Source organism: Oryctolagus cuniculus, chromosome 5 (genome assembly GCF_051225735.1).
Source record: "Oryctolagus cuniculus isolate XC-2025 breed Fujian yellow rabbit chromosome 5, ASM5122573v1, whole genome shotgun sequence".
Classification (NCBI taxonomy): Eukaryota; Metazoa; Chordata; class Mammalia; order Lagomorpha; family Leporidae; genus Oryctolagus; species Oryctolagus cuniculus.
The window spans coordinates 169880937-169949507 of NC_142871.1; the positions used below are offsets into that span (position 1 = coordinate 169880937).

At 48.9% G+C, this 68571-nt stretch overlaps 9 protein-coding genes and 4 non-coding genes across 16 annotated transcripts in view; 8 read left to right on the plus strand and 5 right to left on the minus strand.

Annotated features, from left to right (window-relative positions):
- Positions 1-11494: 11494 nt before the first annotated feature.
- Positions 11495-12454, minus strand: LOC100353380 (putative olfactory receptor 2W6). The gene has a single exon (XM_002721641.4). The coding sequence runs from the start codon at positions 12452-12454 to the stop codon at positions 11495-11497; it is 960 nt and encodes a 319-aa protein (XP_002721687.1).
- Positions 12455-29238: 16784 nt separating this feature from the next.
- Positions 29239-32138, plus strand: LOC103345141 (olfactory receptor 2B2). Its single transcript, XM_017337680.4, has one exon. It carries the CDS (start codon positions 30486-30488, stop codon positions 31422-31424), a length of 939 nt encoding a protein of 312 aa, XP_017193169.3. The 5' UTR covers positions 29239-30485; the 3' UTR covers positions 31425-32138.
- Positions 32139-37411: 5273 nt separating this feature from the next.
- TRNAG-GCC (transfer RNA glycine (anticodon GCC)) lies at positions 37412-37482 on the plus strand. Its single transcript has one exon. It is a non-coding gene; the product is annotated as a tRNA-Gly (tRNA).
- Positions 37483-37828: 346 nt separating this feature from the next.
- Positions 37829-37900, plus strand: TRNAM-CAU (transfer RNA methionine (anticodon CAU)). The gene has a single exon. It is a non-coding gene; the product is annotated as a tRNA-Met (tRNA).
- A 2696-nt stretch (positions 37901-40596) lies between these two features.
- On the minus strand, positions 40597-43417 carry LOC138849850 (uncharacterized). 2 transcript variants are annotated; one of them, XR_016234405.1, is made up of 2 exons: positions 42968-43286; positions 40597-42592 (listed from the first exon to the last, which is right to left on the minus strand). It is a non-coding gene; the product is annotated as an uncharacterized LOC138849850 (transcript). The 2 variants fall into 2 exon arrangements; XR_016234406.1 differs by having other exon boundaries at positions 41012-42592; positions 43280-43417.
- Positions 43418-43652: 235 nt separating this feature from the next.
- LOC149126863 (histone H2B type 1-C/E/F/G/I) lies at positions 43653-44121 on the minus strand. The gene has a single exon (XM_089333514.1). The coding sequence runs from the start codon at positions 44058-44060 to the stop codon at positions 43680-43682; it is 381 nt and encodes a 126-aa protein (XP_089189640.1). The 5' UTR covers positions 44061-44121; the 3' UTR covers positions 43653-43679.
- Positions 44122-44320: 199 nt separating this feature from the next.
- LOC100347535 (histone H2A type 1) lies at positions 44321-44905 on the plus strand. The gene has a single exon (XM_002721624.6). The coding sequence runs from the start codon at positions 44451-44453 to the stop codon at positions 44841-44843; it is 393 nt and encodes a 130-aa protein (XP_002721670.1). The 5' UTR covers positions 44321-44450; the 3' UTR covers positions 44844-44905.
- A 1340-nt stretch (positions 44906-46245) lies between these two features.
- LOC138849849 (histone H3.1) lies at positions 46246-46818 on the plus strand. Its single transcript, XM_089333513.1, has one exon. The coding sequence runs from the start codon at positions 46372-46374 to the stop codon at positions 46780-46782; it is 411 nt and encodes a 136-aa protein (XP_089189639.1). The 5' UTR covers positions 46246-46371; the 3' UTR covers positions 46783-46818.
- A 2754-nt stretch (positions 46819-49572) lies between these two features.
- On the minus strand, positions 49573-50044 carry LOC100347019 (histone H2A type 1-H). Its single transcript, XM_002721622.6, has one exon. It carries the CDS (start codon positions 49992-49994, stop codon positions 49608-49610), a length of 387 nt encoding a protein of 128 aa, XP_002721668.1. The 5' UTR covers positions 49995-50044; the 3' UTR covers positions 49573-49607.
- A 9361-nt stretch (positions 50045-59405) lies between these two features.
- On the plus strand, positions 59406-60614 carry H4C11 (H4 clustered histone 11). The gene has a single exon (XM_070074893.2). The coding sequence runs from the start codon at positions 59452-59454 to the stop codon at positions 59761-59763; it is 312 nt and encodes a 103-aa protein (XP_069930994.1). The 5' UTR covers positions 59406-59451; the 3' UTR covers positions 59764-60614.
- A 2569-nt stretch (positions 60615-63183) lies between these two features.
- LOC100346499 (histone H2A type 1) lies at positions 63184-63679 on the minus strand. Its single transcript, XM_002721620.6, has one exon. The coding sequence runs from the start codon at positions 63626-63628 to the stop codon at positions 63236-63238; it is 393 nt and encodes a 130-aa protein (XP_002721666.1). The 5' UTR covers positions 63629-63679; the 3' UTR covers positions 63184-63235.
- Positions 63680-63851: 172 nt separating this feature from the next.
- LOC149126864 (histone H2B type 1-C/E/F/G/I) lies at positions 63852-64445 on the plus strand. Its single transcript, XM_089333515.1, has one exon. The coding sequence runs from the start codon at positions 64019-64021 to the stop codon at positions 64397-64399; it is 381 nt and encodes a 126-aa protein (XP_089189641.1). The 5' UTR covers positions 63852-64018; the 3' UTR covers positions 64400-64445.
- A 79-nt stretch (positions 64446-64524) lies between these two features.
- The window catches only part of LOC100344952 (uncharacterized), a 10770-nt gene continuing 6723 nt past the window's right edge, over positions 64525-68571 (plus strand). For 2 of the 3 annotated variants that reach the window (XR_016234408.1, XR_016234407.1), the window contains exons 1-2: positions 64525-64758; positions 67357-67409. This is a non-coding gene — a transcript (uncharacterized LOC100344952). Of the gene's footprint in view, positions 64764-67356; positions 67410-68571 lie in introns of all 3 variants that reach the window. The other variant, XR_016234409.1, reaches the window with a different exon arrangement.

Here is a 68571-nt window from a genome sequence, read left to right on the forward strand (position 1 = left end):
GGAGCCAGGTACTTCTCCTGGTCTCCCATGGGGTGCAGGGCCCAAGTACTTGGGCCATCCTCCACTGCACTCCCGGGCCACAGCAGAGAGCTGGCCTGGAAGAGAAGCAACCGGGACAGAATCCGGCGCCCTGACCCGGACTAGAACCCGGTGTGCCGGCGCCACAAGGCGGAGGATTAGCCTAGTGAGCCGTGGCGCCGGCCTACAAATGAATTTTTAAAAATTGGGTAACTTTTTGTGCAATTATACCTTGATATAAACATTTTCATCATAGTTATATATTCTCACTTGCTGTAATATTTAACATATTGTAATTATTGATGTTTCTAAAATAAAACTTTATGTTACTCTTTTAAGAAAACTGCTTCTAAGTTTTATGGAAAAAGTTTTTGAACACGTTGTTGGACTGCTTTCTGAGAATAACTAATAGGAGTAATTTATTCATACCACCTGCAATTTGGCTTAAAATAAGGTGAAAGTTTGTCAATGTATATTTTTCATCCCATGAAAAATTAACTTTTCAGGTGGAAATATGAATTCAGAAGTTCAGAGAGATTATTTTCAGATAGACTAGTGCACAGCAAATGGCAGTTGACAGCCCTGACCTGCTCTGTTCTAACGTTTTAATTTCCTGTAGAGATTGCAAGTACAAAATGCAGCTATAAGACCAATACATGAAATCAAAAACTGAGGCAGAGTCAGGTTTTTCTAAGTGAAAAACAAATGATAGGGGCTGGCATTGTGGCACAGTGGGTTCAAGTCCTGTCTGCTCCACTTCTGATCCAGCCCCTGCTAATGCATGTGGGAAGATAGGAAGGTGGCCCAAGTGCTTGGGCCCCTCCCTGCCACCCACATGGCAGATCTGGGTGCAGTTCCAAGCTCCTGGCTTTTGGCCTGCCCTAGCCCCAGCTGTTGCAGCGTTTGGGAAGTGAACCACAGATGGAAGGTCTACCCCCACCCCCTGTAATTCAGCCTTTCAAATAAATCTTTTTTTTTTTTTTTAAAGAAAGAAGAAAATGATAATGGTCAATAGATGAGTACTTGAAACACTCACATCTTGGTACGTTTCGCCTGCTGATTTTCGGAGAGCCTACATACCTCCATTGTAAGCACTGTGATAGGATGCCGTGTGTGTCTGTCCACGGAGATCTGAATCCAGGACTGTGTGAAGCACGCAGTCAACAAGCCCTTCACTTGCTCCTCAGCTGTTCCGTGGATACAGTGAAGTCTGTGGCTCCTTAGTGGCAGCTATGAGCTCTCCATTCCGATTCACTCAGAAAACAATGGGGATGAAGTCCAGACCAGAGGGTGTTTTCCTGGCATTCCGTTGTAGAGTGGGACGGTACTTGCTGCTCTTTCCAGAATTCTCCTCACCAGAATTAACGAGAAGGAAAGGGAACTCTGTCTATTAATATTGGCGTCTGCTCTGGCTTATAGGAGAAAGGAGCCCTCCCCATGTGGTTTGTAGTAATTGACCCTGGTATCTAAGGGGACGGGAAGGAGGCGATCTGTGAGACCAGATTGCATTTTTACTCAGATTTCGCCAGGATACTCTGGGGACGGTCTCCTCAGCCTTTTCCAAGACAAAAGGCAATGACACGGGGGACTGAAGGTATCGCCTAGTTAGACTTCCGTGCTAGCCAGCTCAGAATCACGTCCTTTTGTAAGTCAGCTGAGTTCTGCGGAGCTTCGGGAAACTTCATTAGCTCTGATCTCCTGTCCGAAGCCAACATCCAGTATGACAGACTTCGATTTCATTTGCTAGAGACATAGTTTTATTGCCTTGGTTTACATAAAGCAATTCTACTTAGTATGCAAAGGGGCTTCAAAAGGTTCATGGGAAATGTGTATTAGAAAAAAAAGAATTAAGCATGGTTTTCAGGTTTTTGTATGTGCCCAAGTAAACTTATCTTGTAATTCCATTTGTACATCTTTCTGAAGTCCTCTCATGTAGCTAAATCGTTTTTTCTTTCATATAGTTTGCATTTCTAGGCTTAGTTAAGAAGCTTGCCATCATTACAATGTAGTTCCCTAGATGTTTTTCTGTAGTTTCTTCTATCCATTTTATATTTTTATGTGTTATAATATGTAGTACCACATCTAGCTTTCTTTTTTAAAAATGTATTTTATTTATTTGAAAGACAGAGTTATAGAGGGAGTTAGAGACACACACAGAGAGGTCTTCCATCTGCAGGTTCACTCCCCAAATGGCCACAACAGCCAGAGCTGATGTGATCCAAAGCCAGGAGTCAGAAGCTTCTTCTTGGTCTCCCACGTGGGTGCAGGGCCCCAAGGACTTGGGCCATCCTCCACTGCTTTCCCAGGCACACTAATGGGGAGCTGGATCAGAAGTAGAGCAGCGGGGACTTGAACCGGCACCCATATGGGATGCCAGTGCTGCAGGCTGAGACTTTAACTTACTGTGCCACAGCGCCAGCCCCCCATATCTACTTTTCTAATTGTAAAAAAGTTTAATTTCTACTACATACAAAGTTTTTGCAAAATCCAAGAAAAGACTACAAATAATACAATAGAAAAAATGCCAAATAATATTAATATAAAACTCAGAATAGCCAATCTATATGAGAAGATTTAAAATTGCCCAATGTCCAGGGAAACACACTGAAGGAATGGTGATAAGCCTCTTACAAGATTCAAAGAGGATAGAAGCCAGCAGTAACTGCTGTGCCTGATGTTACAAGGGAAAATCTGTGCCCCTCAACGACAAGTGGAAATTCAGAGTGTCACTGGCCTTTTAGAACTGAAATACAACAGTTAAGCTTGCAAAAGCACTTTATCCACAACCTGGCAATGCCGTTCCTGGAAATGTGTCCTGTGGAATGAAATTGCCAGCACATTAAGAAAGGAACAGAGTTTCTGCTGTGGCAATGTGTGCAGAGGCCGAAGACGGAGAGAAACATCTTAGTCTTGTAGGATCCCTACCCCCCCCCCCCCCCGCCCTGGAATAAAAGGGAGATCCTTCTTCCTCGACTGCTCTCCACTCTCACCTCAGAAGTAAGTCCTGGTCTTCTCCCCGAGGCATCAGCCTCTGCCCGTGCAGCCTCCATACTAATTCACGCTTACGTAATCCCATAAAGGCACACAGAGCATTTTAGTCGTTGTCTGATCCAATTAAGGTCTTGCTTATTTTCCCTTGCCTTTTTATTTTCTCACACAGTAATATCAGAGACCAGTGTTTCTGGCTTAGACTAACTATTAATTGGTCGATCTATTGAGAAAGTCAGTTTTTCCCTCAATCTTTGGCCACGACAGCATTGCTACCATGCGAATTCTTGCTCTGTTGCCTTTGTGTGCTGGTGATTTCATTCCACAGGACAGATATCCATGAATGGCATAGCCAGGTTAGTGGATATAAGTGGTTGTTTTTGAGACTGACTCTTCTATTTATTTCTGAAAAGCCAGTGATGCTTTGAATTTCATATAGTCAGGTACTTTAAATAAAGAAAATAGTATTTTTTCAAAAGTAGAGGGCTAAAAAGTAAGCAAATATAAGTAAAAGCAATGAGTTAGTTTGCAGAATGAACCAAGGTAAGTAAACTAAAACATTTCAGTAGTACTGGAAGAGAAAAATTAATAAATAATGTCCAGTTATTAAGGGTCTGGAAATTGGAGAGAATTTCCAATGTTTGACAATAGTAATAATACTATCATAGAATAATTATAATTAAAATATAAAAATATTATAATAATAACAGAAGTGTTCTCTTTCCTCCAAATGCCTTGTAAAATAGCCACACGTTTATTTTCATTTTGTTGATGTGGAACAGGAGGTTGAGAGAGGTGATGCTTTCTCACTCCCCACATGGCCGCAACAGCCAGAGCTGATCTGATCTGAAGTCAGGAGCCAGGAGCTTCTTCCAGGTCTCCCACGCGGGTGCAGGGGCCCAAGGACTTGGACCATCTTTTACTGCTTTCCCAGGCCATAGCAAAGAGCTGGAGAGGAGCAGCCAGGACTAGAACTGGCACCATGTGGGATGCCGGCACTGCAGGCAGTTTTGGCTTTTACCTGCTACACCACAGCGCCAGCCCGGTGATGCTTTCTTAAATTGACAGAATTTGTTAGGAAATCAGAGACATACTAAGAAAACCAGAACTTTACTTAAGTTTATTTCTCCTCCTTGATGGATGTTTGAGGAAAATTCTTGCCAAACCCAGCTGCCCTCCTGGACATCAATTTCCAGACTACTTGCTCTGCTTCCTGCATAGCTCTTTCCCTTTGCAGGGCTTGCTCTGCTGGGACAGGACACTTTGGCTTATTAACTCCTGATCATATAATCAACTATCTCCCCTCACCTCAGAATAGAACAGGCCTGGCCACAGTGATATTTTTGTTGGATGTGTCAGGGTTAGATCTTAGAACAAACTTCTTACTGAGAGTGATTGAACATAGAGAGACAAACTTGTAACAGTCCATTAAGGAGTACCACGTGTTAAATGTCTGGGAGACTAGAAATTGGCAGGCTCAAAACCCACTTTCCGGGGGCTGGCACTGTGGCGCAGTAGGTTATTCCTCTGCCTGTGGTGCCAGCATCCCATATGGACGCTGGTTCTAATCCTGCTGCTTCTTTTCCAATCCAGCTCTCTGCCATGGCCTGGGACAGCAGTGGAAGATGGCCCAAGTCCCTGGGCTCCTGCACACATGGGAAGAAGCTCCTGGCTCCTGGTTTCATTCAGATCAGCACAGCCATTGTGGCCATTTGGGAAGTGAATCAGCAGATGGAAGACCTTTTCTGTTTCTCCCTCTGTCTGTAACTCTACCTCTCAAAATAAATAAAATCTAAAAACAAACAAACAAAAACAAACAAACAAACAAAAAACCACCTCACTCACTCCCTGGTGGGTGTGGAGTCCAAAAAATAGCATTAAGGGAGAGTTTGGGGCTACTATTCATGGCTGTTTGATTTGATGATGCTGAGAACATGGCATATGGAAGGCAAGGACTGGTTGAAAGTGGGATGCCCAAACCTGTTTTATAATTACCATTTCCCCTTTTACGATGGGGACATCTGGGAAATCGTTACATGCAACATGTAGAGTTTCAGGAACTCAGATATCTATTGGACCTGATATCATGACCCATATGAATCTAATTCGCTGCCCCAGGAATTAGTCTGCACGGTCTGGCAGGACTTTGGCCTGGCCATAAATGTATTCTTGGTGTCTATCTCAGCGTATTAAATGTATGTGGGACTCAGGGCTGGATCTGGCCAGGCCTCCTGAAAAGTGAGGATTCCTAAGGGAAGGCTAAACACCAACGCACAGGAAAGCATGATATTGAGAACCTTGGGAAAAGTATTCCAGTTTGTGAGGGCACAGGAATGTGGGGATGTTTTGCGGGCTTAGCAGTGCTTACCTCTTTCTGATACCTGCATTTCTCTCCACTGGATGATCAGCAGACATGTGTGCGTGGAAAGCCCTTTGTTGTGTGTAATGATGAATGCTCTGTGGACAGGAAAATGTAATGAGTAAGAAAATCTGTATTTTATATCAAATTCTGGGATTTTTGAGAAATTTGCTGAAAAGGAGGAGCAAGATCCGTAGTTATAAGGCAGGTAAACTGGTTGTATTATGTGTAACAGAAATTCTGTAACAACAAGAAAGACTGGAGGTGGTTGCCCATGTCTAAAGAAGTACAGTGAGGGCAAGCTGAACTTCTTCTACAATTGTAAGGAATTCTCCATACTGGAACCTGTAAGAGCCATGATTTTGAGACAGTGAATAGTAAATCATTTGGTATGGATGGTGCCTTAACCAAAGGCAACAATAGTCAGTTTACACTGTGTGTGTGTGTGTGTGTGTGTGTGTGTGTTGAAGTATTGCATGGTGCCCCATTAAGATGTACAGTAGTGGGGCCAACATTGTGGTGCTGTAGGTTAAGCTGATGCTTCTGACGCTGGCATCCCATAGTGGAGTGCCGACTGGAGCTCTGGCTGCTCCATTTCTGATACAGCTTCCTGCTCATACGCCCGGGAAGGCAGCAGAAGATGGCCTGATTGTTTGGGCCCCTGCTGCCCGTGTGAGAGGTTCTTCACTCCTGGCTTCAGCTTGAACCAGTCCTGGCTGTTGCACCCATTAGAGGAGTGAATCAGTGGATAGGAGACCTCTCCCTCCCCACCTTTCCCCCTTTCTCTGCTGCTTACATATAAATGAATAAATAAATCTTTTCATAAAAAATGGTATACAGTACTACATGATAATAAAGTATTTTTAAACAAAAATAAATTAAAAAGTGATTCACTTAATTTCATGATGTTGCAATTAACTAAAAATTCATTCTGGTACAAAGAGGAAAGTTTTGTGGGTTTTATTTATTTATTTATTTATTTTGAGGTTTTCTTTCAAGACTATTTCCAGTAGTAAAACCTGTCATTTTTATTACCACAAAACCTTTATAAACCATCTCCCAGCTTCATTTTACTGTTTGTTTGATGCTACTATAAATACAATTGATTTTTGTACATTGATTTTTTTCCAATAACCTTGATGAACTTCTTTACTTATACTAGTAGTTTATAGGTAGACTCTGTATTTTCTGCTTTTTTAAAAAATTATTTATTTATTTATTTTAAGAAGCATTTCCACTGAGATCTGGTACCAGACAGGGATGCCCACTCTCACCACTGCTATTCAATATAGTTCTGGAAGTTTTAGCCAGAGCCATTAGGCAAGAAAAAGAAATCAAAGGCATACAAATTGATAAGGAAGAAGTCAAACTATCCTTCTTTGCAGATGATATGATTCTTTATTTAGGGGATCCAAAGAACTCTACTAAGAGACTATTGGTACTCATAGAAGAGTTTGGCAAAGTAGCAGGATATAAAATCAATGCACAAAAATCAACAGCCTTTGTATACACAGGCAATGCCACGGCTGAGAAAGAATTTTTTTTTTTTTTTTTTGGACAGGCAGAGTGGACAGTGAGACAGAGAGACAGAGAGAAAGGTCTTCCTTTGCCGTTGGTTCACCCTCCAATGGCCGCCGCGGCCGGCGCGCTGTGGCCGGCGCGCCACGCTGATCTGATGGCAGGAGCCAGGTGCTTCTCCTGGTCTCCCATGGGGTGCAGGGCCCAAGCACTTGGGCCATCCTCCACTGCACTCCCTGGCCACAGCAGAGAGCTGGCCTGGAAGAGGGGCAACTGGGACAGAACCGGCGCCCCGACCGGGACTAGAACCCGGTGTGCTGGCGCCGCAAGGCGGAGGACTAGCCTAGTGAGCTGCGGCACCAGCCTAAGAACTTTTAAATCAATCCCATTCACAATAGCTACAAAAACAATCAAATACCTTGGAATAAACTTAACCAAGGACGTTAAAGATCGCTACGATGAGAATTACAAAGTTTTAAAGAAAGAAATAGAAGAGGATACCAAAAAATGGAAAAATCTTCCATGCTCATGGATTGGAAGAATCAATATCATCAAAATGTCCATTCTCCCAAAAGCAATTTATAGATTCAATGCAATACCAATCAAAATACCAAAGACATTCTTCTCAGATCTAGAAAAAATGATGCTGAAATTCATATGGAGACACAGGAGACCTCAAATAGCTAAAGCAATCTTGTACAACAAAAACAAAAAATCACAATACCAGATTTCAGGATATACTACAGGGCAGTTGTTATCAAAACAGCATGGTACTGGTACAGAAACAGATGGATAGACCAATGGAACAGAATTGAAACACCAGAAATCAACCCAAACATCTACAGCCAACTCATATTTGATCAAGGATCTAAAACCAATTCCTGGAGCAAGGACAGTCTATTCAATAAAAGGTGCTGGGAAAACTGGATTTCCACGTGCAGAAGCATGAAGCAAGACCCCTACCTTACACCTTACACAAAAATCCATTCAACATGGATTAAAGACTTAAATCTACGACCCGACACCATGAAATTATTAGAGAACATTGGAGAAACCCTGCAAGATATAGGCACAGGCAAAGACTCTTTGGAAAAGACCCCAGAAGCACAGGCAGTCAAAGCCAAAATTAACAATTGGGATCACATCAAATTGAGAAGTTTCTGTACTTCAAAAGAAACAGGAAAGTGAAGAGGCAACCGACAGAATGGGAAAATATATTTGCAAACTATGCATCAGATAAAGGGTTGAGAATCTACAAAGAAATCAAGAAACTCCACAACATCAAAACAACCAACCCACTTAAGAGATGGGCTAAGGACTTCAATAGACATTTTTTGAAAGAGGAAATCCAAATGGCCAACAGACACATGAAAAAATGTTCAAGATCACTAGCAATCAGGGAAATGCAAATCAAAACCACAATGAGGTTTCACCTCACCCCAGTGAGAATGGCTCACTTTCAGAAATCTACCAACAATAGATGCTGGAGAGGATGTGGGGGAAAAGGGACACTAACGCACTGTTGGTGGGAATGCAAACTGGTTAAGCCACTATGGAAGACAGTCTGGAGATTCCTCAGAAACCTGAAGATAACCCTACCATACAACCCAGCCATCCCACTCCTTGGAATTTACCCAAAGGAAATTAAATTGGCAAACAAAAAAGCAGTCTGCACATTAATGTTTATTGCAGCTCAATTCACAATAGCTAAGACCTGGAATCAACCTAAATGCCCATCAGCAGTAAACTGGATAAAGAAATTATGGGATATGTACTCTATAGAATACTATACAGCAGTCAAAAACAATGAGATCTCTCTCTCTCTAAGTCTGCCTTTCAAATAAATAAATCTTTTATTTTTTAAGAAAAGAGCAACTCATACTCAAGTGGTCAGGAAATAGATTTTATGTTTTGATAGGAGGAACTACAAAGTCCTATTGTAAGTGGGACGAACACAGAAAGGGTACAGAATTGGAGCAGTTTTTGCAGTTGATTACAGTGTTTTCATCTGAGAAATAGATGTAGTTTCTTCCAAGACCCCCAGAAGTCTGCCAGATCATGACCTCGTGCTCCAGGTCTTGGATCCCTTCTCAGACATCAGGTCCAGAGGCAGCTGCTCTTGATCTGCAGGCCTGTTATAGTGGATGCTGTGGCTCACCCCCCCACCCCAGCCTCGAGATGACTCCTTCCAGGCCAGTCCATTCATCCCCAAAGTTCTGGGAATACTGATGGCTGGGTAAGGAGCCCTGGGGAGCCACAGCCCCTGAAACACAGCGAGGGTTAGAAGTAATACTTCTGACATGCAAGTGATCCACTCAGGCAACTCTTGCCAAATCCCAGCCCCAATTTGTCTCTAAGTGAGGCAAGACCGGTTTTAAAGGGCTTGGAGACTGAAGGTTGAATGCCACCAGGAATCAAGTTCTGAGTGACAGCATGAGTCTGAGTCACCAAGACCAGCTGAAGGTGAGGGCCGTCTGGAATAGACAGCTGGGAAGGGCTGAGAAGCAGCAGCTGTGGCTGCTACCCCAGCTCCAAGGACTGAAGCTACAGTTTGTCCCACAACTCCCTTCTGCAGGAAGAGGAGCCCCATGGGATCTTAGAGAAGTTCTTCTAAGAACATAGAAGAGGGCATGCATTCAAGCGGCATGGACGGTGGACGTCGTGGACACTGAGATGTGCCACCTGCTCCACCAGGGAACAGAGATGCATTTCCCAGCTGCCGACTCTGTTTGGGGCCTGCCGTGGCCATCGGCAACTCACCAGCTCTGGGCCTCCCTCGCCTCCCACGTCTGGGTCCCTGCTCTGAGAAGGCTCAGTTTCATTCACTGCATTTCAGGTTCTCGCCTGCTCTCTCAGACACACTCCAACCCAGGCTGCAGCCTGCCACTCCGCAGTCACCGCAGCTCGCTGGTGGCACCGACAGCACGACATCTGTCACTCTAGCCCTGTCTTGCATGTCAGGCAGTTTCTCATTCCTCCCTCCTCCTCCACCTCCTCCCTACCTGAACTGTGTGCTCACTCCTCCCTCTGCTGGCGCCACCCCTCTTTGCTTCCTTATCTCCCAGGGGTTTGAGCTTCTCCCTGGGGTCCTTACTGACTCCCTGCCTTTCTGTTTTTCCTACCACACATCTCTTCAAAAACACTTACAAAGATATTACAGAAAAAAGATTTTTTTTAAAAAAAGTCAATTATCGCTCTTGTCCACAGGAAAGCAAGTTCACTGCAGGGATGATCTGGTTTGTGTCTATTTGTCTTGTGTATATCCTGTTCCAGTACCTAGGACACAGCAGGCACTCAGTATGTATTTGTTTAATTAATGAATTAGGAGGGAAAATGTGAAAGAAAAAATATCAAATAGGTGGAAATTGTCTTCAGAGTCCTTTAACCACCCATCAGAACACAGAATGGAAAAATAACCTGATCATCTGACCAATGGACACTTGTTGAGCTATCCTCACTTAGCTCTTCATTTAAAATCACAGTGGGCGAAGCACAACACAGAGGCATACGCATGACATTTGTTTCCCTGGGATGCAATTATGCATCCTGCAGTCGTGCACAGTGGGTGGATCACTTCTGCCTAAGCCTTCATGTTCTCAATGTAAAGATCAGTCTGTATTTTTTATGTGAGTCATGGGTTAGTGAAAGGAAGAATCTGTGTAGAATAAGGACAGAATATTTCTGTTTTATTGTTTAATTTGCAGTATTCTGCAAGTCCCAGGAACAGTAGAACAATTAGAATACATTTGATTCATCCAGCTTTATAGCTAAGAGGGTGAACTAACTATACTTTCTAAACGGCTTTTTTATTGAGTAATTGAAAGGTGATATTAGGTCATGATTAAGTGTCCATGGGCAGTGTCTCCCTGACCTCTCCATGACATTCATTATTCTCAGTTCTAAAATTTTTAGAGAAAAAAGCAGTGAAACAAATATTCTACAGAAAAAATCATATTTTGAAGAGAAATGGCCAGGAACTCCATAGGAGCTTCCAAAATCCATATATCAGTAGAAATTTTACTCAGTCTCTTGATCTCCTGTTTCCACTCTAAAATATTAATTAAACAGTAATGCACATACAAATAGCAAAACAAGAAAGGGATAAAAATCTGCAGAATCTGCAAGCCACTTCTGAAGTGGGAGGTACTAGAGCTGGTTAACTGAGCAAGTTATTTTTTCTCTCATTCAGGCTTTTGGCACTATAAAGGGACATCTGATTTTCTAGAAAAAATAAGTGCTTTTCTGGCACTACTTCTAAGATCTCCTTGTGTGTGTGTGTGTGTGTGTGTGTGTATTTGTTGAGGACATACTAAGTGCAAAGGATCGTGACAGAACTTGGCAGGGAGCAATGACACCTGGTGTCCGCATTCGTGGCTGGTGTTTTGAAAGCTTAGATCACTGCTCTGGCCTGCATTGGAGCTCTACGGGGCAAGAATGCTCGACTTGGAGGGACCTAAGAGAGCAGCAGTGATTGTCACTCAGGAATATTGCGTCTTCTTCACCTGCCCAAACCCCTGAATTCCACATCTGTCCTGGCGCCTCTCCGGCTCACGCTGCCAGAACATCCCTTCGTCTGCTGGGTCTGACGAGGGCAGGCCCGCACCTGGACACTCACGACTCCGCTTTTGCACTCCCCTTCCCCAGCACCTTCTTCACGGCCTCTTTGACATCTTTGTTCCTCAGTGTATAAATCAGGGGGTTAACACTGGGCGTGACGATCGTGTAGAAAAGCGTGAGGAATTTGCCCTGGTCCTGGGAATATGTATTTGCTGGTTGGAGGTACATGTATATGATTGTTCCGTAGAAGAGAGAGACAACAATGAGGTGGGAACTACAGGTGTTGAAGGCTTTCTTTCGCCCAGCGGCTGATTTGATCCTGAGCACGGCTCGCGCAATGTAACTGTAAGAGATGAGGATGAGGATGAGCGGCACCAGGATGATGAAGATTGCCAAGGCGAAGGCCAGTGCCTCAAGGGCCATTGTATCCACACAGGCCATGCCAATTAGTGCTGGCATCTCACAGAGAAAGTGCTCCACACGCCTGTGCCCGCAGCGAGGTAGCATCAGTGTCTGGGGTGCCATGATGAGGGAGTTGCCAAAGCCACTCAACCAGGCCACGGAAGCCAGCTGCCCGCAGAGACGTGGGTGCATGATGACGGCATAGTGCAGGGGCTTGCAGACGGCAGCGTAGCGGTCATAGGCCATGACAGCCAGCAGGACACACTCCACACCGCCCAGGGCCAGCACGAAGTAGAGCTGGATGGCACAGCCCACGTAGCTGATGGTCTTGTCGGGGCCCCACAGGTTGTAGAGCATCTGAGGGACGGAGCCTGTGGTGAAGCACATGTCCAGGAATGAGAGATTGGCCAGAAAGAAGTACATGGGCGTGTGCAGCCGGGAGTCCAAGGCGGAAAGCAGGATGATGGTCACGTTGCCCAGAAGGGTCAGCAGGTAGAAGGTGAGGACCACTAGGAAGAGGGTCAGCTCTAGGCGGGGCCGGTCAGAGAAGCCCACCAGGATGAAGCCTTCGAAGGAGCTGGTGTTGCCGTTCCCCATCACCTGTGGCCACATGGTAGCTGCTGGGAGAGATGAGTGTTTGTGAAGCTCGGAACTGACTCCTTCAGAGTAAAGGGCCTGGCAAAATGGCAGGACAGACGCTTCCTTGGAAATGTTGGCTGCTTTAGCCAACTTCCAATAGACATGGATTAAGTCATTTTTGGTCTGAGAAACAGTATTTGGGAGGTTTTCAGGTTCCTGGACGTGTTTACCATCATTTTTGCATCAGTCTTTTCAATTAGGCAGCATGTGAAAAACATCTTCCAAAAGTGAATAGTTTACAGGGCGTGAACCCTCGGCATTTTCCACTTCTTAAAGGAGGAGCCTAAATGTTCCTCGCTACGTGGGACCTGTGGATCAAGATCCTTGCTGGTATCTCTGGAGCAGAGAGCCAGGTGGGCTGGGAGGTAAAATCTCGTTCTAGAAGACTGTCTGTCAACACTGGGAGCCTAGAGTCAAATCCAAACTCAACTGGTGGCTAGTGATCAAGCAACGTGTGAGGAAGCTGATTACCTCACAGTGTTAGATCCACACCTCTGATCCCACCATTTCTAGTCCCTGGAGGTTGGCCCTGGCGTGCAGCTGTCAGGGGAGACAATAACAGAATCTCCTCTGCCCAGCCCAGGCTAAACCTCCATCATAAAGTCACGCCCCGAGGGGTACCTGAACCCTGGAACTGGGTGACTTTTCCATGTTGGGAATGCTTTCACAGGAAGATGGAGAAGACAGGAATAAAGCAAGTCCCAGCTAGATCCCATGGACTAATGCCCAGGGCTCTTCTAACAGCCTTTCCTTTAATCCAGCTTCATTCTTAAAGAGAACTCTACTTCTAGAAAGCCTCTGGTGACTATTTTATTTATTTGTCTTTTAGGATCCCATAGAACTAAAAGTCTCTTACTCATCTCCAGTTGTACTCAACGTTGTCAGTTATTTGGGAGTGGTTATGGCTGAGTGTACTAAACTGACCCAAGGCTGAGCTACACTTATCCATGCTTTTAAAATATTTTTCTAAGCAATATGAGGAATGTTTAAATATCAGTAATTAGTAACAAGTAATAGGGTTGTGACTCGTATTGCATCTGTCAGGTAGGTTACAGAAAATAGGGTCAAATACACTGCTGTACGAACTCTGTACCACAAGTAAATCACGTGGCACACATTCCCCAGAACGGCTTTCAGATTTTGAACGCTGAAACTTTGACATGTTTGGAAACTAAAGGATTGTCAAGGTCAGCACTCTAGAGGCTGCAGTAAGTTTCGTGTGTGGGGGTGTGTGGGGGTGTGTGTGATGGCATCTGGGTGATAGCTGGGCACCGATACCATCATGCCAGCCTTGTTAAGGGCTCTCCCACAGCCTCTTGTTAAATGGAAACTGAGAAACACGCAGTTATACAGCGCTGAAGAACATGTAGATTATACACACGAACTAGGAGGGCAGATGGCAAACTGATGGTAGCAGGTATCTTTGGTGTGGAAGATGGATCAGAGGCCTGGGCTTTCTCTGCATTTATAGTGCTTTGTTTCTTTGAAAATACCTGAAAGGAAGTATGGCCATAAACGAATAGGTGTTTTTGAATGGTAGCATATATGTGTTTTTCTATCATCTTTATGAATCTCTATACATTTTAAATACCTCAAACTAGAAAACAAAAAATAAAATCATGAATTATGGTTAATTAATTAATTAATATTCTGTTCTTGTGAGCAGAGCACTAATGGTAGCTGTTTGCTGCATGTACCTCACTTCAGCATCAAAGTAGCCCCAAGAGGCCAGCAGTTTCATTCCTGAACGTTGCACACCAAGCCACGGAGGCCAGAAGAGTGAGGAAATCACACAGCATATACGGAACCCACTGGATCCCCTGTGGTTTCACTGCAAAGATCCCTCCCAGCCACCAGGACTCTGGGCAGCACAGAAACCGCACCAGGTCTGCACACAGAGAAGCTGAGACTATGACTGTTTTTGATTCGTTGCATAAGGCTTACTAGGCAGAGGCTTCTTGCTAAACTCTGAATTAATCAAGTAGGTAGCTGTCTCTGTGTTGTAGGCAAAGATGTAGACAAACAAATCACATTTTTAAAGCAGAAAATGAGAAATACAGGGAGAAGCTGCCTGCTAAGAGGTTAGTGCTGAGAAGAGTGGGCACACGGACTGCCGGAAGGAGCCACGCTGGGGCCATCTGACCTCTGGGATGGAATTGCAGAAGGCTGTGGTCCACAGTGGCTGTCTCAGGCCACAGCTGCCACACCCAGAATTCTCCCTGACACATGACACACATGTGACTCTCAGCCACCACAAAGCAGAACACGAACCCAAGTTCTTTTCCTTTCTCTTAGTTCTTCAGCTAACCAGGGACTGCCCAGTGAGCATTCTCCTCATGACCTTTTGCTCTGTTTTGGGTCTTTCAAGTGTCAGATCACCTGTTCACTGCCTCCCTCCTCACCGTGTCACATCAGTTCAGTCACCATTTCTCTTCACAAGGGCTTCCCTTTGTGATGAGTGCATTTCTTGTTTCTTGACTTTAGGTCACTAACAGCTACTTCCTCTGTTTGCCAAGAATATTATCTGAGGTGTGTGAGTGCGTCTATCCTTATTTGAACCCGACAGAATGGCTGTAACCACAATGCCACGACAGTTTCTCACAAGAGCCACATTTAACCATAGCATTCAGACTGTGGAGTCTTGGCATAGGAAAATGAATTGTCCGTGCTCTGGCCATAGCCTAAGATTCTAAGGAAATAGATCACTGGTTAGTTTGCATACCTCTGCCACATTTCTTGGTACACGAGAGCATCAACTTACCAAAGCTGACCGCAACCTCAGAAGTGCCATGTCCATGGCTCCTTCTCTTTCTTGGAACTTCACATGGAAGTCCAGGTGGGCTGACCTGAATAAAGACAAGGGGAGGAGAAAGAGGGCATTTACATTACATTTATGAGAAAGGAAAAGACCAAGGGGCAGCAGGACCTCATAGATCAGAATCTGGAGGAGTGAAGAGTGGGTGGTGAAGACGGCTCAGCAGTTACACACTCTGGGGTACGACCCTTAGGTCCATCCGTAAAGCCCACCTCCGCCCCCAGAGGAGGAGCAGAGGAGGGCAGCGCGCGGAGGCTGCGGTGTCAGGTGCACTGAGCACAGGGACCACTGAGGAGGAGGAACTACTTATGGGGCTCAGTCGACGTAGGATTGGACGCTTCCTTGTCTGTGTCACCCTGTGGAATAAAACTTCCATTTCCAAAATTCCCTTAACTAATTATCGATAATAAGGGTTGGAAGAGTGTGTGGTCTCAGAGGAAATGTCACTGCTCCCAAAACGCACGTGCACACGCGCACACACACTCTGCAGATTTCGTCGAGGCAGATGGAGAGAGCGCTGAACCATCTTCACTGCGTCCGTTTGCACCACCAAGTCCAGCAGTTAGCAGTGAGCCCTGGCGTGGCAGGTGGCCACTTCATGCTCAGTTCAGAATGGAGCCTAGAGTCAAAGAGGAGTTGTATGAGCCCAGAGAGGTGCCTCAGTTTCCTTCTGTGACACACATCCTCCACCATCTACCTTGTGAATGCATTGCAAACATGAGCTATCAGCAGCTTGCTCCCTTATGATTAATTTTCTATGCAATTTTAATCCATTACAATAAGGCTTAACTTGAATGTTTTCTACTTAAGGTAGGTGTATCAAGAGGAGGAGGGCAAATTAAACAGGAAAAAGATTGATTTTGACACTGACACTCCTTGAAAATTAACCTAGAAATAAATATAGCCTGAAATATTAAAATAATTTTATTTCAACTGCCTACTTTGGTGTAAAACTTTTAAATCTCAAGAAACTTACTAACCATTTGACTGACAGTTAAGTCATTAATATAAATTAACAGGTTTGGGTTTTATAAAAAATAATAACAGTATGCATGTAATGTTTCAGATCACTTTGCCATCTATTGAGGTCACAGGATAGATCATATGCAAACAACTACATATCAAAAACATGCCAACTATATTTAGCTTCCAGAGACTTCTAAGTGAGATAAACATCTCCTCTGTGTAGTAAGAGATTTAATTGCTGCACATGAGACACAAATCACATATAAATGTTCTTTGGACATTTAAATTTTTCATAATCGTTATTATTAACAATACCTTAAGGTGTGCTAACTTCAATGACACTTCCAGGCAATTTTTCAAGTAGAAACAGGTAATATTTGGTCATTATTGTGTCACATATTACATCATAAATACAAACATTACTAAAGCCATATAATATGACCTTAGTCCAACTTATTGTCCTGGTGGGCATGGACTATATTGGCTAGAAACAGTGATAATATCATCTCCATTAATTTATAACCAAATGGTGTACAAAGATATTTTTCTATTAGCAGAAATATTATAATATGTAGATGAGCAGTCAAAACTGATCAATATTAATGCTGTATTTTCGCTTCTTCCTGGCGTAGTTGGGTGAGCCACTCCACTGAGAGTGGGTGCTTGCACTTAGACTGAGTTATTAGCTTGTCTGCCATCTCTTAGGCTAATGTTTGCTCTTGGAAACTGCGGAGAAATACCTAGTGAGTGTGATGCTCCCAAGAATTTCCTATCTGAGATAATGAGTCCCGCTGAGAAATGAAAGAGTTGAGATACCCATGGGACAGGTAACAGTGCTACTTCTACTCTTTATTCACACTTGACCCATCACAACCCCTTACTCAGTAGAAATACATTTATGGTTGTAACTGACGGAGATGCTATGGTTGTGGGAAGCTATTCTCTGAAATAAGTTGTAAGTGATCGTGAGAACTGTTTTCCAGAAGTTTTACCACATGAACTAATTTGGTGTTGTGATATGTCATAGAATGTGTTCAGAAAAAGAAATGAAGTTTACATCAGAAATCTTTCCATCAAATGAAATTACATTTAAACAAATTCTCTTTTCATTAATCTAATCATGATTGCTCTGACTTTTAAGGAAGTGAAGAACCGATTATTTATAATACTTTTATCACGTCTTCATGAGATATATTGTCAAATGTCCATCGTTTCTTTGAAGTGCTTGCAGCGTCTTTCTTGCCCTTGAATTCTTTCATTTTCCACTTGTCCTCGCCCACACCTCAATAACTCTTAGCTGATTTCTTCTGAGTTTGTTCATACGTTAATTTCTAGTGTCTCTCCACTTTAAGTCATCTTACACTTTGCTATCAAAGGGGCCTTTCGAAATATCATTGTTATGTCCTTACTGGGATTCTTGGAGTGGTTTTTATTACACAGAGAAATGCAAGTATATTCTTTCTTACTGCTGTTGGCTCTGGACCAGCTTACATATACAACTCTTCTAGAGTTCCTGTTTATTTTATGCCTTAAAGGTCTTAAACTACTGGTCATTTTCCATAAACATTGAAATAATGAATCACTTCTGAAAAATAAGTTTAAATAAGGGAAAAAGAGAACAGCCTTTGGAGACAAAATGGCTAAATTCCAGCTCAGAAACAACCACTCCCAAGTTCAAAAATCATTATCACTAGAGAAAGATATTGAATATTCCTTACCTTATTTAATTTTTCAACTCTGAAGAGTTTTTTTGAAAATTAGACAAGAAATATTAGGGGTCAGTGCTGCAGCGTAGCGGTTAAAGCCACTACATGCAGTGCTGGCATGCTGGTGCCTGGGAAAGCAGATGGCAGTCCTTGGGCCCCTGCCGCTATGTTGAGAGACCCGGAAGAAGCTCCTGGCTCCTGACTTCAGATTGGCGCAGCTCTGGCTGTTGCAGTCAACTGGGGAGTGAACCAGTGGATGGAAGACCTTTCTCTCTCTTTCTCTGCCTCTCTGTAACTCTGCCTCTCAAACAAATAAATAAATCTTTAATAAAAAGGAAATATATAGAAAAGAATAAAATAGACATTCTGTAAATATAAAATAATTAAAAGCTCAGTCTTGGCTTAATATCGTTATCTAGAACTAGTGACTGGAAGATAAATAAGTAGGAAAGAAAGTACCAACAAACAAAGAGAAAGAAAAAATTATGGAAATAGATTTGAATGTAATGATATGCACAGGTACACACAAATAGTGTAAGGTACAAATAGTGAAAACACCAGAAGGAGAAAAGATAAAGAATAAGTGGAAGAAAAATTTGAAGAGATATTGGCTAAGAATTTTCTAAAACCAATGGAAGACATCAACCAACATATTCATGAATCTCTCAGTTAATGCTAACCAAGCGAGGCAAACAAACAACACTTCATAAAGGTTGATCATTTTAGGCATGATACCAAAAGCATGACCCATTAAAGGGGAAAAAATCAGTAAATTGACCTCATCAAAACTGAAAAATGTGCTCTGTCAAATGTCCTGTTGAGAACATTGAAAACAAGCTGTAGATCGGGAGAAAATATTTGAAAATCATATATCTGACTCAAGTAGAATATATAAAGAGATATCAAAAACTTAACAGTGAAAGCACAAACAAGGGGCCAACGCAGTGGTGTAATAGGCTAAGCCTCTATCTGCAGTGCCAGCATCCCTTATGGGTGCCAGTTCGAGTCCTGGAACAGCCAGCTGGTCCTCTTCTGATCCAGCTCTCTGCTATGGCCTGGGAATGCAGTGGAAGATGGCCCAAGTGCTTGGGCCCCTGCACCCACATGGGATACCCAGGTGGGAGATACCGGCTCGGGTCAGCTCAGCTCTGGCTGTTGCAGCCATCTGAGGAGTAAACCAGTGGATGGAAGATTTTTTTTCTTTTCCCAGAAGCCTTTTATTTATTTATTGGTAGCAAAGTGTAAGATGACTTAAAGTGGCGAGACACTAGAAATTAACATATGAACTGACTCTTATAAGTTAGCTAAGCCGGCGCCGTGGCTCAATAGGCTAATCCTCCGCCTAGCGGTGCCGATACCGGCTTCTAGTCCCGGTCAGGGCGCCGGATTCTGTCCCAGTTGCCCCTCTTCCAGGCCAGTTCTCTGCTGTGGCCAGGGAGTGCAGTGGAGGATGGCCCAAGTGCTTGGGCCCTGTACCCCATGGGAGACCAGGAGTAAAGAGTTCAACAAATAGTATAAAAAACTGTTTCTCAACAGTTTTTTGATTTCTCTTTTGATTTCTTCTGTGATCCACTGTTCATTTAGGAGCATGTTGTTCAGACTCCATGTGTTTGCATATGCTCTAGAGATTCTTCAGTTGTTGATTTCCACCTTCATTCCATTGTGGTCAGAGAAGATATGTGGTAGGATTTCAATTTTTTTTGAATCTGCTGAGATGTGGTTTATGGCCTGGCCTGTGGTCTATCATAGAGAAAGTTCCATGCACTGGTGAGAAGAATGTGTGTTCTACAACTTTAGGATGAAAAGTTCTGTAGATGTCTGTTAGGTCCATTTGGTCTATAGTGTTGATTAACTCCATTGTTTCCTTGTTGATTTTCTGTTTGGTTGATCTGTCCATTGCTGGAAGTGGAGTATTGAAGTTCCCCATTACATTGTATGGGAGTCTATGTCTCCCTTTAGATCCATTAATATTTCTTTTAAATAGCCAGGTGACCTGTAATTAGATATATATACTTTTATAAAAGTCACATCTTCCTGTTGAATTGATCCCTTAATCATTACATAGCACCCTTCTTTGTCTCTTTTAACAATTTTTGTATTGAAGTCTATTTTATCTGATATTAGGGTGGCTACATCAGCTCATTTCTGGTTTCCGTTAGCATGGAATATCTTTTTCCATCCTTTCACCTTCAGTCTGAGTGTATCTTTGTTGGTGAGATGTGTTTCTTATAGGAAGCAAAAGGATGGGTTTTGCTTTTTAATCATTCAGCCAGTCTATATCCTTTAATTGGAGAGTTGAGACCATTTACATTCAAGGTGACTATTGATAAGCAATGACTTGGCCCTGCCATTTTCCCATAAATACTCCTATTGTTTACTTTGGATTTCCTTTGTACTTTTACTGGGAGAGTTTCTGCCTTCACCATCTTTCATAATGATGACCATGTTGCTGTGTTTCTGTGTGTAGCACATCCTTAAGCATCTTTTGTAAGACTGGACCAGTGGTGACAAATTCTTAGAATTTCTGTTTGTTATTGAAGGTCTTTATTTTACTTTCATTCATAAATGAGAGTTTTGCAGGGTACAGTATTCTGGGTTGACAGTTTTTTCTCTTGACATGGAATATATCTCACCTTTCTCTCCTAGCCTGTAGGGTTTCTGATGAGAAGTCAGCTGTGAGTCTAATTGGAGATCCTCTGAGAGTAATCTGGCATTTCTCTCCTGCACATTTTAGAATCTTTCCTTTATGTTTTACTAAAGTGGAGAGTTTGACTGCAATGTGTCGTGGTGAGGATCTTTTCTGGTCATGTCTATTAGGAGTTCCGTGTGCTCCCGGTACTTGAACGTCCCTTTCTTTCTCCAAATTAGGGAATTTTTCTGTAATTATTTCACTAAAAAGGTCTTCTAATCCATTCTTTCTTTCCATGCCTTAGGAACTCCTAAGACCTGTATGTTGGGTCATTTGATAGTTTCCCATAAATCTCTGACACTGTTTTTTAGTTTTTTAATTTCTTCTTATTTTTTTTGGTCTATCTGTAAAATTTCCAAATATTTGTCTTCTAACTCAGTATTCTTTCTTCTGTCTCACTGAGTCTATTAAGGCTTTCCACTGCATTTTTAATTTGAGCTGTTGAATTCTTAATTTCCAATATTTTGTTTTGATTGCTCTTTAAAAATCTCAATTTCATGGAAAGATATTTCAATCATGTCATGTATGGATTTCTTTAATTCGTGGATTTGCTTCTGATTCCTTCTAATTTCCTACAGTCAATTTTTTGAATTCTGTTTTTGGCATTTCTTCAATCTCTTCATCTTCACATTCTAGTATTGAAGAGTTGTTGTGTCCTTTTGGGGGCATCATGTTGTCTTCCTTATTTTTGTTTCTTGAATTGCTGCATTTATTTTTAGGCATCTGTGGAGACACTTATTGTTGTTTTTCCCCTGTGATGGCTTTTTTCTTTGGACTATGCCTCTGTGGCTGAGTGGAGTGTTTGCTCTTTCAGTGAATATCCTGAGGTGTGTGCTGGGTGTGGGACTATACCTCTCAAATAAATAAAATCTTTAAAAACCCACAAACAATCCAATTAGAAAATGGGCAAAAGACATGAGCTGTTGCTTACTCCCAAGGCTGCATCTGAGAGCAATAAGTATGTGGAAATGTGTTCAACACCAGTTGCCATTATGGATGTGAAAATGAAAACCACAAGGAGATAGCCCTACTTATTTAGTAGAACAGTTAAAATAAAAAATGATGGACCAAAAACTGAAAACAATGCAAAGAAATGATCTCTTACACTTTGTTAGTAGCAAGGCAGATTGTGCAAACACTTTGGAAAATAACTTCCTAAAAATTAAAAATAGACTTATCATATGATGTAGTAATCATCTCTCTCCACATTTAGCCCAGAAAAAAATGAAACCTATGTCAATATTATTTTTTATAGATAGATATTATTTTTTATAGCAGTTTTATTTGTAGTACCAAAACACAGCAACAATCTTCAATGGGGGCATGGTCAAACATTCTATGTTACGTCCACATCATGAAATATTACTCAACAATAGGCTGGCGCCGCGGCTCACTAGGCTAATCCTCTGCCTAGCCGCGCTGGCACACAGGGTTCTAGTCCCGGTCGGGGCGCCAGATTCTGTCCCAGTTGCCCCTCTTCCAGGCCAGCTCTCTGCTATGGCCCGGGAGTGCAGTGGAGGATGGCCCAAGTGCTTGGGCCCTGCACCCCATGGGAGACCAGGGGAAGCACCTGGCTTCTGGCTTCAGATCAGCACAGTGCCCTGGCCGCGGCGGCCATTGGAGGGTGAACTAACGGCAAAGGAAGACCTTTCTCTCTGTCTCTCTCTCACTGTCCACTCTGCCTGTAAAAAAAAAAAAATATTACTCAACAATAAAAAAAAAAGAACAAACTATCAATACATGCCATAGCATGGACAGATGTATGTGAAAATATGTAAAAATATGTTCAACATCAGTTGCCATTATGGATGTGAAAATGAAAACCACGAGGAGATAGCCCTACTTATTTAGTAGAACAGTTAAAATTAAAAATGATGGCAAAGCTGAGTGAGAGAATGTAAATGGGTATAATTATATGGGGGAAACACAGGGTTGTTGGTAGTGATGGAAAAATTGAGAATCTTCATTGTGTGCCAGTTACACAAATCTACATGGGATGAAATTACAGAGAACTACACACACACGTGTACTTATACAGTTGGTAAAATCTGAGTAAGATCTCTATGGATTATACAAATGTCAGTTTCCTGATTTTGATATTGTACTAGAGTTACATAAGATGTTTCACTGGACACATCTCAGTGAAGGGGACAGAGGACCTCTGTATTGCTATTTTTGCAATTTCCTGTAAATCTGTAATATTTTTCAAAATAATTTTCTTCTTAATCTTGGAAAATAGAGTGAGATGAGGCCGGCATCTGGCATAGTGGTTTGGACGCCACTTGGAGAGTCTGCATCCCATATGATGTCTCCAGGCTGGAGTCCTACCTCCACTCTTGAGTCCAGCTTCCTGCTGGTGCACACCCTGGGGGACAGCAGGTGATGGCTCAAGTCCCTGGGTCCCTGCAGCCCGTGTGGGAGACCCGGGCAAAGTTCCATGCTCCCGGTTTCGGCCTAGGCCAGCCCTGGCTGTTATGGGAAGCTGGGGAGTGAACCAGCAGACAGATGATCTCTCACTCTATTCCTTTCAAATAAACTGAAAATTAGTAAAAGTTGTAAAAAAAGACAATGGAATATGTAAGACCTATGTAAAATAATAAAGAATGATTTCTAATTATATTGTTAAATAAAAAATGCAAAATGTAATAAGTATTTCCTATATACTACCTTTCATGTAAGAAAGATGTCATAAAATATTCATATATCATCTCTATTAGGCAAAAAGAAGTAGGAGATTGATAAACCAGAAAATAAAGAGGTTAGTGGGACCTAGTGAGATTAGTTCCCACAGTGGGTGTATATGGATTAAAATGTAAAGCATGGAGCTGGTGCTGTGGCACAGCAGGTTAAAACCGCAGCCTGCAGTGCCAGCATCCCTTATGGGCACTGGTTTAAGTCCCAGCTGCTCCCCTTCTGATCCAGCTCTCTGCTATGGCCTGGGAAAACAGTGGAAGATGGTCCATGTTGGAGACAGGGAAGAAGCTCCTGGCTCTTGGCTTCAGATCAGCTCAGCTCTGGCCATTGCAGTCATCTGGGAAGTGAACCAGTGGATGGAAGACCTCTCTCTCTCTCTCTGTCTCTACCTCTCTCTGTAACTCTGTATTTCAAATAAATAAAATAAATCTTTTAAAAAAACGTAAAGCATGAGAGAGTGGGAGTTAAATAAAAAGGCTGGGGAGGGGGGAGTGACCCTTTTCTAAGGATAATGTTTTGTGTAGTTCTTGCTTTTATAACAACAATAATGTTTCACACATTCAATATTGAAATAGACATTTACAATCAACCAGGGAGGTACTCCCAAGAAAATACAAACAGTATTACATAAATCCACCTTTAGGAGGGATCTTCAAGGAGTTCCTGGAAAATGCGTATAATGAAAAAGCTGTGCGTGGATCTTAGAAGCGTTCTGCAATAGAATGAACTTGCACTAACTTGTTACAGCATGTCTGAACAGCATCTAGCTTAAATACTAAGAAGGATAAGACATCGGTTGAAAACAGCCCTTATTAGAGTAACATGAATTCTGCTCAAAAATGATCCAATTTACAGCGGCACTTCATTAGAAGACTGAAATCACTGGTGCCTTACAAAAGAGTTTTTGATGACAACATCGCAAAGAAATTATCAGTTAACAAATGGATAACTCACTTGAAAGAGAAGAGACAATGTTGAAAATGAAACACAGTACCAAACCACCCGAACATTTGTGAGGAAAAGAGTAATCTTGTTCATGTCTTAATTGAACAAGATTAATCAACAGTTAACAGCAGAAATAATAGCCAATATCATAAATATCTCAATTGCTTCAGCTGACACATTTCTGATTGAAAAATTGAGGAGCAAACTTTCTGCTTCATGGTTGCCAAAACCGTTGTGTCAGGTCAGCTGTAGACAAGAGCAGAGCTTTCAGTGGAAGTCCTCAACAGGCGCGCTCATGATGCTGAAGGTTCTTACACAGCAATATCTCTTGGTATTTACGCAGGAGAAAGTGGAACTTGTGTCCACACTGGGGCTCATACAAGAAAGTTCCCAGCAACCCCATTACTAACAAACCCAAAGAGGAAACCATCAAAATGTGTGTCAGCAAGAGAATGGGCAAACAAATGCTGGTGTGTTAGTAAGGCAGGATCCTGCTTGGCAGCAGAAAGGACAGAACTACCAATACATGCAACTAAAGGTGGTGCTCAGTGGAAGAATCGGACAGACAAGCTTAAACACAGCTTACACCCGCCTGGTTTCATTCCTAAGAAGTTCCAGCGTAGGGAGGTTCTGTGTGGTGCTCACACCCAGTACTCACTGTGTGTGAAGATCCTGGGACCCGGGGAGATGACCTCGGGCTGGGCGTTGAGTACACACAGAGCTAAGTGCATGAACAAACAAACGGAAGGGCCAGGAAGGTATAGACAAGAAAGGGAGAAGCCCTGAATGCACCCTGCCTGTTGGATTGGAGCAGACGTTACCACTGGGACTCATGAGCACAGGATGCAGTGTGTTTGCCTGTGGTGTATGTGTGTGTGTGTGGGGGGGAGGGGGGATAAACCAGGAAAGCACCTGCCATTCCTTCATCATGGCTTCTAACTGGGACCAGGGCTCTTTGAGAAATAGCTGACTTCAGGCACATCTTGCCTTGCTGAAAGCGTGGAAATATTTGTAGAACTAAGGGGAAATGATAAAAAGATACAAGAGCCAGCCTGAAGGCGCTTCCACTGGCCCAACTTGGGCAAATCTGAGCATTAAATAAAGCTGGCAATAGATTACAATCCAGGGAACGAAAAGGGAGGCTGAGTCCATCCATACTGCTTACAATTCGTGAACAAGTCAGTCTGTCAGTGTTTGGCAAAAAGTCAAGTAATAAAGGCAGCGGGGTGGGGGCATTAGCGGATTTTCATTTCAGCAGCCATTATTGTGGTAAATGATTCAGACAAAAATCAATGAATGCTAAAAACCAGGGATAAAATTTCCACAAGAAATATAATGTCTACATAGTTATCTCTAAGGTATTTTTAGTGAATAAACGCAACATATTTATTGATTAATTTTACCATAGGCAAATTGAGCAGACACTTCATAAACCAGGAAATGAAAGTCAAAATCTCCAATAATGAGACATTTTGAGCTCATTTGATATGATGAATGAGAAGCACTTCTGTGTTACTCCTACCAAAAATGAATCATGAGGAAAAGTTCCATGTCCCAAATTCAGAAACATTCTAAGTAACAGAAGATGTGTTCTTGAAAAATATCATCTCGTGGATAATAAGGACAATCTGAAGAAGTCCAAGTATTGCAATTAGAGACTCACGACACCAAGTAATTGTGACTTGAACCCTTGCCCACAAAGACAGGCACCTATTATAAAGGAGGGAGCTTGACAGAATTTGAACATGGAGTGTAGACTGGATATTGCATCAGTGTTAATTTCCTGATTGTGGTGGTACGCTGTGTTATATTGTGATGGTACTAAGAGTTTCTTGTATGTAGGATATTCACTGCAAAAAGTCATAGGCAACGGGCACCATGTCCACAGCTTACAAACACTTCAAAAATGTACACATAAAGTGTACATATGTGTGCATGCACACACTACCATACTTGACACAACACACGTACCATTACCCTAGCAAAGGACTTCATTCTTTGTATTTCTTTGGGCAACACGCAGTCAGGTGAGGAAATTGCTGTGGTGTATCTCCCCGCTAGGAGCGAGCCTCAGCATTCCCTCTGATTTCTTACCAGGGCTGTGGTGCTAAGGCGGGACTTTGCAGCTGTAGTAAAATTTGCATGTCTGCATCCCACCCCTTTCCTCCTCAGTAAGCTATCTCTCCTGCCTTCCCTGCTGTTACAACACTATCTTACCAAGACTCCACTGCCTGGCTTATTTTGCTTCTGCAGGCTTTGTTTCTAATAGTCAATGCATTTTCCATTAAACACACACACACACACACACACAACACAACAGGGAGCCGTGGAGCAGTAGGTTAATCCTCCACCTGTGGTGCCAGCATCCCAAATGGGTGTCGATTCTAGTCCTGGTTGTTCCTCTTCTGATCCAGCTCTCTGCTGTGGCCTGGGAAAGCAGTAGAAGATGGCCCAAGTCCTTGTGCCCCTGCACCCACGTGGGAGACCTGGAAGAAGCTCCAGGCTCCTGGCTTTGGATCAGCACAGCTCCAGCCATTTCGGCCACCTGGGGAGTGATCCAACAGATGGAAGACCTCTCTCTCTCTCTCTCTCTCTCTCACTGTCGTCAACTCTCTCTCTCTCAAGTAAATTAATAAAAAAAAAAAAAAACAGGTGGACAGAGAAAAACATACAAAATGAGGTTGTTGCGGAAATTCTTTCCAAGAGCACTGTGCAGCATGCAGATTTCTGACAGACGGGTCCCAGCGGGCTGGAGGGAGGCGTGCAATTGTATGGGTGGCCTCGCAAAAACGAACAAAATGAACGAAGGTGGGACTTTGTGTTACGTCACCGGTGCCCTAACACTCCCGTTCAACACCGCCTAGCCTGTCTCCACATCTGTGAGTGGACTCCCAGGGCCTTGGCTCAGTGAGACCACACTTTCAGAGAACTCGGCCCTGTCTGCCATGGAAAACTCTGTAGGTCCTTCCTGGCTTCCAGGCCTGGGTCAGCAAAGGACTTTGGAAATGGTCTCCACTTGTGCACACTCGGTCCATTCTGCAGAAAGAATGCTCATTTTTATGCATTTCTTGTTTACTCTTTCGTTTGCTTTCTTTTAAAACTATGATTCTGTTTGTTTGAATTATAACTGAGGGTGGTTGATGTGGCACAGCAGGTTGAGCTTCTACTTGGGAGCCCCATATCAGAGCACTGGTTTAAGTCCTGGCTACTCTGTTTCTGACCCAGCTTCTGGCTAATGCACCCTGGGAGGCAGCAGCTGATGGCTCCAAGGTTTGGACCCCTACCACCCACGGAGGAAACCTGAATAGGGTTCTGGGCTCCTGAACTCAAGACTGGCCCAGCCCTGGCTATATTAGGCATTTGGAAGTGAACCAGCTGATGGATGCTCTCTCTGTCTCTCTGTGTGTCACTCTCCATTTCAGATAGATGGAAATAAATAAAATAAACATTAAAAAATTAAAACCTGTTAAAAATTGTGAAAAAAAATTCACACACTTATACAAGTTTTCCCCTGTGCACCCCATCTGTATTCTTACTCTTCCGTCCAGAGGTAACCACTGGTATTTAAAAAATCTTTTTTAATGTGCATAGAATTTTAATGTGTCTTCTCCAGGTTTACAGTAAGCTCCATCCTCCACTCCCTTTTCTCCTTCTCTTCTTTCCTCCAATAGTGCCCTCTGCTTCTCCTTAGTTGCGTTCATTAATTATCTAAAAATCATACTTTTAAAAATTATTCTTATTTTCTCATGTAACCCATAGAGACATATACAGAAAACCATATCTGACTGCTTTAAATAATTAATTTTTAAAGGATATATTTATTTATTTGAGAGACAGAGCTACACACACACACAGAGAGAGAGAGAGAGAGAGAGAGAGAGAGAGGCCTTCCCTCCACTGCTTCACTGCCCAAATGGCCACGCTGGGCCGAGCTGAATCCAGCGGAGAATTCGTTCCCTCGGGAATGGCTTTTGTGAGCAAATCAGTGATGAAAGAGGAACTTGTGCAGAGTTCCTCCCTGACCCCACGGAGCGCGCGGGTGACTTCTATAAACCTCGGGGAAGAGCTTCGCAATCTAGTAACTGAGATCTCTGCCAGAGATCCAGACACACAGGATACTGACAGAGAAAGCATTTGTGTCGGAAATGGTTTTGGACAAATGACTGGGAAAGTCTTTAAAAATACCCAGAGCAGTGGACGCCCGGAGTTCTGAGCAGTGTGACCTCAGCCCCCACGTCTGGCCACCTGCAGTCCAGAGCTTTGTCCTTCCGTCCTGCTGACTCTGAGCAGAGACCTCGCTACTTGCTATACACTGGGTGAGGCTAGCGAAGTTGATCAGATTCCATCGAACCAACGGAAGGTCACGGGAGAAGGCATCGTCTCTGTGTCGCTTCAGTCAATCCTATTTGAAATCAAGCCTTCTTGGACGTAAAGATAAACTGACCTATCTCAGTGCTTCAGGTGAAGGTAAGTAGGATATGTTTCTAAAAATTATTAAATACAGTTACATTAAAATTGAATATTGTTTTTTAACCCATGTGCAATCTCTATGGAAAACTGGAACGTTAGAGCAAGTCAGTCTTTGGTTCTAATCTCCAGTTTGCTACTTAGTAGCTCTAGGTTCTTGGAAAAGTAGTTAAATTAATAAATTTAGTTTCTGCCTACAAAGTTAACTTTTTATGAAGGGGAAATTGTTTTTGACTGACCTCCTTATACTGTTAAGTCAGTCTACTAGCTGTGTAAAAACTACTATTTCCATCCTGACACTGCACAAAATGACAGAGTCGGAGCTTCATTTCACAGGGACATGAGCTGTAAAAGGAAACAGTTTTCATGCTGACAGGAACATGATGTCCCAGAAAACGACCTGACTAACTTCTCTGTTGCCCAGTTTGGGACTAACTCTGGCTTTTCTTGTCTCCGTTTTCTTTCCACAGTGCAGCTTTAAAGAGGCTCCCAAGACTGTTCTTTTTGAAAGTTGAAGTTCAGACATGGAACAAGGGAATTCTGGAGAAAGATAACTGATATCAAGGAAACCAAGCCCTGGTGAGACAGGAGGTAACGGTGAGCATTCATGCGGGCAAATATTCTACAACGCGGGCCAGATATTCCGAGGTGATCACGGAGAACAATTGTAAAGTTGCCATTAGCAGCTTTTTAAAAGTTCTCTTCCATTAACTCCTGTTTTAACTCCGTAGGGATGTTCTTTCTGCTCTGCTTGGTATCCTACACAGTGCAAATGTTTTGTTTTGCTGCCCGGTTGAATGCCTGCTTTTCAAAATGGGAGTCCGATTATCTGGGGATTCTGGCAATGTAGTTTCCTTGAAAGCAGAGACTCCTGCTCTGTGGCCTTGAAGGTGGTAGCCACAGTCACAAGCAATTGGAACAGACGTCAGCAGTAAGTCATCAGCAGCCCATCTGATGTAACTCAGACGTGCAGATAAGGACAAACTAGCTTTTGTTTTTTGTTTTGTTTTTTGGTTATCACCAAACACTTGACTCCTAAAATACAAAATGACAGCACAACTATCGCATCTAAAGATATACGTTCATGAGTGGATTAATAGTTAAGGTTTCTGTGTGTTTGGAAGATGGACAAATGCACACACAGGAGGGGTGAAGCAGGCAGAGCTGGAGAATTCAGGCCTCTGAAATCTCCCATTTCCTGCCTCATCGCTTTCCTGCCCCTCCACTGCCACTCTGCTCCGGTCTTCCTGCCCAGTTGAGAACTATCTTCCCCTTCCTTGAGCCCAGACAACAGAGCATGAGAGCATGTTATTATAGCAGGATGCACCAACATACTCTCACGGCACATTCGCAGGTGATGAAGCAGTTTCTCACTTTTGTAAGTGTGAGCACCGAAGCTCAGAGTGAGGGCATCCACTGATTAAAGGAAGCTGATGGGATGTTCTCCTTCTTCTGGGATCCTCGGCAGAGAGAGCTTCTTAGAGACACCATCTTTACTGAGTACTAAGGAGAGGGACCAGACTGAACGAGGCACCAAGCCAAGGCCATGTGCAGGGGAGGCTACATTCCACTACACATTCTCACAGTATTAGCAGGATCAATCTTAAATTCAAGAAAATCACTAGAAAAAACTGATGACAGTTAACTGACATAGTCAATAGGTATGTGTTTATTAACTTACTGACGTCTGGTGTTTAAGGAAACCAAGCTGAGCCATTGATCATGAATTGGGGAAACGATAGCGCCCCCCAGGAGTTCGTTCTGTTGGGTTTCTCAGATCGGCCGTGGCTGGAGTTCCCGCTCTTTGTGGTCTTCCTGGTCTCCTACATCTTGACCATCTTTGGCAACGTGGCCATCATTCTGGTCTCCCGCCTGGACTCCAAACTCCACACCCCCATGTACTTCTTCCTCACCAACCTGTCACTCCTGGACCTCTGCTACACCACAAGCACAGTCCCGCAGATGCTGGTAAACATATGCAGCACCAGGAAGGTCATTAGTTACGGCGGCTGCGTGGCCCAGCTCTTCATTTTCCTGGCCTTGGGCTCCACGGAATGCCTGCTGCTGGGCGTGATGTCCTTCGACAGGTTTGTGGCCATTTGTCGGCCTCTCCATTACTCAGTCATCATGCACCAGAGGCTCTGCCTGCAGCTGGCAGCTGCATCCTGGGTTAGTGGCTTCAGCAACTCCGTGTTGCAGTCCACCTGGACCCTTCAGATGCCCCTGTGCGGCCACAAGGAAGTGGACCACTTCTTTTGTGAAGTCCCCGCGCTGCTCAAGCTGTCCTGTGTTGACACGACAGCAAACGAGGCGGAGCTGTTCTTCATCAGTGTGCTCTTCCTTTTGATACCTGTGACGCTCATCCTTATATCGTACGCTTTTATCGTCCAAGCGGTGTTGAGAATGAAGTCGGCTGAAGGTCAGCGAAAGGCATTTGGGACCTGTGGCTCCCACCTCATTGTGGTGACACTGTTTTACGGGACAGCCATCTACATGTATCTGCAGCCACCATCCCCGGCCTCCAAGGACCGGGGCAAGATGGTTTCTCTTTTCTATGGAATCATCACACCCATGCTGAACCCCCTCATCTACACTCTTAGGAACAAGGAGGTAAAGGGGGCTTTTAAGAGGTTGATTGCAAGGGTCTTATTACAAAAATGAAACACGCAAGTGGTAGACCATGTTAAAGACTTGATCCTTGTGTAGCTTAATAAGTTAATTTCCTCTAAATTATTTTATTCTGAGTGCCATTAGAAAGATTACTGTGAACTTCTTCAAATAAAGTGTCACTCACAGAGAACCATGTTTGTTTCCAGTGCTTAAGCGTATTCATTGCACAAGTCTTTCATGGTCCCCCAAACAGTGTCACCTTAAAATTCAGACTCTTAGCTTAGGAATTCTTTTCATAGACACAAAACATCTGTATACATATACACATGTGTTCACACACACACAGATGCCACAATTTTTTTACACAATTGTATATTCAATAGAAGTCTGTAAAAACAGCCCATGATCCTCTTCTCTTGATTATAGGTGTAAGGTTCACACTATTCTGTGTAGCATAGTGCTAAACTGTATACAGCGTTTCTCTTCTGCAGCTCCACTCAGATCTCCCATTCTCTTCTTTCTGTACTTTCCACTTCTAAGTCGGAGTCTTATTCTAGTCCTTCTACCAAATAAAATTCTAGTTATATTTTAGACCTGAACCAAATAATCTTTTGACCTTTTTAATGATCCCCCAACTACATATATTATTCTCTATCCTTTTAATCTGTAAAGCACTTACAATTTATTTTTTTTCCATTGAGTTTTTTTTTAACTTTTATTTAATGAATATAAATTTCCAAAGTACGGCTTATGGATTATAATGGCTTCTCCCCCATAACGTCCCTCCCACCCGCAACCCTCCCCTTTCCCACTCCCTCTCCCCTTCCATTCACATCAAGATTCATTTTCGATTCTCTTTATCTACAGAAGATCAGTTTAGCATACATTAAGTAAAGATTTCAACAGTTTGCTCCCACACAGAAACATAAAGTGAAAAATAATAGATGATTTTTTAAATGATGATGAAATCAGATCAGACCTATTGTCATGTTTAATCCCAGTGAGAGTCAAGTTGGGAATTGATAATTTCTTTTTTTTTTTTTTTACAGAAGTTCAGTTTAGTATACATTAAGTAAAGATTTCAACAGTTTGCACCCCCATAGAAACACAAAGTGAAATATACTGTTTGAGTACTCGTTATAGCATTAAGCCTCAATGTACAGCACATTAAGGACAGAGATCCTACATGAGGAGTAAGTGCACAGTGACTCCTGTTGTTGACTTTACAAATCGACACTCCTGTTTATGGCATCAGTAGTCTCCCTATGCTCCAGTCATGAGTTTCCAAGGCTATGGAAGCCCTCTGAGTTCTCTGACTCTTATCTTGTTTAGACAAGGTCATAGTCAAAGTGGAGGTTCTCTCCTCCCTTCAGAGAAAGGTACCTCCTTCTTTGAAGACCTGTTCTTTCCACTGGGATCTCACTCACAGAGATCCCTCATTTAGGTTTTTTTGTTTTTGTTTTTGTTTTTTTTCCGGAGTGTCTTGGCTTTCCATGCCTGAAATACTCTCATGGGCTTTTCAGCCGGATCTGAATGCCTTTAGGGCTGATTCTGAGGCCAGAGAAGCACTTACAATTTAAATAATTAAAAAGAACACCACATAATGATGCCCATTACTTGGAGAAGGCATTTTTTCTTGTGCAAGAAGAGAAGTCTATTAACTCCATATTGGTCCCCTTGACGTAACACAGGTCATAACTTACGCTTCTTCCTGATGGCACTTAGAACTCGAAGTGCTGAAGCTGTTCTCACCCTGTGAATGATTACTTGGTTGGTTTTGTGGTTTGCTGCACTGCGGTCAAATGCTTCTTCACTTCCCTTCTTTTTTCCCATGTTTTTTCTATCAAACATGCTGGCATCCTATGGCTTGCATCCTGAATGTTCCATTTCTGGTCAAGCTCCCTGCTAATGTCCTGGGAAAAGCAGCAAATGATGACCCAAGTGTGTGTTTGGGCCCCTGTCACCCACATGAGAGACCTGGATGAAGCTCCTGGCTCTGGCTTGGCCCAGCCCTGGCTGTTGTGATCATCTGGGAATGAACCAACGAATGGAAGATCTCTCTCTTTCTCTCTGTATCTCTGTCTCTTCCTCTCTCTCTCTACAGCTCTTTCAAATAAATTAAATAACTCTTTAAAAATGAGTTTGTATGCTTTTCTCTTATTAATGTGTCTTTCGTCATAGGAATGTGGATGGTGACACTTAGGATGAGTGAAGACAAATGCTACGCCTCCCTGCCCCTGCGAGCTCTCTCTCTCTCTCCCCCTACCTATCGTATGAGTTTATACTGATAACTGACTTTAATCCAATACCACATGATCCATTCCAGTCTTTCCCTTGCTTATTTATGAATTATTTCCCTAACAGTGAGAAAGCCAGCTTCCAGCCTATACTTTATTTATTTGTCTTAGAGTTTTTAGAAACATGTATGTATTTATTTGAGGAGCAGAGTGACAGGGAGAGAGCTGTTGGTGGCAACAGCTGGGTCTGAGCCGGGCGAACAGAGCCAGGTGTCAGGAACTCCATCCTGGTCCATCACGTGGGTGCCAGGGGCCTTTGGCCACCTTCTGCTGCCTTCTCTGGTGCATTAACAGGAGCCTGGACTGGGAGCAGAGCAATGGGGGCACAGCTACGGCTGAACCCACTGTGCCACAAGGTCAGCCCCTACTTGTTTGTTTACCCCAAGTATTCAAGCACTGTAGCTTCAGACTTGAAGACTCACTTGCCCTAGCGAGGCACTCCCACCAAATAGAGGACAGTGTTCACGTAGTTATTTCAGATTTGGCCTTAAGGCATCCGGTCAAGTGCTTTTCAGAGTCACTTAGATTACCTCCTGTGTTCCGCATCAGTTGCAGTGAGGCTATGACATATATTTGTAATACAGGGGTTTCACTTGTCATAGTTGGCATTCCATCCAAGATGAACTGACACCCTGGTTATCTCTGAAAAAACTTGCTTATAGTTAATTTGACTTTTTGTGGTATCGAATCCCCTAATTGGCTTTCACAAAATGCATAGAGCTGGATGTCCATTCTTATTTCTGTGCCTTTGCGGAATGCAGTCCGACAGCACGTGGCCTTTGCTGTCTCCCGTCTTTCACTCACTGAAGTGCATTTTAGATTTGTCCGTGTTGCCCTGCGGATCAGCAGCAGTCTCCAGTCATCACCGAGTGGTTTTCCAGGCTATTGGGCCAGGCACAGCTCCCACTGCCCTGTGGGAGCACATCTTGGCTGCTTCTGGCTGTGTGTCTAAGACTAACACTGCTGTGAGTGTTGATGTACATGTTTCTGTGCTTGCGACGGTTGGATCACAGTTTGGTTTATATTTAACTTTATAAAAACTGCCAAGCTGTCTTGCAAATGACTTGCTTCGCACCCTCACCAGTAGGAGATGAGAGTTCTCGTAGCTCTACATTATGGTCAGCATTTGGTGATGTCCGTGTTTTGGGCTTTGCTATTCTGATAGGTTTGTAGTGACATCCCACTGTTATTTAATTTGCATTCCCCTAATAAATGATACAAAGCATCTCTTAATACGCAGTTTGCTTTCCGTATGTACTTGGTGACGTGTCTGTTTCAGATATTTCGGACTGTACAGGTGAACTTTAAGAGATCTTCATAGTGACAGTGTTGCACTTCACCCTAGCCCTGCCATGTGGAAAACAACTGGAAGGTAAAGAAACACCCTGTCCCTTGTGCCCCAGGAAACAGTCTATTGGGAACTGTCACCGCGCTACAGTGGGAAATAGACGTCCGGGTGGACTTCGCTCCTGCTTCCCGCCACACAGCTCCCGTGGTCCTGGGAACTCTGCAGTGACGAGGGCCTCATGAGCTCGCTGTGGCGATCACTGGCCGTTGGGGTCACCAGAAAGAGCCAGGCACAGTAGGATGGTTGGGACTTCCAGCCCCACCCGCCGATCTGGGGACGCAGTCATTTAATCAGAGGTGCTAGGTACTGAAACCGCCATTGCAAGCCAAGGTGATGGGGCGCGCAAAACTCCCAGGCGGCCCCTGCCAGCTCCAGGAGACAGAACCTCCTGAGCTTGGGATCCTTCCAGCCCCTGACCTGTGCGCTTCTGTATCCGTATAGTCACTGCATGGCTTACAACCTCTAGAAGAATCCAGAACACAGCTAGAGTGTGTTTTAACTCTGATCTGGTCAGCAAACCACCAGGGGGCCTGCGAGCTGTGACCGGGCCAGCCCCGTAAAGCAGAGCCCGGGGTGCTGTGGACGGATGCCGGGTCCAGGTGGTCAACATCGCAGCGGAAGTAACCCAGGACTCTCAGTGTGGACGGAGTGAATTCGCCCACGCAGGCAAGAACCCCACTTGGCCGGGGTCAGAAGCACCAGGAGTACACGGCTTCACTCCCTTCCTCGCGTGGGTTACGATAACTCTCATTACTTTCCGGAGAAGCCCTGGAACCCAGGGCTGCACGGTGTGACTTTCCGGGCACAGCCGCGCCTCGGGCACCGGGAAGCGCGGAGCCCTGTGCACAGGCGGGCCGGAGGAGGACCGTTTTACAAAGGAGGCCTGGGCTGGCTGCAGCGCACCGCACTTTCTCTAGAAATGTGAAATTCCCAGGATCAGCGGGGCCTTGCAGGGAGGTTGGCAAGGCAAAGCCTGCGAGTTAACCTGACTGTTCCTTATCCCGGGAGGTCCCGGGGTGACATCGCGTCATCTGAAGGGGAGGGGGTGGCTCCTCCAAAGTGGCCTTGTGAGGACGCCAGGCACGGGCCCTCCCAGCTGCCACGCGGCTCTGTCCGCAGCAGGGCCACGGAATGGGGCCCGCGAGAAGGCCACAGCCAAGGCCACCCTGTCCTGTAACACAAGAGGTCAACGAGAGAAAAGCAGTAAATGCCTTCTGGCACTGAGGCTTGGGAACGAAGTCCAGAGGTCCAGGTGGAGGGAGCGTGGACAGCCCTCCAGGGCCGGGCCGCAGTGGCGGCAGGCTAGGCCTGCGGTCAGCCGCCCCTGGGCAGCTCGCTGGGTCCCGGCGTGGGCGCGGAGGGCTGCGCCGCCTCCCCGCACGGTCGCGGCCTGCGGTCAGCCGCCCCGGGGCAGCTCGCTCCGTCCCGGCGTGGGCGCGGAGGGCTGCGCCGCCTCCCCGCGGGGTCGCGGCCTGCGGTCAGCCGCCCCCGGGCAGCTCGCTCCGTCCCGGCCTGGGCGCGGAGGGCTGCGCTGCCTCCCCGCGGGGTCGCGGCCTGCGGTCAGCCGCCCCCGGGCAGCTCGCTCCGTCCCGGCGTGGGCGCGGAGGGCTGCGCCGCCTCCCCGCACGGTCGCGGCCTGCGGTCAGCCGCCCCCGGGCAGCTCGCTCCGTCCCGGCGTGGGCGCGGAGGGCTGCGCCGCCTCCCCGCGGGGTCGCGGCCTGCGGTCAGCCGCCCCCGGGCAGCTCGCTCCGTCCCGGCCTGGGCGCGGAGGGCTGCGCTGCCTCCCCGCGGGGTCGCGGCCTGCGGTCAGCCGCCCCCGGGCAGCTCGCTCCGTCCCGGCGTGGGCGCGGAGGGCTGCGCCGCCTCCCCGCACGGTCGCGGCCTGTGGTCAGCCGCCCCTGGGCAGCTCGCTCCGTCCCGGCGTGGGCGCAGAGGGCTGCGCCGCCTCCCCGCACGGTCGCGGCCTGCAGTCCGCGGCCCCTGGGCAGCTCGCTCCGTCCCGGCGTGGGCGCGGAGGGCTGCGCCGCCTCCCCTCGGGGTCGCGGCCTGCGGTCAGCCGCCCCTGGGCAGCTCGCTCCGTCCCGGCGTGGGCGCGGAGGGCTGCGCCGCCTCCCCCCGGGGTCGGGGCCTGCGGTCAGCCGCCCTTGGGCAGCTCGCTCGGTCCCGGCGAAGTTCCTCCCGCGCAGCCATCTTCCTCAAGGCGGCACCGCGGGCCTGCGGGGTTGCAGGGGAGCTTTTCCCCGGACTAAAGAGCGGACGTTGTGAGGCCCTCGTCAGAGCGGAGAGCTAGCTCAGCGTTCTGGAAAGAAAAAAAAAAAAAAAAAAAAAAAAAGCTTGGTAAAATTAAAAGAGAAAGCCTTTAAACCGTTAGCAAGGAGGCCATTTCTCGCCAGGCATTGGTGGTTCAGTGGTAGAATTCTCGCCTGCCACGCGGGAGGCCCGGGTTCGATTCCCGGCCAATGCAGCAGTAGTAATTTTTTGACTTTCCTAAACATCTCATATAAATTGTTCTACCGCAGAGGTCTTGAATGTCCCCAACTAGTGTGCGTGTTTTTTTGCTCATTCAAACTTTCTGACTCCGCACAGCTGCGATCGCCTCCTCCAGGAGCCCGGGGCAGGCAGACCGGCGGCTTCCCCGAAGAAGCTCGCGCTGTCGGATGCTTGAGGTCCACGTTTGCGAAGCTCATTTTCCTGTCTGAGGCAGGAAGAGAACTAATAGTCGTAAGGAAAAAACATTTTAAAAGGAAAAAAAAAAGCCGTAAGAGAAAATGCTTTTAAAAGGCTAACTTCAAAGGCTCTCTCTTGTGAATAGCAGAGTGGCGCAGCGGAAGCGTGCTGGGCCCATAACCCAGAGGTCGATGGATCGAAACCATCCTCTGCTAGCCTCTTTTTTCCCCTCCCTTCTAACTCGGGTCAGAAGCAAGAGGCACAAAAGTGAAATACTCCGCGTCCAAGAACCATAAACCGATTAGCTCTGGGGCGAGCACGGGTGCTGAGGGTTCCAAGGAGCCGGAGGCGGTGCGCTCGTGTCTGTTGCCAAGATCTGGCTAAGGAGACCGGGGGTGATCAGCAACGCCCAGCCATCTCTTCCCCACGTTTTCCTCCTTGACATTCACCTCTGTGTAGCAGAGCTCATTTTACTTGTTCATTTAGTGTTTCCTCCCCGATGGGAAGCAAAATCACAAGGAGAGCGACTTTTGTTTCGGCCCGTGGTTGCCATTTTCCCCAGAACGTGGCCTGGCACGTGTTAGGTACTGGTGATCTGGCAAATGCCGCTAAAAAATCGCCAATTTATAATTCACGGCCGCCAATGCTTGACATTCTTCACCATGTTTCACCCTGTGGGAAGCTACAGAGGGGTGCGAGAATGGTCTAGTATTTCACACCGTGACATACCGACTACAGATCATTTACATAAAAAAGACATGAAATGTAAGTGCCCTTCGATTCCAGCTCCATCCTGCGATCCACTCTCGGGCGTGAATCTGAAGTTAGAGGTCGATGAGAAGACAGTTTCCGTCTGACACGAATGTTAAAAGCAGAGTCTCAGTGAGAATTTTCCAATCCCACACATCAGCAGCTCGTGTGATTTCTCTGTGAAAAATATTAAAAAAAGAAAGGAAGGGGAAAAAAGCCCCAATATGAACATTCTATTTTGTCCTGGGTCCTATTTAAGACGCCGATTCTTATTCAGCTCTTGGCTATTGTGACCGAGGTCAGAACACCCTTTCACAGTGGACAATCCAGGCAGCCTCAGAATTTCCTACGAGGGGTGAATTCTCTCTGAAGATTTTCGAACTGGTGAGCATAAACACAACAAGGGAACAGTCGTGCAGCCATTTTGCAAAGCATCCCAGACCATGGGCCCTGCAAGCACCGTCTCTGTCCACCTGCTTTTCCAAGCTCCAAGCAAGCCGTGCCATCTGCGGGTTTGTTGCAGGTCCACGTGGAGCAAGCCTGTTTTTTTTTTTTAACTTTTATTTAATGAATATAAATTTCCAAAGTACAGCTTATGGATTACAATGGCTTCCCCCCCATAACGTCCCTCCCACCTGCAACCCTCCCCTCTCCCACTCCCTCTCCCCTTCCAATCACATCAAGATTCATTTTCGATTCTCTTTATCTACAGAAGATCAGTTTAGCATACATTAAGTAAAGATTTCAACAGTTGAGCAGGCCTGTTTTTAACACCATTTCCACAGGACGGAGACGCTGATCACTGTTCACGGAGGAGGAGGAGGCCAGGAGCAGACAAGCCAGTGGACCACAGGGAACCAGTGACGGTGGCTGCCAGGCGGCTGAGGGTCAGAACTCGTGCCTCCTGAGTCCTCGAAGCATTCATGCAGCTGCCCACTCCACAGCCTGGGATGAGATTTCCAAGTCGCAGAGTCCCTGCAGGCCCGACTCTCCTGGTATGGGGCGTCACTCTGCCGGCAGGAAACCTGGTGAGGTCTGGAGGAACAAAATGGACTGAGACTCTTCCCCTGCCCCCACCCTCCTGTCCACACTCAGCCCCTGGAATTGTCAAAGTCAACACAAATACAGAGAGGAATCTCCAATAAAGGGACTTGGTGGGGAGGGATAAAGACCAGGATTGCGGTCTGGAAACAGCTGGGGCCGCTTCCAGCATGTCCAGAGAACAAAGGGAGGATGAGGGCTTCCCTGGGCCACGAAACCCTCACGCGTGGTTTGCAAGGAAGGCCCACTGGTCCTCTGGTGCGAGTGGGAGTGAAGCTGTCCAAGGCCGATACCACTCTTGTTGCTCATCTTCTGGATGCTGCCCCAGGCCGTTTCAGTGTTCGGCTTTCATAGCCAGGTGCTAATTAGTGGTGTTCTACCTGCTCCTGAACACACAGGCCCTTCTCAGTGCTGTGGAGAGAAATCCCTTCCCTCACAGGCAGCAGAGGGGTGGACCCTTCCCTGGGCGCCAGGGAAAGGCCCAGGCCCCGGCCTCTGACAGCCAGACCTTGGACATTGTCACCAGGACTCAGGGAAGTAGCATTCAGATTCAAAATGTTCACAAACGACTGCTTTGCTCTTAAAAAACATGTTTCCTTATTCAGGAGATGCAAACTGACATTCCCTCAAGAATTCGGGCATGGTGCTATTTCTTTCTTTAAGTCTGACAAACACAGCCAGTTCTTCCTGCTTCTCACAGGAGTGGAGGTCAATGAAATCCCTAATCACAGACAGAGAGCTGACGTAGACAGGATCTGAGCCTGTGTCCCCTGTAAGTGGAACATTGGGAATGGGGGCTGGAGGCAGGGGAGACTGTTCTGGAAACAGGAGCACTGGCAGAGAGGCCACAGCACAGAAAAAGGGGCTGGGCTTCAGCCTGATTCCAGGCCCCTCCACCTTCCTTCCTTCCTGCTTTTGTTCATTGTAAGACAGGCGAGAAAGCAACACTCCCTAGAGAGCAACGAGGACATTTCAGAGTCAGGATCAAAGGAGAGTAGAGATAGAATGTGTCACAATAACAAAGCCAAGGGAGGTGCGTACGCTAATCACTAGCTATGACAACCATTTGATCACTCCCTATTGTTTGTTCACATGTATGAAAACATCACACCGTGTCCCCTTAATGTATGTAACTGATTTATTAATTGAAATATTAAGGGGCCAGTGATGTGTTCAGAGGGTCAAGCCCCCTGTGTCCATGGCATCCCACATGATTCAAGTCCCAGCTGCTCCACTTCCCATCCAGCTCCCTGCCGCTGTGCCTGGGAGAGCCGAAGATGGCCCAAGCTCTGGGGTCAGAGAGTTCCAGGTTCATGGCTCCCGCCTGGCCTAGCCCCAGCTGTTGTGGCCATTTGGGGACTGAACCAGCGAATGCAAGATTTCTTTTTCTTTCTGTCTTTCCCTTTCTATGTATCTCTGCCTTTCAAATAAATACATCTTTTAAAAATATTGGTTAAAATATAAGACAGATGTAACACAACAAGCAAAGAACATATTAAAAAAAAAAGCAAAGATCCATATAACTCTTCAATCCACACTAAACAACTCCAAACATTTTTTACCGCCGTCACCTCGTTGCTGTGAGTGAAGAATTTAGTTTTTCTTTCAACCACTTTATCCCGTGCCCCTGCCCAGAGAGGCCAAGAGGGGAGGGGGTTTTCAGCTGAGGATCTAGAAAGCTGGGAAGGCCGGGGTGTCTGACCTTGGCCTGGCAGGGTCAATAGACCAGACAGCTTTCATGGGCTGAGGTTTTGTTTGTGGCCAGAGATCCTGAGCGAGATGACTGGATGATGGCAGCAGACGTTGGTTTTGTTTAGTCTGTAGCGTGTTATATATATACACATATAATTATAAGTTGCCAGTATTGAAAAACTAGATTAGATGAAGATGCATGTCCTCTTGGAAAGCTGAAAGGCTCCCTGTCTGTGCCCACACAGCTACAAAGGCAACTTGTGAGCGGCGTGGGCGGGCCTTGTGCTCCTCTGTTCTCTGTGGCTCCCCCAGGCCCCCACGTCCCACACGCCAGCTGCTCTGGTGCCACGCTCGGTCTCACGGCAGAATTAAAAGAACAGTGGGACACGTCTTGGTCAGTATCTCTTCCAGAACTAGAGAAAGGGAACAGTGTCGGAAGGCTGCGTGCTTCAGGGAGAACAGCCAAGGGCACTTTTTGTGCACATGAGGCCTGGTCTCTCACACCCAGCCACTTTTGCTTTCATCGGCTGAGACCTCAGGGGCAATCAGCTTTTCACCTCTGGTTTAGGAAATTTCAACGGTCACTTTAGCCATTTCAGCAAAGAGAATTTGGAAGAGCAGGCTGGGACTGAAGCATGGAAAACAGTCCTAAGCGCTGTTAAGAACTGAATGGGGGGAAGGGTCGGCGTTGTGGTGTACTGGGTATGGTACCCGTTTGAGCACTGGCTGCTCCACTCTGATCCAGTTGCCTGCTAATGGTCTGGAAAAGCAAACCCTTGGGCCCCTGCACCTACATGGGAGACGTGGATGCAGTCCCTGGCCCAGCCCTAGCTGTTGTGGCCACTTGGGGATGGAAGATGGTTTTCTCCCTCTCTCTCTGTGACTCAGTCTTTCAAATAAATAAATCTCAGCGTTAAGTCTTAATCTCCGACGTGAATGGTAACGGAGACAGGGCTCTGGTGGCCTCACAGAGGAAGAGAGGGCAGCGTTGGAGGGCACAAGGCAGGCCGTGGGTGGGCATAAACAAGGGGAGAGAGACTCAGCCCTGCTGAGGCTTTGATAGCCAGAGGGCGAGAAAGTAAGTCTGTAGTTTAGGCCTCTGTGCTGTGTGAATCCTATCAAGCGGAGCCCGGTTGCAGCGGGATGCGTGGAAGAGAAAGTCTCTCTCCAAAGAAGGTACGCGAGTGGAACTTTGGAAGAGAACTCACAGGTGCTTAAAGGAAAAGGGCAAAAGGAAGACTGCGAAGTGACAGATGACCAGGCTGACAGCGGCCTGTTCGTGGTGGGCGAACTGCGCCTTAAACCGCGTGATTATCGTCCTCCCGGGTCAGACAGGGGGCGGGCAGCAACCCCGCAAAAGCCGCCTGGAGATGGTCGGTGCTTCTGAGGACCGGAACCAGAAAGCGTAATCCTGTTGTCTGGTCCTAGGGTACAGAACGTTCAGTTTGTATTGAGCAACTCAGACCACACCCAACACGACCGTCCCTCCGTCTACCCCGCCCCCCGCCGGCCTGGCACGCGCGCGTTCCTGCGGATGCGGGGACAGCGGGGTCAGCGTCGCTCCGCGGAGCCTCCCGCCCCAGTGCCAGGCGGGAGGGAGCCGTCCGCGGGCCGCGCTCCTGCGCCCTGGCCACGAGAGGGCAGCGCGTCCGGCTCCGGAGCGGCCAGGGGCGCCCGCGTCGGGCAGGGCACTACGGGGACCCGCCCGCAGGGCCCGGGGCCGGCTCGGCAGTGCCAAAGCCCCTTCCCCGGCCTCGAGCCCCCTGCCCTGCCCCGACCCTCGGGCGCGGCTGCCTCACCCCGCGCGCGGGGCTCTCCGGCTTCCGTCACAGGAACCTGAGGGCGGCTCCCACCGTCCACACTGGGAGCGCGGGATCAGACCTGAGAGCCGCGCCCGCCTCAGAGTCCGGCTCCCACCGTCCACACTGGGTGCGCGGGATCAGATCTGAGAGCCGCGCCCGCCTCAGAGCACGGACCTCCCACCGTCCACACTGAGCGCGGGACCACCGGACCGAGCGCCGCGCCCGCCTCAGAACCCCGACCTCCCACCGTCCACACTGAGCGCCGCGCCCGCATCAGAGCCCCAGCTCCCTGTACAGGAGGGCGCCCACTCTGAGAGCGCGGGGATCCGAGTCGGCGGCTCTTATCCTAAAGCTTCATGTCCGCGTCGCGCCGACCCCTTCACGGCACAGTGCAAGGACTAAAGCCCAAGCCCTCCACAGAGAGGCGTCCTCCGCGCAGTACCGGGGCTGACGGAAAAGCCGCCATTCCACTTCCGCGCCACCGCAGGCACTGGCCAATCACGGCGGGGGGCGGGTGCTCGGACGGCGCCGCCGCCCAATCAGGGTCCTCAACGGCCTCGGGGGAAGCGGAGACGGGCAGATGCCTCTGCCGCTGCAAGACCTCGCCCCTCACTCCCACCACACGACGTAACACAACAGCACAGCTGCTTCTCCTGAGAACGTGGTGGCTCTGAAAAGAGCCTTTGGGTTTCTGAAAGCAAGAGACTGTTCACTTGGAGCTGGTGTACTTGGTGACAGCCTTGGTGCCCTCGGACACGGCGTGCTTGGCCAGCTCGCCAGGCAGCAGCAGGCGCACGGCCGTCTGGATCTCGCGCGACGTGATGGTGGAGCGCTTGTTGTAGTGCGCCAGGCGCGAGGCCTCGCCGGCGATGCGCTCGAAGATGTCGTTGACGAACGAGTTCATGATGCCCATGGCCTTGGACGAGATGCCGGTGTCGGGGTGCACCTGCTTGAGCACCTTGTACACGTAGACCGAGTAGCTCTCCTTGCGGCTGCGCTTGCGCTTCTTGCCGTCCTTCTTCTGCGCCTTGGTCACCGCCTTCTTGGAGCCCTTCTTCGGGGCCGGCGCAGACTTCGCGGGCTCGGGCATGCTGCAAACCTCCAAGTCTTCTAGCGCGAAGAAACCAAGTGTGGGCCAGCGCACGCACCTCGACTATTTGTTTGGTGCGGATGCAAATGAGGGGTTGCAGCGATTCGGGTTTTCATTGGCTAGTTTAGTGTCTTCCTCTCTGATAGGCTAGTTTTGACCCTGCACTCTGATTGGTTCCTTTTGCATCTCCCGCCTCCGGGACGATGGCCTTTGAACTCGTTACGTTTTAAGGAAATTGGAAGCGGGCCTGGCTTTACTGCTGCTTTCTGATTGGCTGCAGTTTGCATCCGGCCACTGGCATAGGCTGCGTCAGGAAACCACAGCAGGGTATAAGTAGCTGGTAGCGGGTCCGCTGTTTCACGTTGCTGAGACTTGATTTGGCAGCTGATCATGTCTGGACGCGGCAAGCAGGGCGGCAAGGCGCGCGCCAAGGCCAAGACGCGCTCGTCGCGGGCCGGGCTGCAGTTCCCAGTGGGCCGCGTGCACCGGCTGCTGCGCAAGGGCAACTACGCCGAGCGCGTGGGCGCCGGCGCGCCCGTGTACCTGGCGGCCGTGCTCGAGTACCTGACGGCCGAGATCCTGGAGCTGGCGGGCAACGCGGCGCGCGACAACAAGAAGACGCGCATCATCCCGCGCCACCTGCAGCTGGCCATCCGCAACGACGAGGAGCTCAACAAGCTGCTGGGCAAGGTCACCATCGCGCAGGGCGGCGTGCTGCCCAACATCCAGGCCGTGCTGCTGCCCAAGAAGACCGAGAGCCACCACAAGGCCAAGGGCAAGTGAGCGCGCGCCGCCCGGCCTTGCCCGGCCCGCGCCCGCACCAAAGGCTCTTTTCAGAGCCACCACGGCGTCCACGAAAGGACTGAGCACTCGGTCACAACGCTGTATGAATGAATATTTAATTAAGCACGGAGAAACAGCAATGTTGGGTTTTGCAGACACGGAGAACCGGCTCTTGTGTCCGCTGGTCACTCCCTACACCTACAAGGTGACCCGTTGTGTATGTAGGCTTCTCTGAACTGTGGTGCAGGGGGTCCAAGCATTCCAAGCAGCTTTCCCTGCCAGCTTTCCCTGCTTCCCCAGGGGCGGAGTGGGGCAGAAGAACGCGGGACTTCGCCCCATCCCCGGCTCTGGTGAAGTCAGGCCGGCGTGCTGGGCTCTGCTGACCCGGGGAGTTCCGAGTGCGCACAGATACGCTGCCCTGGGCCGGGAGGACGAGGCGACACGCGCAGGTCTCCCTCGGTCTGCCGGTGCCGGGCTTCCGCGAGCACTGGGACGGCTGTGGGTGCTGGCGCCACGCGAGCCCGTCGGCGCAAGTCCACCTGCACCGTCCGGTGGGGTCCGATGGACTCCGACTCTGCCTTTACTGTCCCTTGACTCAGGGCCTGCGGGACTCTACGCACCCTCCCCGGGCGGGCAGCTCTCCCGGCGGGGCCGACGTGCCGGGCTAACGTTACCGCGGCTGCAGGGAGCCCCAGCGGCAGAGGCGTCTGCCCGCCTCCGCTCCCCGGGGCCGCTGACGGCCCTGATTGGGCGGCGGCGCCGTCCGAGAGCCCGCCCCCCGCCGTGATTGGCCAGCGCCTGCCGCGGCGCGGAAGTGAAATGGCGGCTCTCCGTCGGCGGCGGAGCTGATCTCGGGGGGCTGGGTCTCTAGTCCTCGCGGAAGTGAAATGGCGGCTCTCCGTCGGCGGCGGAGCCGGTCTCGGGGGGCTGGGTCTCTAGTCTTCTCACCGAGCCCTGGAAGGGGTCGTGGCGGCGCGGACAGGAAGCTTCAGGATAAGAGCCGGGCGAGTCGGGTCCCGCGCTCTCAGAGTGGGCGCCTGACGGGGCAGGGAACCGAAGCTGAGGCGACCGCGGCTCTCAGGCCGGGGTCCCGCGCTCCCGGAGGGGACGGTGGGAGGTCGGGGCTGAGGCGCGCGCGGCTCCCGGGCCGGGGTGGGAGCCGTTCCTCAGGGACCCCGAGGGAAGCCGGGGAGGCTACGATAGCGCCGCTCCGCGTTCGCATCCAGCCGAGGCGGTCAAGAGTCGAACAAAAACGCGTTTCCTGAAGAACGGTTCGCGCTCCATTCAAAAATCCTCTCCGTGGGCGGAACACGACCGCGATTGGTCCAAAGCAGCGAACGAAATGTGACGTCAGGAGCCGTGACCCGGATCCGAAGGGCGGGAATAGCCAAACGCACACTGGAGTTCCCTCCAATCGGGTTCCGCCCGCCACAGCTCTGCCCAATCAGGGCCGGATGAGCAGTATAAGTGCTGGCCGCCGGCGCGGGCTCTCGGTTGCTCGCTCTCGCAGCGCGTAGGATTCTCAGGCATGGCCCGCACGAAGCAGACAGCGCGCAAGTCGACGGGCGGCAAGGCGCCGCGCAAGCAGCTGGCCACCAAGGCGGCCCGCAAGAGCGCGCCGGCCACGGGCGGCGTCAAGAAGCCGCACCGCTACCGGCCCGGCACGGTGGCGCTGCGCGAGATCCGGCGCTACCAGAAGTCCACCGAGCTGCTCATCCGCAAGCTGCCCTTCCAGCGCCTGGTGCGCGAGATCGCGCAGGACTTCAAGACGGACCTGCGCTTCCAGAGCTCGGCCGTCATGGCGCTGCAGGAGGCCTGCGAGGCCTACCTCGTCGGCCTCTTCGAGGACACCAACCTCTGCGCCATCCACGCCAAGCGCGTCACCATCATGCCCAAAGACATCCAGCTGGCGCGCCGCATCCGCGGGGAGCGGGCCTGAGCCTGGCGCCCCCCCCCCCCGCCCACACCCCAAAGGCTCTTTTCAGAGCCACACACGTGCGCTGGGGAACTGTAACTGCTGTGCCTTTGGTCGGTGAGGTTGTTCACATAAATGTAGGTTCTAGTCAGGCGTCCATACAACCCAACACGTGGGTTGTTAGCCAGGGAGACCGCCTCTACTAGGCTGCTGTGTTCTGACGTCACTGACAGCTTTGCTACTTACCAGGTCCATTGTCCCCCACCTGTGTGCTCCTAGAGTTCCTTGTCACCCCATACATGGTTCCTTTCTCCTAAGGTGCACCTTCAAAGACAGGCATTTGTTGGCCTGGATATTCCCCACAAATGTAGACAGCTCTTCTATATGCTAGACAAATCAAAGAATGGGCAGCGGGAAATGTTTTACTAAGTGTAAGTAAAGACTAACCTAGGTGCACTTGTGGGCAAGTACACTGCCGGAATGTATTGAGAATTCTACATGTGTTAACCATTGTGTGCAATCTGTGTGACTGTCTGGCCACCCTCAGCTTGTGAGATGTAAATGGAGAAGATGTATTTTATATTGAATCTCTTTAATTTGGTTGCATATTTGGAAGGTAGAGACACCAAAGATTACCCACGGCCAGCAACAGCCAGGTCTGGGCAGGCCAAAGCCAGGAGCCCAGAACTTAGTCCAGGCTCCTATGTGGGTGGGAGAGACCCAAGTACTTAGCCATCAGCACTGTCTCCAAGGGGCGTCCATGAGCAGGAAGCTGCATCAGAGGCAAAGTGGGGGCCCAGGCATCCTGAGTGGGGGCTCTAGGTCTATGCCAAAGGCCCACTCCTACATTCAGCTCTAGAAAGCAGTCCATTCCCATCTGCTTCACTGGCCTCTCTGCCACTCAGTTTCCACTGATTCCTTGCTGAGTCATTGTTGCTGCATGAGCTTGCTGCTGGAACTGCTACAAATGTCTCGTGCTCATTGCCTCCCTGCATTCATGGAGAAGGACCAGCGTGATTTACACAATATGGATCGTAGAATTCCCAAATTGCACCATATTGAAGCAATGGTCTAAAGCTTTCTATTGGAATCACCACCTTAAACAAAAATAAAGTACTAAGCACCCCCTCTCTGCTGTTTCCCTTCCTCTGAAAAGGGAGACCCACAATTCTGGAGGGAAACAAAGCCCCCAGGACCACTTGGTGGTGGCAGGGCCTGCTGACCCAAATGCCAGACAGACTGGCATCGCTGAGTGTGTAAGCACTGCATCCATTTCTTTGGGCTGAGAACCCAACAATTATTAGATCAGGAATGTCCATAGATATCCCTAGGCCTGCACTCTGCCCTGGAGATGTAGCCAATACACTCTTGCCATTAATTTCTGGCTGTGGTCACATGACACAGTGTTTATTCAGGAGCCCTGGGGAATTACGTTTATGTGCATGTGCATATAAATCATTCCCTATCTGGTAGCTTAGCTAAGCTCTTTCTCCACTTTGTTCTCATCTCCCATACAGGCATCAGTAGCAGTGGCACACAATGAGTACCCAGTGGCAATACATCATTTTGGCTCCTCTGATGGCAGGTAGATCCACTTATTGCAAGGATCATGGGAAAAGTACAGTAGTTTCCTGATGAACGTTCATGGTATGTATTTTCTTTCCTGGAGATTCAGAAGAATTTCAGAAGGTAGAGTTAAGTCTGGGGTAGCAATTAGTACACAAAAAAATCCTTGCAACTAACAGTGACCTACAAATCCCTTCTGGCTCCTGCTTGTCTCCATCCTTTGCCTTTTGCCAACACTGAGCCTCTCGTCATTTTTTGCACTCATCACACGCTATGAGCTGTAAGTGACCTGCACTGCCTGGTTCTCAGCTTCCTTTACGTTCAATTCAGATGCTCCCTTCCAGACTCGACTCCTTGCTACTCCCAGTCCGTGTGTTCTCTTTAGTTATTCTTGCTATGGTGCTGGATTGCTTTGTCTTCTTCCCCAGTAGACTGCACTTCTTCAGGACAAGCAGTGTTCTGTTAGCGCTCTAATGCGTGGCACTTAGGAACAAATCCATTAGAAATTAATGCAAGAGGAAAAAGAAACAGTCTGTAGCTGAATTTCCAGACATAGAACTGTTATGCGGTATAAATGGTATTATCGGGGCCTAGATTGAAAACGTATAGAAATTCGGACGTGGGGACCTTTGACCTCACCCTTCTCAAAGTGGCTTCCCAGCAGGGATCACTCTCCAACGGCGGGCGCCTACTCATTAGCGCCGCCGGCAGCAGCTTAAAGGCACTCAGGGCCATGAGCGTCAGCAAGTGCGAGCCGCCTGGCCTGGCCACCTACTCACCCGGCAATGCCTCACTCAGCAATGCTTAGGAAACGGGATTGGAAGAGGAGAAAACCCAGGTACCACGAGATTCCAAGTATCACACAGAACGAACAGAAGAACATCAGGTGTTGTGAAGGACCCAGTAAAACACACGTGCGACTCGGGGGTCACTAGGTAACAGGCACGCACATCGGAAAACACTTGCTTTCTAAGGCGAACGGCCTCCATACAGCACAGCCGTCGTCCTTTTCTGGACAACAGGGTCTCGGAAACCGCTCAGCGAGGGCTCAGGACACGCTGGTGTCAGCTAGTGCATTGTGCGGGAGCCACACTCCGAGTAAGCACGAGACCAGGACTCCCGCACCCGTGAACCCGCCACTCCGGGCAGACTCGGCCTGGCCCCGCAGCTGCCGCACGGGCCGGACCCAGGACTCGGCGCCGCAGATCGGCGTCGGACTTTCGGCAGTGCCGCCTTTTCCCGACTCCGGAAGTGGCTCTGAAAAGAGCCGTTGTCCTCGCGCCTCACTTGGCCTTGTGGTGGCTCTCGGTCTTCTTGGGCAGCAGCACGGCCTGGATGTTGGGCAGCACGCCGCCCTGCGCGATGGTGACCTTGCCCAGCAGCTTGTTGAGCTCCTCGTCGTTGCGGATGGCCAGCTGCAGGTGGCGCGGGATGATGCGCGTCTTCTTGTTGTCGCGCGCCGCGTTGCCCGCCAGCTCCAGGATCTCGGCCGTCAGGTACTCGAGCACGGCCGCCAGGTACACGGGCGCGCCGGCGCCCACGCGCTCGGCGTAGTTGCCCTTGCGCAGCAGCCGGTGCACGCGGCCCACGGGGAACTGCAGCCCGGCCCGCGACGAGCGCGTCTTGGCCTTGGCGCGCGCCTTGCCGCCCTGCTTGCCGCGTCCAGACATGGGTGCACACAACGCCGGTTTGGAACTACAGAAAACATCGGGAAAACAGATACTTTATAGTCTCCTCTCAGCACAGAAGCGACGCGCTGCGATTGGCTCCGCGGGTACTTTCCTTTAGGCCAATGGAACACGGTTATGTAGGATATATGGTTTCATTGGACGAAACAGGCATCTGACGTCATCATAACATGTAGACCAATCACAACTCATCTGGTCTGCCTCTAATTTGCATAACCGCCTATACATAAGGGGAACAAAGCGAGCTTGCCGCTGCTGTCTGCAGTGGTTTTGGCGAGGGTCTTTGATGTGTGAGTAGGGATGCGTGAGTTGGTGACCACAGCCCCCGCTCCTAAAAAGGGTTCCAAGAAGGCGGTGACCAAGGCGCAGAAGAAGGGCGCAGCCGCAAGGAGAGGTGCTCAAGCAGGTGGGCCCTGACACCGGCATCTCGTCCAAGACTCACTTGGAGCTGGTGTACTTGGTGACAGCCTTGGGAGCGCGCGCCTTTGCCCGCACCTAACCCTGAAGGCACTTCTCATGAGCCTTCCACGTTGTCAGCTGGCGCCAGTTCACTTGTGGAAATGCCTGTCTTTACCTGGTTTTATGTGCACTGTGTGGTTTTCCAGTTTTCTTTCGGAGTCTCCGAGACTTATCCATGAATTAGAGCCCGGCTCCTGAATGGCCCGCAGAGCACGGCCTTCCTCCTGGACCTGTCAGTCTGGCTGTGTTAATGGCCGTGTTATTGAGCACCTGTAGAAGTGTAGGTGACGAATAAAAGCACACGTGTCAGTGTACTCCTGAAGTAGTTTTGAGAGCCTAAATTAAATTGGAGTGGAGGATGGAAGGAGGAGGGGAGAGGAGCTTAATCCGACAGTTTAGGGCTGAGTCGTTATAGAAAAGACCCACACTGCTCCGCGGGCGACTTCGCATTCTCAGATCCAACCAGGAGGCAGCAATCGCCCCTCCACGTGGTAGAGTCTCCCATCCCAGGGCCTTGCCTCCCTGTGCTGTGGCACATCGCAGCCGTAGCCCACGTAGATTCAGTGTAAGCAGTTTAACGTTTTCTCCCCAAGTTTTTGTTATAAAATGTTCTATGTACTTACTTGAAAGGCAGAATAAGAGAGACACCCAGAGATTTTCCATCCGCTGGTTCGCTCCCCAGATGGCTGCTAGCACTGGGCCAGGCCGAAGCCAGGATCCTGGAACTCCATCCAGGTCTCACAAGCAGCTAACAGTGATCCAAGGACTTGGACTACCTTCTGCTGCTTTCCCAGGTGCATTAACAGGGAGCTGGATGGGAAGTTGAAGTGTTAGGTAGGAAGTCAGATATGAGCTTATGTGTCTGTAACAGGCCATATGTCCAGCATATGCATCTGCATCTCAAAGTCATCCCGGTATTCCCATCCTGCCCTGCCCCCTTCTACCTGATAACCTGCCAGGTGGGGGTCCCGCCCCTTCTGCCTGACAAATCTTCCACAGTCTCCCAGATGCAGCCCAGTACCTGCATTTCAAACACCCTGCTCTGATCCCCATTCTCTAGGGGGTCCTGCTCACCCTTCCTCTGAACCCAGGATGGCACCAGCTAGGCTTCCTCCTGTCTGATACCTTCAAGGGAAAACTCAGATAGGAGCTTCTTAATATTTACATCCATAAAATCCTTTGTTTCAGGAGGAGATATGTGAAGACAGAGACCCATCTCCTTAAAAACCCCCGGCCTCAACCGGACTGGGCGCTCAGCCCTCTGCCTCTCTGCTGAGTCGCCCGCCTGCCTGGCCAGGTGTACTTCACTCAGCCATGTAACCTCGCTCCCCCCACCCCAGTCCGAGCGACTGGGCACTCTCAGGTCCTGTCTGGAGAGGTGCCCATCGGTTCTTACAGATGTCCCTTCCCTAATAAACTTTGCTACCTTTCACTTTCCACTACTCTGTCTCACGCCTGAATTCTTTCTTGCATGATGACAAGAGCTCTGCCATTCTCTGGTAACAGAAGCATCCAGGACTTGAACCAGTTCTCATATTGGATGCCAGCATTGCAGGCAGAAGCTTAACCCACTGTACCATAAGCCCCAAGACACTCTGTTAGGAAAAAGTTGCAGAGTGGTGCCTCCTCAACTGGTCTTTCAGGTGGCCTTTGGGGGAGGGAGGGATGAAGGCAATAGGGTATGAGACCAATTGAGATTCAGGGGCTAGAATGCATTCCCTTGTTTATCTATCTTTTGGGCAATGAGCAAGAATGGCAGAGGCTTAAGTCTTTGTTCCATCCTTCTGACTTTTTGAAAACTCAGTGCCCATTTTTTCAAATGCTCTCTGTCATGCCGCTGGTAGTTTAGGAAATTTGTCTCAGGACCAGTCCTTCGTTCTGGGAGCATCTCTGACAGCTCCATGGGACCCTTTCATTGCAGAGGCCTCTTTGTGTGGAATTTTTGTTTTAACTTTGTTCTTAAGGCGAACCTTGAGATGCACTTTTTGCATCCAACCACACTTCCTTGTTTGTTCATATGTATTTAGTCTAAATCAGTGGGTTACACAAACTGCTGGATCAATCCAGCAAGCCAGGGATGGTCATGAAACCACGTAACGTTTGTTGAGGGCTTATGAAGAGATAGGCTGTATTCAAACTCTTACATGAATTCTATAGGATTGCTCTGTTCTGGGATCCAACTAACTGCTTTATCAGATTTCCCACACACCCCCAAGTAAAGAACAGCTTGTCTCCGCATTCTCTTCCTGCAAGTTCCCCTGTGCTACTGAAAACACCATTGCTCTGGGGAATCTGGAGAGAGGAATCTGGGTTGCTGTCCGGGATGGGAACAGAGCAGTGGTGAAAAGAATCTGGTGAGATGAATCTGGGTTGCTGTCCGGGACGGGAACGGAGCAGTGGTGAAAACTGACCGAGCAGCGGAAGCGCGCAGTCTGGGATATTTATCCGTATGTCGTCACCGTGCCATCTCCAAAGAACAAACAGTGGCCGCACGTTGGCTCCTGTGAAAGCAGGGAATGGAATTTCTTCTAGCTTGGTTTTGTTGAACCCTGAACCTTACAGCCGTTGGCAAATATTGTCACAACCAGACTTGCATCCTGTTCTGTTCTATGTGTACTTGCTGGCAGGGAACTGTGAGATGGAATTAGAGGTTGAAGGTGGAGTTAGTCTGGCCTGCTTCTAGTCCCGGGCTCCCTCACTGTTGAAACTGAACGCCTATAATAGAAAAGCAGGACCCAGCCTCTTGTCTGTCCCCCGTAGCCCAAGGTGTCCTTGCCTGTCCTTTATCAAAAAGAATTCACTGACTTGAGAGGGATCCAGCTGGCCCTGCGAGGTTCTAAGCACTGGACTCAAGATGTCATGTGCTTCTCCAACCGAAGAGCACCTTGCTGGCAGTGTTGTCCTGGGGTGGTTTGTGCAGGGGAACTCCAGGTCCCAGCAGAAAGCAGCTGCCACCTTCACGTAACCCCCAGGCCAACTGGAGCCCCCTGGCCATCATAAATCACCTAAAGAGCATGACATCACTGACCACAGGGAGGTGACGAGCTCCACTGACCAATCAAGAACTTGTACATGAGCTGATCATGCACCTCTCTGCCCCAATTTCGATCTATACGAACCTTCACCCTTAGGTCCTTGGGGGCCCTGGGATCAAGCCATAGTTGCCCAGCTCCTTGCTCTGTGCTTTGCAATAAACACCTACCTTCTTCCCCCACCCCAGAAAGCTGATGGGCTTTCTGCGCATCTGGCAAGCGGACCAGATTTGGGGGCTGTATAGCAACACCTCCGACTAGATTGGGGTGTTGTTTGGCAGCACTGTTGCATCATGCTGACCTGACTCCACACCCCTCCAGTCAGAATTTGGGAGGTCCCTCCTGCCCAATCCAGAAACTCTTTCCCCACATTTCTGCCTCGCAGTCAGCTTCCAGCATCACCACTCCTGACTCCCCACGTGACTGCCTTGTGAAATACGGTCTCTCTGCCAGAGTCCCTGGCTTCAGCACTTCTCAAGTCTGCAGCAGTCGACTCATCTTGGTTCCTGACGTGAATTTAATCACCTGGGAGGTTTTATGTGATAGGCCCTGCTATTCGTCCCACTTTATAGATGAAGAAGGCAGAGTCAGCAAGTTCCACAAGGAAACAGAGCAGGTGGGCAAAGGTGGAGGCACAGGGACCCGGGGGGGGGCAGTTAGGAAGCACAGTGGGAGTGGAGCCTCCCCTGAGAGCCTCACGCAAAGCAGCTTCTCACGGGAGAAGCCTCCATCTATCAGCCCTTTAGGAGAAGGACAAAGCGCAGAAAGCCAGATGAAAGCACACTACTGAGAAAAGACCCCTTCACAGGGGAAGCGTGGCAGTGCGCCCGCCCACACACACCCCACCCCACCCCACCCCCGCCCTGCCAATCAGGCATGAACAGAACTTTCTGGAGTGCAGCCCTGGGAGAAGCGAAGGGCACAGCCCGGAGGAGCAAAGCGCAGCACCTCCCTCGGTCTGAAAGACAAAACGGCCGATGTTGGGGTGGCACTTCCCCAGCTCCTTGAGCTCTAGGAATGTAAAATACGAACTTTATGAAAAAAAAATGGTTATTCCAGGAGATATAGATTTTCTTAAAGAATTATTTGAAAGGCAGAATTAGGAGGAGACACACACACACGGAAGTTAGGGAGTCCATTTTAGAGGCCCTGAGACTCCATCTTGAGAAAGCACCCCCCACTGTGAGACTCTAGTCTGAAACTATGATCTAAAACTCAGACAATAACAGCGTTCTGAAAGGAGCGGCCGAGAGTCGCCATAAAATGGCCTTAATAAAACAGTCCTGGGAAATGGGGAGTAAACTAAGTTCACAGAGAAAGCAGATAGCTACTACCCAGAGATAAGGGCTACTACCCAGAGATAAGGGCTACTACCCAGAGATAAGGGCTACTAGCCAGAGATAAGGGCGACAGAACATCCTGGTACGCACATAAGCCCCCTCCCCTGTGCTTGTTCAAGCTTAACAAAGAAACCGCGAGGCACGTAGGGCACGTAGCCACCCCTTTCTGCTCTTCAAGGACCCCCTCCCCATATCCAAGCTTAGACACGTAGGGCACGTAGCCCCCTGTTTCTCCTCCTCCTCGATGACCTCCTCCCCTTGTAGTTGCCCAATAAACTTACGCCACCCTATGGTATGTTAATTTTGTGGTTTTGCCCTTTAAAAACTGTGTAAAATGATTATTCGGGGCTCCTCTCTCTTGCTCGGTGCTTGCAGCAGAAGAGGGCCCATTTGCGCAAATGAAATAAAATTTGCCTCCTGCCTTTTGCATCGTCTGGTCTGGAGTCTGTGTTTCTGGGGTCGTCACAAAAGGACACCGCTTTTGGGGTCCTACAGTTCATACAGCAACAGTACACTGCGCCCCACTTGGCAGAGCATAGAAATCTCCCTAGCAGATTGCTCAAGCTTAAAACAGATAGGCTACACCTGGATTAATGTCGACTGTAATTTGTGTATTGTCAAGGTTGTAACCGATACTAGTTTTGCATAGGCCTTAAATCAGCTTGACTCTAGTAACCATGTATCCCCCCATCCTAGCAACCATGTGTCCCCCCTCCCCTCTTGTGATTTTTGCCTTTATAAACCCTGTTGCTTTAAGCTTCAGGGTCAAGAGTTCTTTGGGGCATGAGTCCACTCTTGGCTGCCCTCCATAAAGGACCATCAAATTTGTACTTGCTCAGCACAACACACACACACTAAACTTTCATGTGCTGGTTCACTCTCCAAATGGCTGCAAGAGATGGAGGCTGGGCTAGGCCGAAGCCAGGAGCCAGGAGCTTCTTTTGGGTCTCCCACATGAGTGCAGGGCCCCAAGGACTTGGGCCATCTTTACTGCTTTTCCAGGCACATTAGCAGGGAGCTGGATCGGAAGTGGAGCAGTCAGGCCTCTAATCGGCACCTGAATGGGATGCCGGCACTGCAGATGACAGCTTTACTGGCCACACCATAATGCCAGCCCTGACATCACAGACTTCACAGAATGATCTTTGGTCCCTAACTCTTGTTTACCTGACCTGCACCCTCAAAGTCTTAACACATGGGCAGGAACTGCCTCGTACTTATTCTGACGGCCAACTGGGGCCTTGCAATTCAGTCCTGATGCAAAACACCAGACCTCAGCTGGCACCACCATGGTCAGCAGCTGCAATGGGCCTCCCCAGGCCCGCTGCCACACTTCTCAGCAGAGGGCTCCAGGGTTCCCTGTGCATCCTGAAGCTCCTTAGCTTGCCAGAATGACCCCAGAGCATGGCAAGTTGTGACACCTTGGATTATAGCCTTAGTACTGTCCACTAGACCTCACCAGGTTCTGAAACTGAGCCTCACCTTTAGTGCAAACCAGAAGAACGGCCCAGAAGAGACAAAGGAAACAAAACGCCATCCTACCTAGAGACAGTTGCCACCTAGGTTACCACTTTGGTCCGCTATGCTGATAAAGGATGCAAAGTTGCAGAAGAGTACTCATTCCTGATTGGCTGATTTTCAACACTGACCTCAGGGGTTCTTTGGTAAAATTCCACAGAGGGACTCGGGACTTTTTGGAAGCTGGTTGTCTTGGTACTGGAGTTTCCATTCTAAGAAGCACGGACAAATGCCACACTATTGAGCGATAGGGTAGAGAATGCAGTATATGTACACACACGTACACAATGTGTTATATATGTGTGTGTACTATGCAGGCAAATGTATGCATGTTTAAATTTTCTGAGACTCAAGAAACCTGGCGTATGCCAGGAAACAATGCGCAGTGAATGAATGTTGCCCTGGTTTGCAGATAAAATGTCTCTCAGGCAAAAATGTCTCTGACAAGCCCTAAGAAGCATGGGTGGGCCGGCACCGCGGCTCACTAGGCTAATCCTCTGCCTTGTAGCACCGGCACACCGGGTTCTAGTCCCAGTCGGGGCGCCGGATTCTGTCCCGGTTGCCCCTCTCCCTGTCCAGCTCTCTGCTGTGGCCAGGGAGTGCAGTGGAGGATGGCCCAAGTGCTTGGGCCCTGCACCCCATGGGAGACCAGGAGAAGCACCTGGCTCCTGCCTTCGGATCAGCGCGGTGCACCGGCCGCAGCGCGCTGGCCACGGCGGCCATTGGAGGGAGAACCAACGGCAAAACGAAGACCTTTCTCTCTCTCTCACACTATCCACTCTGCCTGTCAAAAAAAAAAAAAAAAAAAAAGCATGGGTGACAGTCTGACAGTCTGTGGTGCGAACCTTTGGCCTCTGTGACGCAGTCTTCCCAGGAGATGCAATGGGTTGCCAACCATCGATTCCTTCCAGAGAACCTGGTCTCAAGGCAGATGAGGGAGCTGCAGGGGAAGTTGTCTGTGCTTCGGGGGAGAACATGACCGGAGACAGGAGGGCAGCGGGAGGGCCCCCGGGGGTTCTTTAGTTCAGAGCACTGAGGCACGCGGAGCACCACACCTGGGGGTATCTTACTCTGAGCCCCAGTAATCGCTTTAGTGATGGTATTGAACTTTAGTAATAGTATTGAAATTTCTAAGAGCATGGAGAGACGGGGTGGGGTAGGGAACTTCATTATTGGTAGAAAAGCAAACAGAAAAAAATGTGAATAGAGTACATTAAAAATGTGAATAAAACGGGTAAATATATTGCCATGGAGAACTCCTTTTTTCTGAAAATGATTTCAGATACAGACTGTGGAGGAGGAAAAATATATTTTCCTCCCTCCTTCAGAGTTCCTCAAGGGGGCCTCTGTTTCAAAACTCAGACTATCCACAGACATGCAGACAGGTCTATGCAACAGCCATTTTCCATGAACGGGATTGCTCACGAGGAAATGAAGGCTTGAGGAGGTGGCGACACCTGAGAGCCGACGCCAGCTCTGAGGAAAAGTCGCGGGGCGACGTGACAGGACAGAGTGTGCGCTAAGTCCTGAAGTGCACATGACAGCAAGGCCTGCTCACACCCATTCCCCTCAGCTCTCCTCCGCTGCTGTCTGCCCTGCGCACACAGAGGGCACCTCTCACGTGAGGTTAAGACCTGCTTCGGGAAACAAGGCACAGAGGCTGCAAGCGTCTTTCCTGCCCTTCTAAAATTTGGCCCAAACTATTCAGTATGCCACACCCCGTATTTCGGGGTAGAATGCCCGATCCCCACGAAGATGGCATACAGAGCCGAAGAAGCCCGTCTCTTCAAGACACTGGGGCTCAGGAAATGAGAGTGTGGGGTTTTGGCGTGCCGTGTGCTTGAACTTGAGCTGGGAAGGGCTGGGAAGCAGCTGAACTCTTCCTGTCTTGATCCTTGTTCCCCACAGGCAGTGCTGCAGACCAGAACGCCTCCTCCCCAAGGCCTGTCAGAGAGCACCCAGAATCCTTTCCCCCTCAAAGACAGCAATAAAACCTGGAGATATCACTCCTTCCCCAAATCCATGTAAGACTTGGCCTTGACATTCTCAACCCTACCTGTCTGAATAGATCTAAGACATTCATCCCACAATGGTCCCCCTCCCCCATTCTCAGGAAGAAGGAATTCCACACCAGGAGGCCACGAAGAGTCAGAATCCCGACAGACCAGACTCGCTGGGTTTTCTTCTTTCTTCTATTAAGTCAGGCCCTTTTTGTCCCATTACATTTCCACACGATTGTCGGTGCTTTACCGAAGCTGAGCATAGAAAGTTCCTGTCTTCATTTTGCTAAGCCTGCTGCATTACCTAATTCCCCTTGGTATGTTTTTATCAGTGTTGCTGTGGCCCTTAAGATGGAAAGGGAAGGATATCTGCCCCTGCAATGTCACTGTCTCCCCCAATTCACTAATGAATTTTTTAGTTATATTCAAGGTCCCAAAGGGATTTCCCTTCTTCTGCTTAAATTCAAAATATCTAAACCATCTTTTGCTGGAAGGGCAAACATTGTTTCTAGTAAAGAAATAAAGACAATACTTTATCACTTGGAAAGAAATCAAGATATGGCTGGGTGATGATCTTATAACCAAAGACTCAATCGTCCACATGAAAAGTAAATCCTGGTGATGATGTACAGACTTTAAACATCGCTGACACCCAGCGACGGCCAACTCATAGAAGAAAGTTACTGCTGGCTGAGAATATAATGGAACTCAGGAGGAAGATGCAACTGTTGATCAAATATCCAAAAATCCCAAAGATAGGGGAGAAATAAATGTGTCCTAAACGTGAAGATGAACGCTGGCGGGACCTGGCCCATGAGCGAACCGCTCAGGACACGGCTGGTGAAAACTGAATTTCGGAAAACTCGCCGTCAGGAGCAAAAGCAGACATTCCGGAAAACGTCGGATAACGAGAACCCTTACAGCGAGGTCGGTGCCGCTGTCTGCCCCGAGTCCGCTCCGGTCGGCCCTGCGACTCTCCACGGCCCCGCCCCTCCGAGCTCCGCGTCCTCTCTCCGGTCCGCCAAGGGCGCAGAAAGGCGCGGCGCGGGCCGGCTGCCGCAGAGCGCGCGGTCTCTCGGCCTCTGCGGACATGTCCGGACGCGGCAAGGGCGGGAAGGGCCTGGGCAAGGGCGGCGCCAAGCGCCACCGCAAGGTGCTGCGCGACAACATCCAGGGCATCACCAAGCCCGCCATCCGCCGCCTGGCCCGGCGCGGCGGCGTCAAGCGCATCTCGGGGCTCATCTACGAGGAGACCCGCGGCGTGCTCAAGGTCTTCCTCGAGAACGTCATCCGCGACGCCGTCACCTACACGGAGCACGCCAAGCGCAAGACGGTCACGGCCATGGACGTGGTCTACGCGCTCAAGCGCCAGGGCCGCACGCTCTACGGCTTCGGCGGCTGAGCTGCCCCGCGGCCCCAGACCCCACCAAAGGCCCTTCTCAGGGCCCCCACGGCCTCGGCTAAGGAGCTCGCGCTGGTCCGGGACGGGTGGCCGCGGTGGTCTCGCGCTTCGGGGAGGGGTGGGCGCGTTGTTGGGTCAGCCTTGCGCAGCGGTGTCGGGTCTGCCCTGCGCTGCGGGGTACGGTCTGCCTTGCACTTCTCCCGCTGCGCAGCGCCGGCCGGTGTGTTAGCTCGTCCCAGTCCTCCCACTCGGTTGTGGCTTACGGAGCAGGGAGAAAGTTCTGTCCTGGGGCCTGTAGGGGGCGCCCGGCCTTTCTGCGTGGCCTTAGCGCCCGGGCCTGCTTTTCTCCGGACTCAACACCGGAATTCTTTAGGGCGCTTTGGTCATCACACTGGCTTCCTGGCTCGGGCGGGCGGTTTCCCACCTGGACTGAGAACACCTCCCACGGTACCGGAGGGGTCTCCCTACCTGTTTGCCATTCCCACTCTGACTCCTGGCTGGCTTCAGCCTCATTGACGATTCCCCTGCTACCCCTCTTGTAGCCCACTGTCCTGGGAGAAGTCACCTTGAGGCCCCAGTATTCACTACCCGGCAGACCCTCCGACAGCAACCAGAGATCCAGATCCAGTGAAAATGCGGGGGATGGGCTGGGAGTCGGTCGACATTCCGTGTCTGAGTGCCCAGGTTTTAGTTCTCCCTCTTCAACCAGTTCCACCTTCCCGGTGGTGTGTTCGCTGAGAGGCAGCAGGTAATGGGTTCAATCACTCACCCATGTGGGAGACAGGGATGAGTCCCGGGCTCCTGGCTTTGAGAAGGCCCAGCCTTGGCTGTTTGTAGGCATCTGGGGAGTGAACCAGTGTGTGTGTGGGGGGGGGGGTGCTGTTTCTTTAAAAATTTACTCATGTGCATGGAAGGCAAATATATGCCAGGTCTTACAGACTAAACAGATCTGGCTTCCCAAACTCGGGCAGATGTCTGAATCCCAGAGGCTTATGTGAATAACAGACTAAAGCTAATGGCTGATGGGGTAGGCTGGGTGCTTGATCCCATTATGGTGTCTGAAGGTGGGGCTTTTGGGAAGTGGACTGGATTAGGCTGGGAGGGACGAGCCCTGTGTTCTGACCATGATATGAGAGTCCGTGGCGGCTGCAGAGTGTGTGCTGTCTCTACTTCCTGCTGCACCATCTGGTCATTTTTCTGTGCCTGCTCTCCTGCTGCCAGCTTCCACCAGATGGCAAATAAAGGAGACATCAATTTTGAACTTGAATCACCAAACTGTACACCAAAGTGCTTTTTCAAAAAGTCCAGCTTCAGTGTTTTAGCAAACACACTGGGCAAGCATGGCTGATAAACCAACTTCAATATGTGGGTGAGGCTGGGGGGAGGGGGTTCAGTTAACACTCAGAATGAGGACGCAAGCGGGTGCCCCACAGTATCTGGGGCCATGGAACAAACCTCACATGCTTTACCTTCCGCATGACCACAGCCACCTTCTTCACTGAAGGCTTGGTTGAGACCAGAGTCCAGGTTTGGGCACGGAGGCCCACAGATGGGCCAGTGAGAGACATCTATTCCAGTGTTGTGGAGAAAAATGTGTGTGTTCACCCCGTTGCTCCCCTAAACTTCCCAAGTAGACATGGCCTTTGTTTCTTGGGCAGAGGACACAGGGCGCTGCATGAGTATCGCCAGTACATTACGGGAACTGGTATCCCAAGTGCATTTAGAATCTCACATTTTGTTGTCAGTATCATCTAAATGGCTGCTCGTGAATGGCTGCTCGTGAATATCTCTTGCAACTGTATTCTGTTCTTCATGTTTATAAACACACATACTCTGTGGATGATACTTTAAAATTGAGTGCGTTTTTTATCACATTTCTCTGTAAGAAGTAAATAATCTCTCTCACATAATACAAGAAACATTTATTCTGTGGCCAGAGTTGTGGCCTAGCAGGCTAAGTTGCCACCTGTGACACCAACACCCTGGCTGCACCGTTTCCAATCTGATTTCCTGCTCTGGGCTTCAGACTGGCCCAGACCTGGCTTTTGTGGGCATTTGAGGAGTGAACCAGCAGGATCACTCCCTCCTCCTCTCTCTGTCAATCTGGCTTTCCAATCAATTAAAAATAAACCAAGACTAACAAAAAATTACTTCATTCTCGGTTAGTGTCAATGATAATATTGTGAAAGATAAAGGTTTGCCTGATTTAAAAAAAAAAAAGATTTATTTATTTATTTATTTGAAAGAGTTACAGAGAGGCAGAGGCAGAGAGAGAGAGGTCTTCCATCCACTGGTTCACTCCCCAGATGGCCGCAATGGCCAGAGCTGCGCCTATCCAAAGCCAGGAGCCAGGAGTTTCTTCCCATGTGGGAGACCAGGACTTGGGCCATCTTCCACTGCCTTCCCAGGCCATAGCAGAGAGCTGGATTGGAAGTGGAGCAGCCAGGACTCCAACCAGAGTTCATATGGGATGCTGGCATTGCAGGCGTCGGCTTCACCTGCTATGCCACAATGCCCGTCCCAAAGCTGAGATTTTTACACAATCGAAACAGCAAGCATATAGAGAAAAGTCTGGAAGATATAAAAGTTATGAAACAAAACCTGAGAGAAAGCAAAATAAGGAAACCCCCCGCCAAAAAAAATCCCATCTCCACTCCCTTGAGGGACTTTGTCAGTTAGGGGATAAGATAATGAATATGGGGGCACTGGTGGCACTGGCATCACATGTGGGAGCCAGTTCCAGTCCTGGCTGCTCCACTTCCGATCCAGCTCTCTGCTGTGGCCTGGGAAGGCAATGGAAGATGGCCCAAGTGCTTGTCTTTTAAAAAATGATTAGCAACGGATTTCAGTATTAGGCACTTTTATATCTGTCCAATATCTGTGCAGAGAAACTAGTTCGAAGAACACTAGAAAGAATGTTTAAACACTTTCTTAAATCTGCCACTTTAGAGGTCCTAAAGTTTCTAGTTGCAATTACCAGCTTAAGTCACTGTAGCAAAATGTTGCTTTGATCTCCATTTAAATAGCAACTGTTACCGGATTAGGTCATTTCAGATGTCAATCAGATGGAGCAAGGGCCGGCCTTGCGGCACAGCAGGCCCAGACTGCACACACCAGCATTCAACATCGAGTGCTGGCTCATCCGGGATCCTGTGCTGAACTCAGACCCCTGCTAACACACCTGGGAAGGCAGGGAAGCTGACCAAGTGCTTGGCCCCTGCACCCACGTGGGAGACCAGGAGCCCTGACATTGCATCGGCTCAGGTACCGCCGTCGTGGCCGTGAGGAGTGACCAGCGGACACAAGAGCCGGTCTCCGTGTCCACAAAACCCAGCACTGTGTCTTCGTGCTTAATAGTACAAGTATTCACATCTACAGCGTTGTGACCGAGTGCTCAGTTCTTTCGTGGACGCCATGGTGGCTCTGAAAAGAGCCTTTGGTGCGGGCGCGGGCCGGGCCGGGCGGCGCGCGCTCACTTGCCCTTGGCCTTGTGGTGGCTCTCGGTCTTCTTGGGCAGCAGCACGGCCTGGATGTTGGGCAGCACGCCGCCCTGCGCGATGGTGACCTTGCCCAGCAGCTTGTTGAGCTCCTCGTCGTTGCGGATGGCCAGCTGCAGGTGGCGCGGGATGATGCGCGTCTTCTTGTTGTCGCGCGCCGCGTTGCCCGCCAGCTCCAGGATCTCGGCCGTCAGGTACTCGAGCACGGCCGCCAGGTACACGGGCGCGCCGGCGCCCACGCGCTCGGCGTAGTTGCCCTTGCGCAGCAGCCGGTGCACGCGGCCCACGGGGAACTGCAGCCCGGCGCGCGACGAGCGCGTCTTGGCCTTGGCGCGCGCCTTGCCGCCCTGCTTGCCGCGTCCAGACATGCTCAGCTGCCAAATCAAGTCTCAGTAACGTGATGAGCTGGAGGCGCTACCAGCTACTTATACCCTGCTGTGGTTTCCTGAAGCAGCCTGTGCCAGTGGCCGGATGCAAACTGCAGCCAATCAGAAAGCAGCAGTAGAGCCAAGCCCGCTTCCAATTTCCGTAAAACGTAACGAGTTCAAAGGCCATCGTCCCGGAGGCGGGAGATGCAAAAGGAACCAATCAGAGTGCAGGATCAAAGCTAGCCTATCAGAGAGGAAGACACTAAACGAGCCAATGAAAACCCGAATCGCTGCAACCCCTCATTTGCATCCGCACCAAACAAATAGTCGAGGTGCGTGCGCTGGCCCACACTTGGTTTCTTCGCGCTAGAAGACTCAGAGGTTTGCAGCATGCCCGAGCCCGCGAAGTCGGCGCCGGCCCCGAAGAAGGGCTCCAAGAAGGCGGTGACCAAGGCGCAGAAGAAGGACGGCAAGAAGCGCAAGCGCAGCCGCAAGGAGAGCTACTCGGTCTACGTGTACAAGGTGCTCAAGCAGGTGCACCCCGACACCGGCATCTCGTCCAAGGCCATGGGCATCATGAACTCGTTCGTCAACGACATCTTCGAGCGCATAGCCGGCGAGGCCTCGCGCCTGGCGCACTACAACAAGCGCTCGACCATCACGTCGCGCGAGATCCAGACGGCCGTGCGCCTGCTGCTGCCCGGCGAGCTGGCCAAGCACGCCGTGTCCGAGGGCACCAAGGCCGTCACCAAGTACACCAGCTCCAAGTAGACTCGTCATCGACTCGTGGCGGACCCAAAGGCTCTTTTCAGAGCCACCCACGGTTTCGCGAGAGAACTGACACTGTCCGCACTCTGGGGTGTGTCCCGGTGTTCTGAATGCCGCAGGTTCTGCCCCACTGGCCTTTCCTCCCCTGGGCGGTGCTGTCAGTTCCGCCTTCTGTTCTTCAGACTATGAGTGGTCGGTGGGCAAGTCAATCACAGGGGCGCTCCCGCCGGCCAATCAGGAGGCTTGTGGGTAGCCAATCGCGGCGCTGCGCGCGCAGTTTGAAGGCCGCGCGGCTTCTGAGGTGTCGCCCGTTCTCCGCAGCTGGGAGCCGCGCCTACCCACGGCGTTAGCCTCGGTACCCGGTAAGGTGCGCTCCAGTCCTCCGTGTCGCTTGCACTTCCTGTCTGCTTGGGAGACACTTACGGAGAAAAGCGGAGGTGGAGCGTCTGCTCCGGCAGCGCCCGCCGCCCGCGCTGAGGCCGCAGCCGGCCCGGCTCGCCTTTGGGAGGGCGCGCTTGTCCGCGTCTCCTCGGGAGTCGGCGTCGGAGGTGTCTAAGCCGCTGTGGAAAGGAAAGGGAGAGGTTGTGTAGGTGCGGACATCTATGGAAGTTATGCGTGTTTTCCTAACGTGCGCTTTCCACGGATTTTTTTATCTAATTGGGCTGGCGCTGCGGTGCCGGTTCGAGTCCCGGCTGCTCCACTTCCCGTCCCGCTCTGCTGTGGCCTGGGGGAGCCGTAGAGGATGGCCCGAGTCCCTGGACCCTGCAGCCGCGTGGGAGACCCGGAAGAGGCTCCTGGCTCCACTGGGGAGCGAAATCCGCGGATGTTAGACTCTGCCTTTCCTCTCTCTGTAACTCTGAAATAAGTAAATCTTTTAAAAAAGACTTATTTAGAGGTCTTCCATCCGCTGGTTCAGTCCGCAGTTGGCTGCAACGGCCGGAGCTGCGCTGATCCGAGCCAGGAGCTTGTTCCAGGCGCCCACGCGGGTGCAGGGGCCCAAGGCCTCGGGCCATCCTCCGCTGCTTTCCCAGGATGCCGGCCCCGCAGGCCTCTTTACCACAGCGCTGGCCCCCTCCAAGATGTTTTGAGGACTCCTTTGTATGCATGGACTCAACTTTTTTGCACCAAATCAAGTTTTTTAATATCATTTCCCATGAGTTTTTCAAGAGCGGGATACCTTTATCTTATCTATGTGTGAGTAGGCTCCCATCTGCTGATTGTCTTCCCAAATGTCTGGGGGCCAGGAACTCAGTCCAGCTGTCCCAGGTCTGAAGTGGGCGGCAGGAACCCCAGTACTTAAGCAATCACCCTAGCTTCCTAGGATGAACGTTAGCAGGAAACGGATGCACAGGGGAGGCAGGGCCAGACCCCAGCCACGCCAACACAGGGTGCAGATTTTCCAAGTTGCGTGCCAGATGTCCTCCCCTACTCTTAGTAACAGAACCCCAAAATCAACACATATTCCTGGTAAGAATAATAAGTATATTTATTAATATAGGTTTAGATGATGGAACATGATGCTGCAGATAAATGATTGATATGTGCTGGCCTTGGTTGAATTCCAGGAACAGGTCTCAGAAGGTTTACATATGATACCATTTCGTGAAGCTCAGGAGATAGAACCAATTAGGCATCATTTAAGTGAACATACAAGTCTTTAAGAGACATTTTCATAGAAAGAAACTTTTAAAAAATATATTAGTGCCTATTTTGGTGATAAAGGTGGAGAAAATAGTGAGCAAAAGCACAGAGGTAAATTCAAGTTATTGCTAACATTCTCTTTTGGGGGTTAGACTGGTCATGGGTGTTTTGGGTACACTTTGCTTTACACTTTAAGTTGTATTGCAAGTATTCCCCTAAGTATCCAATGCTGTACCAGAAAACAGAAAGAACCCTTCTGTAAGTCCCAAGGATCATCCCATTTGTCCTAGATACTGATTTCTTTTTGAGAGAAGGATGACAAAAAGACTGAGACCATTAAACTGACCATGGAGGCGTGGCCTGGGGGTTAAGGCAGCAGTTAGGGTTCCCTTGTGCCACGTGGGAGCGCCTGGCTGGAGTCCCTGCTTTTGCTCCTGACTGCAGCTTCCTGTACTACAGACCCTGGGAGGCAGCACTGGTGGCTCAAGTAGTTGGGTTCTTGCCAATCACACGCGCACTTGGATTGGGTTCTGGTTCCAGGCTTCTGCCAGTTCCAGTCATCATGTGCATCTGGAGCGTGAGCGAGTGAATGGAAGATATCTCTCTCTCTCTCTCTCTCTGTGTGTGTGTGTGTGTGTGTGTGTGTGTGTTTCTCTGCCTATCCAGAAAGAAATTACCGCCTCCACACAGAGAATATGCCTTTATGTCAACTATTTGTGAGTTTTGGCTATCGGACTCTCAATAATTTGCAATCTGGCAGCAAAGTGCATGTCTAGAAGAATTAAGGGGAGTGGGAGAGTAAAATCTGTGTGTGAAATGGGGAGCAGCAGAAGGACATTGTTGCCTCTGTGTGCAAAGTTCACACACCAGTTTCAAGTGCCTAAAATGCAGAAAGCCAACAGCTCTGCTGAACAGGCCTTGAGGAGACAGTCGTCAAACCCTCTGTTGTGAGATGCTCTTGATCAGTTTGTGCCATTGCTGATCAGCCTTGGGAAACTGATTTGAGTGATTCCAAGCCAGCAAGTCACTTTATTTACTCTGAAATGCTTGCCTGGTAATGTCAAAGACTCACATGGTCTTTCTTTTTCTTTCTTTTTTTTTTTCCCCATAAAACACAATGGGGAAGAAAGGGGCAGAATAGAACACAGAAACTGAGGTGCGAATCTGATCCTCGATGATGGTTATTCCCCCAGCCATGTCACATGAACAAATGGCTCTTTGTCCGGCCTAGGGAATTTTGTTTTCCTCATTGGAACCAGGGCACTTTCCACAGACTGAGAGAAACAGACAAAGCTCAATTCTTCTTCACTCCTTTCTAGATTCCTGGCCTTCTGCCGCTCTGCAGCTGTGACATCGCATGGGATACACTCAGGTAACGTGAATCGCAGTTTATCTGGACTGCATTTCCGATTACTAGATGTGGGAAACACCAGAACCTCATCGTCCATAAGTACCCAAACCTCCCCAAATTCAAGTGACTTCCACAGATGACCTACTTACCACTTCCCAATACTTTGTCACGTTTGTGTCCCAGACTCACCTTTGCTGGTAACTGTCCCCTGGCCACGAAGGTGGTGCCTGCTGGGAAGCATGAGGGGAAGCAGATGTATGATACAGAAACCCGCCATGAAGCAGACTGTCAGCCTTAGAAAGAGATCTTTCCAGATTTGGATAACGATCAAAGATTTCTATGAGCTCCTACAGAGTTAGACACACAGAGAAGTATTTTTAGAGGGCTAGTGAATGTGAAGAATTCCACGAAACAGGGGCTTATTGAGGATCTGAAAATGCAAAAAACAATGCTAGGACATGGGGGGAGGGGAAGGATTCCGTGAGGAGAACCCCACTCTGCATTGTGTGAGAATCTTCACTAATACAAGGAAGAATGAAATGAGTCTCAGCCGAAGTTCTGTGGCTTCACTCCAGAGAAGCACAGAGAAACTGGGAAAAGCCAGAGGGAACAAAAAAAGCCAAAACGTGAATTGAGAGAGAGCCTTGAAATCCCAAGGCCAAGGGCAGAGGCTGTGGCCTGGAAGTGGTGCATCCCTGGGGGCTGGGATCTGTCTGCTGACTCCCTGTGGGGCAGTGCTTATGCACTTACTGATCAGAGGTTACAGGTGAGAATTTATGAAAACGTGGTTCTCACACCTGTCAGCCCTCATGTTCCCTTTTTGTGTCACATTTATTTGTGGACTCTTTTCTAACCCGAAACAAAATTCTTAGGTAGCAATAACCTTTTATTTTTAAGGTTTATTTATTTATTTGAAAGGCAAAGTTACAGAGAAGCAGAGGCGGAGAGAAAGAGAGAAGTCTTCCATCCTCTGGTTCACTCCCCAGATGGCTGCAACAGCTAGAGCTGTGCCAATCCGAAGCCAGGAGCCAGGAGCATCTTCTGGGTCTCCCACATGGGTTCAGGGGTCCAAGGACTTGGGCCATCCTCTACTGCTTTCCCAGGCCACAGCAGAGAGCTGGAGCAGAAGTGCAGAAGCCAGGACTTGAAGCAGTGCCCATAAGGGAAGCCGGCACTGCAGGCA

Bases quoted from the DNA above. Each gene is read 5' to 3' on its own strand.
- LOC149126864 (XM_089333515.1), top strand. From the start codon at position 64,019: ATGCCCGAGCCCGCGAAGTCGGCGCCGGCCCCGAAGAAGGGCTCCAAG.
- LOC100353380 (XM_002721641.4), bottom strand. From the start codon at position 12,454: ATGTGGCCACAGGTGATGGGGAACGGCAACACCAGCTCCTTCGAAGGC.
- LOC149126863 (XM_089333514.1), bottom strand. From the start codon at position 44,060: ATGCCCGAGCCCGCGAAGTCTGCGCCGGCCCCGAAGAAGGGCTCCAAG.
- LOC100347535 (XM_002721624.6), top strand. From the start codon at position 44,451: ATGTCTGGACGCGGCAAGCAGGGCGGCAAGGCGCGCGCCAAGGCCAAG.
- LOC100347019 (XM_002721622.6), bottom strand. From the start codon at position 49,994: ATGTCTGGACGCGGCAAGCAGGGCGGCAAGGCGCGCGCCAAGGCCAAG.
- H4C11 (XM_070074893.2), top strand. From the start codon at position 59,452: ATGTCCGGACGCGGCAAGGGCGGGAAGGGCCTGGGCAAGGGCGGCGCC.
- LOC103345141 (XM_017337680.4), top strand. From the start codon at position 30,486: ATGAATTGGGGAAACGATAGCGCCCCCCAGGAGTTCGTTCTGTTGGGT.
- LOC138849849 (XM_089333513.1), top strand. From the start codon at position 46,372: ATGGCCCGCACGAAGCAGACAGCGCGCAAGTCGACGGGCGGCAAGGCG.
- LOC100346499 (XM_002721620.6), bottom strand. From the start codon at position 63,628: ATGTCTGGACGCGGCAAGCAGGGCGGCAAGGCGCGCGCCAAGGCCAAG.